This window comes from Melopsittacus undulatus, chromosome Z, assembly GCF_012275295.1.
Source record: "Melopsittacus undulatus isolate bMelUnd1 chromosome Z, bMelUnd1.mat.Z, whole genome shotgun sequence".
NCBI classification, from domain to species: domain Eukaryota; kingdom Metazoa; phylum Chordata; class Aves; order Psittaciformes; family Psittaculidae; genus Melopsittacus; species Melopsittacus undulatus.
Window position 1 is genome coordinate 84,179,348 of NC_047557.1, and position 72,089 is coordinate 84,251,436.

Below are 72,089 nucleotides of genomic sequence, written 5' to 3' on the forward strand. Positions count from 1 at the left end.
GTGAACTGGGCTTACAGGTTGGAGAATCATAGAATCATAGAATAGTTAGGGTTGGAAAGGACCTTAAGATCATCTAGTTCCAACCCCCCTGCCATGGGCAGGGACATCTCACACTAAACCATGTCACCCAAGGCTCTGTCCAGCCTGGCCTTGAACACTGCCAGGGATGGAGCATTCACAACTTCCCTGGGCAACCCATTCCAGTACCTCACCACCCTAACAGTAAAGAATTTCTTCCTTATATCCAATCTAAACCTCTGCTGTTTAAGTTTTAACCCATTACCCCTTGTCCTGTCACTACAGTCCCTAATGAAGAGTCCCTCCCCAGCATCCTTTTAGGCCCCCTTCAGATACTGGAAGCTGCTATGAGGTCTCCATGCAGCCTTCTCCAGGCTGAACAGCCCCAACTTTCTCAGCCTGTCTTCATATGGGAGGTGCTCCAGGCCCCTGATTGTTCTCGTGGCCCTCCTCTGGACATGTTCCAACAGTTCCATGTCCTTTTTATGTTGAGGACACCAGAACTGCACACAACAGTCCAGGTGAGGTCTCATGACAGCAGAGTAGGGGCTGGAAGAGCAGTAGTTTTAACAGCATTCTGAGCAGGAATTTCAGTGGGATAGGGAGGTTTGTTTTAATGGGTACTTTGCCAAGAGAATTTAAAATAGCCAGGGGCAGATGGCATTGCAGTTACTGTGCTGACTGCCAGGCAGCTGTGGGCACAGGCTCACAATAACCTACACTACAACTTCTGGGGCAGAGGGATCAGGAAAGAATAATGATTTTTGTACTTGTTCTTTTTAGTTAAATGGCTGGAAAGTGCTAGCTGTCTAAGAAATGACTGTGTTTTCCTATGAAGTACCTATAGCACTTCATAGAGGGAAACTCACGAGCTCTCATGTAATAATGCAAAATGCAACAAGGAAACCAGTCAGGTATTGCATGAGAAGCACATGCTAGGAATCTACCACTGCAGAATTAAGCCTGTGGAAGGGTAATGCTGTGGTAGCATCAGAATGCAGACAAAAATTGTCTGTACAGCAGTAGAGAAAGCTGCAGAGATCCAACTCTAACATCCTGTCTCAAAAGTCATTCCTTCCTGAGTTAATGGCAAGAAACTTACGTGCTGTACTCTGTCACTTGCACTATGTCACTGCACTGATTTCCTCTTTTCTGCTTGCAGAGCAAATAAATTCTTCAAGGTGGGGTTTCCTACAATAAAGGACTCTGAGAACTGTCTGGAAAGACTGAACCAGTAGAATAGATTTCTTTCCCTTGACGTTATTTTGTTGTATTGCTGGATTTCTTAAGGATAAATGTACAGAGACTGTGTTTGTTTTTTATCTTTATACCATCCAGCCAAAGATACAAATATACTCTCATTAGCTCAGGGACTAGATAACTGTTGAGATGTCAAGGCTGCATAAGAAGAAATTGTTCTTGTGGTCTTATATTAAATACCAACAAAATGCAATACATTGTGGATATCCTTGTCCTTGTTGGAGAAATTGGGATTCAGGTTTGCAGCCTACAGTGGGCAGTGCCTGTGTGAAGCACTCAGCAGGGTGCATCTGTGAGGGGGCATGTTTGAGCCGTGGAGGATGTTAAGAGCATTCATTTCTTTCAGCCTTTATTTTCTGCAGATTCACTACAACAGCATAGCACAGGGAGACGGTACTCTTAGAGTCAGGTTTCTGTGAGTGTCGTCAGACTCCAAATCACAAAACGAGAAAAAGTGTACTGCACAGAATCATTCAAGCATTGAAATTTTATTATCTTATTTGCATCAACCAGTTACTCCTTTCAGCACCAATAAAAGACAAAATCCCCACTCTATTGTTCAAAATACCTTGCTTTTATCAGGTCTGAGATTGTGGTTTTCTTGCAGATAAAGAAACCAATGAAAATATTTATTTTTTTCTTTTAATACATTTATAACAAAATGTCAGAAGGTGTGTGCTTACCATATAAAAACATTAGGTTCCAGAAGGATACAATACCGAAAAACATTCAAATAAAAAAAGATTATTCATAGTATAGGATTTCTAAACTTCAGCAATAATACAAGTCTTTAAAAGCATCAAGATTATATTTAAAACAGAATGGCGTGAAAAAATGAGACCTTCAGAAACAATTTGACTCTCATTGCAATGGATGATAAAACTGGGAGTCTTTCAGAGTGCTAGAACTGTGTTTCTGTTTTACTCCTGTAGTGTCAGGAAGTAAAAATGCTTCATTTCTGAGCTGATGATATGTGCTGATACACATGTCCTGCTGTGTAATCCCAGGGTAGACTGAAGACCAAATTGGGGACAGCTAACAGGCTTAATTGGGAATACCAAAGAAAGGCCATTAGAAAAACAAAACAAAAAACAAAACAAACCAACTTACTGGAATTGTAAGTTCCTTAAATCTTACTGTCCTACCCATGAAGTAGGACTCAGGGTCTAGCCACATTGGCTGAGAGTGCTTCCTGGACAAAACTGTGTCATACTACTAGCACAAGACAGGTAAACTCATTACACCAGGCAGCTTTCTCTGGGGTTTCCCTACAACAGGCTGCAGGTTGGAGCCAGTCTGTGGCACAGTCCAGTTGCTTTAGACAGCTGTGATTAAGCATCCAGTTTGTGGTGGAATGAAACTAACTGGCCACCACTTGAATTGGTTGTAGAGATGGTTACTACTACTACTACAGGCACTACTGCTGGTCCTCAGTGGCTGCAAAGCAGGTGGATCAAGTGTCCCCCAGACAAATAGTGCACAGATTAACTGAATCTGGATGTGCACATTCTGCACTAACTGAATCTGGATGAGGCTACATTCTGTAGGCTATGTTTTTGAAGAGACTGAAAGATACTGACTTTGTAAAGACTTGACATCCTTAAAATATTTGAATTCTTAGGTTTTGGCTGTCCTTGTTTGTGTATTCTGTTCACTTGTTCTAGCAGTACTGTTGTAAAATGCAAATGGAAAATGAGAAACGAGAGATATTACCTAGCTTCTATAAAAACATATGACACTTCATCTACAGTATCCCTGTTAAGTGGCAGCTATTAAACCAAGAATAGTGTTATCACCAACTTCTTCTTGAAGATACCTGAAATTCATGTACAAAGTGGGGCAGCATAGTTGAATAAGCCTAACTCAATCTTCTAATAAATAACATCCTACTAATAAATTGGGCCATGCTATCCTTAAGCAAGTTGGAACTGACATCTGAAAAAGCTATCCATAGTTTGATTTCCTGGGCATGTTCTTGACAGTTAACACCCCCCAGCCCCCTTTTTAATGCAAATACTCTATTACATAGTATCTGTCTAAGGCTTATAATGATTGATACCTGCTGGTACAGGCATTGTCTGAATTACTATCTGCCAGTAAATCTATGGAACAGGTAGCAATGGTGTATACAAACTCGCTTTTCTCCAGGAGGCTGCTCCCCTGGAAAGGAAAGCCTTTTCATTACAGTTTAGCAGTACATACGCTCTCTGACTCCTGCAAGCATACCAGGGCATCGGAAGGCACAGGACTGATGCACAAAACAAGGAGCATATGTACAGTGGTGCAACAATGCTGTACCTCCCAGCATGCTCTTGCAAGGGTGATCCTTAAGACAGTAAATTAGTAAGAATGACCTAGACTGATTATGTATGCTTATTATGTTGAGAGAATATTTTACCACTATCCATTTCATCATTACCGAGAAACTAAGAACATCAAAATCTAAACCACTTTACTTTAAATTTGAAAAAAATATTTCAAAACATATCTCAAAAAGTTGACAAAAAAATGCCTGGTTTTTAGTCAGCACAAAGCCACAGAACCGATTTTTAAAGTAATTTAGACCATCTTGGTTTACTGTAAATAATGTAACATTGTTTGGCAGTAGTTTTAGGATTATATCCCACACAGTGTCAAATTCAGCTCCCTGCAACTGATACGTAGAGAAATGGATATCAAATTGTAATTTACATTGATAGGAAAGCTATTAAAAATACTGTACCTTATATTTAATTTTACTACTGAGAAATAGCTGCTGTACAGCACACAAATTGCTACTGATACCATTTGTTTTTTTAAAAAAGGTTAATAAAATACAAGCAAGGTAGAAAATAGGGTTAAAAGAGGTGTTTCAGGTATAATTTTTTTCTGAATTGGGTGGGGAGATAAGAAACCAGAAAACCCCATTGCACATATGTGCACCCTCTGTATAAAGAGAAACATACAAAGTGGGAAATTGGTGGTGCACTGGGACAGTACACTCAGGTCTCTGATGCTGTAAACTTGAATTCCTAATTTTATCAAAAAGGGGAATTAGGTCTGGTTCTATTTTGGAATCCCTGTGGTTACACTTGCAGACTACCCCTGTGGTTTGGCACAGTACAGTTTAGAGGCAGTCTCTGCTGAAGGAGTGCCAGGACTGGAAAATGAGGCATAAAATGTGTCAAGACCAGGTGCTGTGCGAGTGTGTGAACAGTGGCCTACTATCTATTTGGGATTAGGCAGTACTGTCAGTCCGGTACTCTCACGACTGTTAAAGTTTTGTTTCTCTACTTGCAAAATCAGGCTGATCTAAGTGAAAGTTTCACTGTTTACTGCAGCTAATTAAGCCAGTACCAGAGGCTGCACAGACTGGGATTTCTAATTTAAATCTCTTCTGATTTAGCTCAAGCTGATTCCTAGCAGTTGCAAACTAAACCAAAACAAGAGCATCTTCAGGAGTTTGTGACCACCATAACTAAAACAGTTCACTTAATGGAGTAACTCTAACTATTAGGTTAACTCTTTTCTTTTTAGCACTGGGTATTTATAATGTACGAGGAAATAGCGCTAAAACTGAACATGAAGTAGGCAGAAGAAACTTAAGTATCAGTGAAAATGCAAGGAGTCCCCTTTTTCTCCCAGCAACACAAATCCTTCTGAATTTAAATCCCCTAAGAAAACATCAGGTCTTGTAATGGACCTGATAGTCAGCTTTTCATTATTTTTGTTAAGGTTACAGAGGCTGGGTAGGTGAGGTCATAGGGATAAGATGACAGAGGGGAGCCCCACATTCAGAGAGCTGCAGGGAAAGAACATACATACAAATTAGCTGGCAAGACCCCTGTTAAAGCCTGTGAGTGCATAACGCATGGAGACCTGTGTCTCAAAGACAGAAACAAACCCTCTGCTTCTAGGCTGCAGTTACCTAAGGCTGAGAGTCACAGTTCTCTACTCTCTAGTTAGTTTGCTACATTTTCCTTTTAAGTGTACTAATTGATTCCTTTGGAAGATTGTTAGGTTATCCTGGCTTATCAGTCATACACTCTTCTACATTTTTCCCCAAAAATGTTAATTTTAACTCTATATCTAGCATGCATTTTACAAGTTATTTCCCACTTACCCTAACTAAGGCAGAAGGTTGGCTCTGGTGTTACCAACGGTACTACAGGAACTATTCACGCTACTGTAACATACATATCATCCCATACCATAATTCAGAACTGTCCCACATATGGAAAGAAAGAAAAACATTACAGGGGAACTGTATTTCTTCTTAAGGGAATAACTTGCGCTTAGAAAGCTAAAGGCCCAATTCTGAAGTCATTATTCAGACACAATACTTCATAATTTCAATGGGAACACAGCTGGAGTAAGGGTAGAACTGTGTTCTTAAAGTCTTAATTGCAAATCTTTGAAGTATCCTTAAATAGGACAGGAAGATACTGGTCTGCAAACTGAATACAGGTTCTGTTTATTTGCTTTAAGATCTGTCTTTAAGGACAGAAGGGTTTGCCGGTCCCATAATGCCTTGCTTTGGCCGGTAAGCTGATTTTTGAACTTGCTTCCATTCTGATATTCCCCATGATATCTTACTGACTATTTTATCTCAGAGTGGCATGCAGTGCGGGCGCATGCTACTGATGCAAGCACGCTACTACAACTTTAAACAGGCTAAAAAAAGAAACAAAGCTTTAGCTTATTAGTTATACAAAGAAATGATGCAAAAAACCATAGAGCAGCACTAACTCACAGGCTAATTACGAACTAAATTGTGCTATATATTAGTATAAAAACATGTTTTAGTAAGAATGGCACTGGTTCAGAAGGAATTAGGACTTCCATCTTGATTCCGTTCGGTCCACAGTGAAAGCATTGTAGTACAGGCCTGCCCTGTTGCCTGAGCAACTTGTGGCTTTTGGCCACAACCCCTCCATTTCTTCCCTTTTAATATCTTTGTTGGTATGTTCAGGATTAGCCCAAGTCAGGTCTGGTCATTTTTCCTAACGTGGCACCAGAACAGTTTATTCTTATTCTGATATTTTCTTAATATTGTTAATGTTTCCCTCTTCTGATATCTCAAAGCTGGTTAGTTTTAAGGGTCATCTTCTCCTGTAGAAACCATGAGACGCATTGCTACTGGTAGGTGGTCTGTCAAGCCTGCTAACTGGGTAATAAAGCTGAACTCTTCCACTTCCTGCAGAGGAAAAACAAAAGAAAGAAAAGAATTTGAAAACTGATCTGGTGTAGCACACACCAGACTCAGGGTTTATGCTTCTCTTTAGTTTACTTTGAACTACCTTTCTGCATTAGTAGACATGCGGGACCAGCCTAGCTTGGCTGAGCTCATGGTAAACTATCTACCTTGCAGGGCATGTCAGTGTGATGCAGTTGATGAGGTGAACTATTTATATGATACCAGTTAAACTAGCCTGGTTGGAATCTTTTGCACCTTTTCTTTCCATTACAGTGTTGCAGACACTGATCTACAGTGCTACAGTTAGTGATTCATGTACATATGGAGGGGCTGGCTATACCCCACTACCCATGGCATGCAGCTAAAAAGGAAGCCTGTCTTCTAGACTGAGGTGTTGAACTTCCTGGGGACTTAAGGTGATGAGGAACCCTGCTTCTCATGTCTCCAAATTCCAGACTTTGTTCTGGCAACATTTCATAGGACCAAGTTGATGTGTGCTTCCCAGCTTCTGCAGCTGGATGGAGCCACTCCAGCGTTCATGTGATGCAATGCAGCTTACCCCTTCCACCAGACAGCTATATCCTTAACCAGTACTTTAGGAGTTGTTTGCAGGAAGCACACATGTTTTAGTTATGCTGCCAGCATAAGCCTTATCAATGACTTAATCTGAGTCAGAACTATTCAAGTATTGGCTTTGTTGCTGTTTGTGCAAAATCTAAGATGGGTTTACCATACAGATGCACCATGAGCATTTTGTGCATCTGAAACAGGAAGCCTGAAAAAAACCCATCTGCTAAGCTGCCATGTCCACAGAGCGCACCCAGAGCACAGGCAGATCGAGGTGCTGTGCACTAAGCTATGCTGAACTGCTCTATTGCCTGCTCTCCTGCAGCAGCTACAGCAGGGTATGGTAGATGAATGTGAACTAGTGTCTCTTTTTCATCATGGAATTTTACATAAGCTAAGGTCCTACACCAGGAAGCTAACAGTGCAGTGCAAGATCCCACTCTGATTAGCCCACATCAACAACTGCCCATGCATCAAAGGCTTGTAACTTAGGAGGGTTTGTTGTAGGCACAATAAAAGAATATCCGGAGACTTAAGAAGATGGAAAAATCATTCAGACTGTTGGTAACATCAAAACACTTAGTCTGGCAAGAGCTTAAGAACTGGAAGCAAGGTGTTTTATTTGTTGTTGAGGAGCAGCATATCTCCCAGTGCTGCTACTCATTTTGAATTTGCTTACATAATAGGTTTGCAAACTCCATACTTGCTTGCAGAAGTACAAAATAGCAAAGCAGAAGGTTCCCCTTGGAGTATGAATTTGAACCCAAGCTGAACAGGTTGCAGTACCATCCAGACAAGTTTGTTGTGTGAGTTACGGCTCTTTTTGTCAGCTCTGAAACTCACCACTTTCCATTCCAGGTAGAGACCTTCTTCTGTATACAGCATGTAGTCAATCCTCCTCCCGTTTCCTTTCAGTGGTGCCTTCCTCCCCTTCTGACTGGAACTGTGGTTCTTGCTGGTGGGGTAGACCAAGTATCCTTTCCTTCCTTCTTCACTTTCCAGCACCCTATTTCATTAAAAAACAAAGTAAGTGCTTTAAATGTTTGTTCATTCTGTCCCTTCATGCATTGTGCTAGATTCTCTCCAAATCCCTGTTAAGGGTAATGCCTGTCCAAAAGAACTGTTAAACTTGTAGAGCACATCCTCTTCCATATGTGTTTCCCATTATGAGGCTGTGTTAAATAAATACAGTGCTCTTAAAGCCTCAGGACATGTTTGGTGTCACTGGTGCTGCACTCCTGGACCTACCCTTGTAGCCAGGAAGACAAACACCTGCAAGAAGGACACTGTCTGCCTGCTATCTGCAGTTGATTTGGTCTCAGTAGTATTATAATTTGTGTATCTGGGTCAGTTGAGGCATATAAGAAGTATTTTACGTGTCTTCAAAAGAGAACAGTGACAAAATTCTGGTCACATAGTTATTTAGCCAGAACTTTTCTTAACCCACTTTGGACTTGGTGATGTATTGAAGGTTCTTGGAGTTTATTGTAACCAGGTTATGAAAGCAAGCTTCCTTTTATGTATTATTTCATTTTAGCCTGTCATATAATAACTCAAATTAGTTTGCTGTCTGGACCCCATTTGCAAGCTGATCCTACAAAGAGCTACTGCAAATGATTCACTTCCTGGAATTCTTCTTCTAGGTTCAAGAAAGCAAGCTCTTTGATGGGACTGGTTTCTTTCAAAAATTGTATTTATATTTGGCAAAGCTAATTAAGTAACAAAGAAGAAATTGCTGACTAGCACTGCAGTGCTACTGGAAAAAAATTACTTGCATTAATTTAAAAGATTAATTTGGTTTAGCTTCTATTATATCCTTTAAAAAGTCTGCAAACACTGGGTATTCACTCAACCTGCATAACTGTTCACGGAAGGGAAATGTTAATTTTACATACATGAGGAAAACAAATTGTGAATGTGCATGCATCTGCCTAAAACTTCATATCCAGTTGTTTGCTATTTGTCTCTGCAGGATGCAGACACCAGTACTGGACATCTGGCTATGCCCTGCCAACAGTAACATGCTAACAACTTCAGTGAACTTAACTAATTACATGTGAGTTGCCCAACTAAACCTGAATTTTGTCAGAGTAACTGGCTTAATTAATTGACACAAAGAAAGGGAGGATAAAAAGTAATTGGAATTTCATTTTTTTCCTGAAAGACTTTCAGCCCCAAGTAACTCCAGAGTTTAAGTATGAACATTCTGTCAGGCAGCTCTCTGGCCACTAGCTGGTTGGTAGCGCTGACTGTAGCTGCAGTGAACACAGGAAGAGCATGAAGAGCAGTGTATGTAAGGGAGCTATAAAGCAAAACTCAATCCCTCATCATAAAGCTTTGGGGGCCATCTGTCATTCAGGCATGAAGCACCTGAGTTAATGAGGACTTCTGTTACTGGTGCTGCAGCCTGTCACGCAGAACTTTGAGCCCTATCTAGCAGTGAAGCCTGCAAAAACTAGCATTAAAATCTTATATTTTAGCTGTGCTCTCCCTGTGCCAGACTCCAGTCAGGGTTGGAGATGAAAATAGCCTTAGTCCAGTGCTCTGCTCAAAAGTGACAGTGATCCGTGTGAGATGAGATTATTTGTGTGCCTTTTGTGAAGCCTTGCTGGGCAGAAGCTTGTGTAGCTTCCAGCACTGGGGCATGGCCCAGACTGTGACAGCTAGCTTATTAATTGTAATAATTACAGCCACATGCAATTATTGTTCCACAATTTTGACAGGCTCATTTTTTTAACAAGTGTGTTCTTCTACTCCGACGTTGTACATATGCTGTACTTAACATGAAAGAGATACTTAGGAAATAGTTGTTCTGTTGCTTTTATGGCCTAATTAGTTTAGTAATGTGAAGTACTTAATTTTCTTTATAAACTAGAGAAGAATGCTGATGAAGAACTAATTCACTAATTCTGTGGACCGGTTACGCTGCCAGTTTAAATATCCATTTGAACAGTTTGTAAAGCTTGATCAAGGTTTATTTTGAAAACTTTGAGATCAGTTTTAGGCTGTAACCTGTTTTGCTATGTAGATTTAGATACAGAGAGTTCCACAACTTCTGTGCTATTTAGCATTTAAGCATCTTTAAAGCTCAAATTTCATTGAATTTTTCAGCATTTCTTATGCTTACCAGTCTCTTGCAGAGGTGAGAGGACAGGCTCTTGTTGAAGTACACCTACATAAGGTACACATGCAGATCCATGCTCTCTGCACATCTGCATAAAAAGCTAGTGGAAACTGGAGTCTAAGAGAAGTACAACCTTGTGCAGAAAACCCACACTGAGCAGGCAAAAGGTACAATGTGTACTCTGTTGCCAGCACTTAGGAGTATTTTCCAGTTACATCATACTGAAGTGCTGTACCTGCACATAGCTAGTGGCAGTGATACTCTTAAATCTTTGTTGATCATTTGATGGCTTTTATTAATCAGTTATTTGTCATTGAAACGTAATTGCCGAATACAAGGAGCTTTTCAGGGAATAAAACAAAATGCCCTAGAAGTAATTGGTTATCTCAATTGTCTCAAAAGGCTGCCTGATAACACAGGGGTCCCTTAGGCTTGTTAGTTGGGTTTGTGGGGGTTTTTTTGTTTGGTTTTTTGTGGGGTTTTGTTTTTTGTTTGGGGTGTTTTTTTGGTTTTAGTTTGTTGTTTGTTATTTGTTTGGTTTTTTTTTAATGTTCCAAGCCTGCTCCTGGAACCATAAAATAGAATGTTACACCCACATACAGATTTGCATTTGCAGTTGATTGTGGGGCCAAATTACTTTACTTTTGCTTTCCAGAAATCCCTTTCACATGTACAAATTCATGTCTTCAACACGTGAATAAGAATGCCTGGAAATTCTGCAGGCTCCTTAATGCACAAAGCATGACTTACTGTAACAAATGCTTATTTATTTGAATATCAGCTGAGCCCAGACCTTATGTCTGGAATTCAGTTTCTTTGTTCAAAACTGATAAAGATAACTTCAAAGGGTAGCTTCACCTAAATACAGTCAACTAATGTCCATCTGTACCATGCCGTATTCTGTACTTGGTAAAAATGCCAACAGAAACTGTGCCTATATCGTGTGCCGTTTCCATTACGTGTGTTAACTGAAGCATCTGCACAGGTGCATTAATTCAAATAACTTTACATGTTTAGGATATTTGGGTAATGAACAGCTACAGCATCTTTTATAGTTAGTTAGTCAAATAACATAGTCCATTAAACTAGCCCTCAAGGTAGAAAAGGTGCAGAAAGGATCATCACATTACTGAAATCAAGTGCTGCTCTGAAATGTAAAAAGCTTATTAGTTTCTCTCCACTAGCATATTATTTGACAAACAGCACAGGTATTCAAGAAACCTAACTCAGACTTATGGAATTAAAGGGATTTTTGCATTTCTCTTAAGTCTGCTAGCTCAAACCAAAGATAACCTGTTTCTCAATATCAGATATTCCTTAGAAATAGTAATGCTGCACTAGTATCACTGAGATGTTAAGCTGTGGCTGATGTGCTATTTAATTTGATATTCCTTTTGTTGCTGTCCTTTACAGGGCTGTGACCACAGAGGTGGCTGCCTGCAAAAGCACTTCCAGACAAGCTGTTTGTGTACCCTTTTTGGCAGTGCTTGGTTTCCTGTCGTATAGGGCTGTCCAGGTAGGACCAACTCTAGAGAAACAAACCAGCACTGACTCTAGTGCTCTTATCACCCACTGAAGCCAATTCTGTTAAGACTTAGAGAAACAGCTCCTTTTCTTTCCCTTTTTATCTTCTTCTCCAAGTATCCCTGAGTAAAGGACTGATTGGTTTGTTGGGTTTTGGTGGTGTTTTCTTGATTTGGATTTTTTAAAGCCCATAAAACATCCCTCAGTTTTTTAAATGTTAAATAGCAAGCAATAAACTGGCTTTTGAAGGAATTGTCTAATGCATGTGGGAGAATTAGGAATTGCATACTTCTGTAGGTTATCCGGAGTGCACACTTCATCATCATACAGTCCTTCAGGATCCAACAAGGTACCTGTGAAGAGAAAGAGAGATGTGACTGTCCCAGCACTCCTCCTGTGACCTGCCTAGGAAGGCTTCTGAGGGCAGAGGTGTGTGAAGACAGCATCTGTAGGGGGAGAAGGGACTGCACTGAAAGCACATTGTGTTCACTGCTCCTCTGTCCAGACTTCCGTACTGCCTGCCACCTTCCAAAACATTGCCTGTGCTACAACAGTGTAAAGCATGTTATTAAACAATTCCACATTCTTACCTTTAGTCTCTTCACGTTATAATTGCTCCTCTACAGAAAGACTAATTGCTGAACTAAAGTTTTTCAGAGTTTAACTGAGTTGCACTAGGTACAAATAGTTTACAGTTCCATGAAACCTTTTATAAGATGGATCCTACCAGTTCATGGTGTTACTGAACTGCTTTGTTCCATCCTCGCTTACAGTATTTATAGAACACCAAATGGAATATTGTGATCAAAAGCTGCAAGCTTTCACTGCATGCATAAAGTACAGAAACAATAATTTGGCTCTTCCCCAAGTAATCCAGAGGTTATTTTTTAAGTAGAATAGGTTTGGGAAGTCATTCAAGGAGGTTGATGCTTAAGTTCCAGAATGTGGACTGAAGTTTGAGATCTCTGGTTCTTAATTATAGTTCAGCAAGACAGAACCATTCAGGCTTATATGCATATTACAGAAGAACCCCTTGTAAATATTTTGTCTCCACCAAATTCTTACTCCCAGTTAGCTGAACTGTCTGCTGCTTACCAGAGTTGTATGAGTGAGACAAAGAAATGTTTGTATACTCATAGTTGGAGAAGGTCTTACCGATTGCCCATGGTTTATCCTCCCCAGGACCAATTCGGCATGGATCTTTGTAGTGTGTAAACAGAGAATGCTGTTGCTCCAGCTTGTCTTCTGCAAGGAGAGCATAAGCCCAAGAAAAGGTGTTATCAGCTATGTGTGGTGAATCTTGGACAACCACACGTCCTGCCACAACAGAGAAGGCAAGTCCTCCTTCATCCTTGATGCATATATATACTGTTGATTTGATCAAGTTCAATAGCAGCTGTACTGCACAGCACTATCTTGCCTTGATCAGAAATCCAAGCAAAGGCTTGCTAGTACAGTGCTTTCCTACAGAGTCTTTAATAGAAAGACATTTTCAGTAGTGTCTAGCAGTAAACTGAAGTGAGTTTTGCAGCGTATTTCTTCTCCCTGCCATTGACACTGCATGGTTTACTCCGGGACAAAACTTTAGTGGAGGACTGGACTGACTCCACAGTGGCAATGTGAATGGCTGTTGTGGGTTAAACAAACTCTTGTGGGTTAAACTTACGTTTTAACTTACTCAGATGTGTGTATCTGAGTAAATTCAAAGTTAAAAGCTTGTGCTTTACTTGCTTCAGAAGAGTTTGCTGAATGTTTTCCACCCTATAATAGGTAAGAGAAAGGGCAACAGATAGTTCGCTTGGGATACTATCTCCAGCATTAAAGTCATTCTGAGCATAATCAGCATGACCTATCAGCTTTAAATGGATTTCTTCCTAATTGCTGCTGTGCTCCTTGCATTTAGAACATCAAGCTCCTAGGATTATTTAGTAAGATATCCAACAAAAATGTGGATACCAGAATTTCAGACACTGAACAAATAAGCAAGTTCTAGTTCTGCACATGCTATTTGACATAGCAGTCATTGTACCTGGTAGACAAGCGCAAGCAGAACCTGATCACACCAGCTGCTACAATTCCATTCATATTAAATGGCGAAGGAACTGGCAGTAGCTCCTGCTAACTTTATTTCTTGCAGCATTTATGCCTTTTACAAGGTTAAAACTTCTTAGCAACATTTGAAGGCTCTCTCTTGGGACCAACAGAATATTCACCTGTGTTTAGAACTGCTTCTGTAAAACACTTATCACTGTCTATTGCCAAAACAGCAGCATATGTAAGTACATATGAAAATAGACTCCTCTGAAGTGGGAAACAGAACTTTGAACCATGAGCTGTGTATCTTGGCCAGAATGCAGATCACACACTGCAGGAATCACATTAGATCTCCTTGTGTGAAATGCTGTTCTTGCCAAGGGAAGAAGCTTATGACCTCTCCCAGTTATGAAGGAAGCAGACGACAAACATGGTATACCATGTCCATAGCTGTAGTCATGTTTGCCATTTTCATAATAGTACTCATTAATAGAGCTGACTGTCTTTCATCTACTGCATCCTTACCAGCTGATCTATCTCACTGCATCTTTCTACGTCCCCCCCACGTCCCTTAACTAGCTCTTGATACTGAGAACATCCTCATAATCTCAGGAAGATTGAAAAATTAACTTGGCAGAGTACCCTGGAGATGTGGCAGTGGATGGGACGACTGACCTCTCAAGATTTGCCAGGGATGCAATGCAGAAAATTGCTTATTCTGCCTGAACAGCCAATTGGTTTGTTTAATGTTTATGGAAAAGTAGATGATGAAACCTTTGTTCAGTTTATTTTTCCAGTTTTCCCTTGTTATATGTCTACAAAATCTCCCCCAGAACCAAGACAGATTAAACTTTTGTCATGACTGCCTTGCAGCTGTGACACTGACAGTAACAAGTCACAGCTGAAGAGACAAACTTAACCCATCTGACTGGAAAGCTTCTTATCTTACACTAAAAGATTTAAAAACATGAATAGACTTCTACGTATGTCAGTCAAAAGCAACCTGACCTTTCAAATAACATTCCCACTACGTGCATGGATGTTGTCATCATGTTCTGTAAAGCTGGAAGGGAAAACTGAGTTGCAGAACATTTGTCATAAACATAAGGTCACCCATAGACCTGGAGATCTTTGAAAACTGTTCTATCAATACAGCTATGAATAGAAGTTTGATATTCACTGGAACATTAATTACTTACATGTGAGTCTGTGGAGTGGGAAAGAATACAGGAAATCATACACAGAACCACAGAACGCTGATAAATGCTTAAAAAATTAATATGTTGAGTTCCCTGTAATGCTAACAAATGTCCCTAAACAATGAGTAATGAAAAAATGGAGGAGAAAGGAAAGAAAGCAATCTAGACATAAAAACCAAAGTAACCAGCTTAATTTCAGTTTCCAGGCTGAGTGAATTTTAAAGCAGCAGAAATAGCAAAAATAAAATGGATTTTTATAATCTACTTTTCAGTCTTTAGTAGTATTTGCAATATTGCAACTATTATCTGCAAAAGCAAATAGTCGCAGGTCACAACAGCATTAAGTATACTCTGTGCTTCTTGTGCAAAATGTGGGTTAGTGCCAGACCTCGAGTGGAGAACACTGACTATATGTTCTGCCTCTTGGTTTCACTCCTTTCTTCTCATGCTGCACAGCCCCATTCACTTTCCCTTTGCCACCTGGCTGGGCAGTCTCCTGTTTGCTATTCAGCTTGAGCTGTACTGAGCAGGAAGGCGGAGGGGATACACAAGCACAATGTTCTGCACTCTATGTTAGCAGTTTAACCCTTAGCAAAGTCTAATATTTACGTTTGAAAAAAGGCTACTATCTCTGTGAACCCATGACCCATTAATTTTGTGGAGTTCTTTTTCTAGTACCTTCAGCATCAAATATAGAAGAAAAAAAAATATTAGAAAACCCCAGAAGTACACAGCATCAGTTAATTTTTTTTCAAGACTGATTCAGCAGTGTTTACTTCTCTGCAGCATTAATCATCTCCTGTCTATTTGCACTAATTACTTTTAACTGCATGATTTTACTTTTTTTTTTTCTCCACAAAAATCCTCTAATATCCATGTCTTTCATTAGTAACAAAAATTCCAGCACAATAGATGTCTTCCTAATTCAAGTAAAACTAAAGCACTGGATCTGCCCTCATTATTGCTACTGGAAGTCACAAATTACTGTCCATTGTGCCTTAGAAAGCATCATGCTTACTAATTCAGCAGAAATGGTACGTGTCAGCTACCCTCCTTGGCTTGTTTCAAGGCTAGTACCTATTTTAGAGATGTCTGTAACAATTGTTTCCTTGCAAAAGCCAGTCACAGGTTCAGATACTGCTATAGCCTACAGGAATCAAGAACTCTCCTGTTTCTTTCTGGAACAGGTAGATACCAGGAAAACAAAACCTTCTCTTACCAGAGGAGCAGTTATCAAAGTTAAGATCTCCACAAATGACATCAAAAGCCACCAGCTCCTCTGGATTGGCTGTACTGGAGGAGGAGGTAGATTTTCGGAATTCAGACAGCCAATCTTGAAGCATATCCAGTTGCTCACATCGAACAGTAGTATCTCCTGTAGCAAACAAATAAACATCCAAATAACCAAAACATGAGACAAGACCTCCTTTCAGCAGGTTTCTCAGCCCCAGGTAAGTTGATAAGCTATTGCTAGACATCTGAAGAAAAAGGGTGCAAGATAAAAAAAATGGTGTGGCTATAGTATGTTCAGCATGTGGTACATAGACCATTATGGAGTTCATTAGGAACCACACTTTCTGATGATTTAAATACCTCCTCTTGGAGTCAATCATACCAGGCATGGCTGAAGAAGTAAGAACACAAGGTATCTACATCTATGCTGCAGACAACTAGCCAAAACGATGATGCTTCTAGCCAGAGGAAGAGGATGATCTGCACAGCAGTTACAATCAGGAATTCACAGTTACAGTCCTACTTCAGACCAAACTGGATGGCATATTCTGGGGTAAACCACTTGACCTTTCTTTGCTTTCTGATTTTTAAAATGAAAAATTTAACTTCAACTTAATCACATTGTAATAGTCTATATGATGAAGAAGAAATCTGTTTGCAGGGGGGTTGGAACTGGATGATCTTAGGGTCCTTTCCAACCTAAACCATTCTGTGATTTGTGTTCAAGTAAGAATGCTTTAACTTGGAAGTTTTTTTTCCTATTTTTAAAGGTACATGTAGATACAGGTTTACGTAGGCAAGACTTAAGCAATGAAGAACCAGATCCTTTCACCAGTTGCTGGGAAGTTACACAAGGCTCCATGTACTGAGGATGTACCTCTATTTTATCACAGTGGTAGGAAAGGGTTCAGATTGACTGGTTGTTAAATATTTTTACTTGCAAAACTATCTTTAATTGTAGCAACTAATAGTACTTAATTCTAAGCACATGAGGTGACATGAAGTCACTGGCTCTTTTAAAATGAGTACAACAAAAGTCTGATGTATGACGATGTGAGCAGGACACACTGTAGAAATAATTCTTTCCTATGTTGTCTTCCTTTTCCTTTTGTTTTCACTGTAAATATAGTTAGCAGTTGTAATTTTCCTTGTTTCAAGCTTGAAATGCTATGTCAAGTCAGAACATTACTTTTCTTCAGAATAAAAGATGTGTTTTCAAACACCACAATTGGAAGGAAAAGTAGGAAACCCAAAATGACCTGACTACAATTTTATTTTAACCTAATTTACTACTTTGTGCCAGCTATTAAAAAACTATAAAACTCAATTAGAAACATCAATTATGTACATCCAAAGCTGCTTTCAGTGACCACTCTGGAGACAGTGACTATTCAAGTCCACATCCTCACAGCTTGTTAATCATTTGTCTCAACTGCAGCTGTTAGCAGCATTTTATAAAGAGACTTTTCAAACGTGAACTCAGCACACTGTAACTGCATTAGCACCCAGACAAACTTTAAGCATTAAGACTTCACTTTCCTACCACTATTAATGTGTGAAGGGTTGGATTGCCAAAAATATCAGGGGAAGGGGAGCTGGGAGTGGTGTTAAAACAACAGTAAATACAAATTGAATCAGTAATGTTCAACCAGCATGACTTGATACAATCCTAATAGTTAAAAGAAATATGGAAAAAGGACATGACCAGGGAAAGAGAGTGCTTTAAATAGGTCCTGACAGTGACTCATCTTTTGAAACTGGTAATTCCAACAGTAAATTATCTTTTCTTTTAAATTCCACTTGTATTATTCCCAACTATATTACAGCTCAACCTGTAAAGATTAAAGGGAGGTACAAATGGATCTGTTCCTAAACACAGCTTCTGGTTACCTGTATCTCATGTTCACACATACCCTAACCACATTGCTTGACACAAATCCAGACCAATGTATTCTTGGGAAACCCCCTTGCTACCCAGCACAAGAAAGCCTTAATGTGAATATGAAAATGTAGGTAGACAAAAGCACAAAAAACAGGTCACGTGGAATAAATACAGTCTGGAGCAGGTGACTTGAACCACAGAAGTTGTGTGTGACTAACATACATGCTGCTATCCAAAGATACAGACAGAATTACAGATTCATGCACTAGCTGAGGCGGGGTCAACTATGACAGGACTGTGGCCAGTCAGGCTTTGAGGATCTTTGTGGCTGGAAACTCCATTACCTCTGATCACCGTTTCTAGTGCTTTATCAACTTGATAATAAAAAGTGTTATCCTTTTTTTAAATTACATTTCTGGCCATTCTGTTTGTGCTTACTGCTTCTCATCCTGTCTCTGTGCGCCACTGAGGAGAGTCTGCCTCCATCTTCTATTCACCCTCCTGACAGGTATTTACACACTTCTCTAAGATCCTTCTCCTCCTGAATCTGAACAGTCCCAGTTTGCTCATTTCTGGTGAAGCTTACTCAACTTCATGGACTGTCCTCCTCTGCAGCATCTGAATCTTTCTATCTTATCTCATCTCCTTAGGCCAGTACTTCTTTCTGGTCCACCTTTGTTTTCTCATCACACAACTTTTAACCATGGTGCTTGTTGACAAGAATGCAGTAACATCTTCCTCCCTACAAAGTCCCCATTATATAAATTGATTAACCATCTAAACCAAGCATCCTTGAACTGTCCGAGTTTGTTTGCATTTTCTGTGTTACCCATCTAGCATTGCTTCACTAGGATGAGTGATAAAATAAAACACCCATTGCCACATGGGCATAAACCTCAGGCAGCAACCTGTCACAGATCAGCACAGTGAAGAATGTAGCAAATCCACTCACTGAAACACACAAAGGTGGAGTTCTCCAAAACAGAAAACTCTTGAGAAAAACAAAAGGCAAAACCATTTTTGAGAATATTGCAAAAGGTGTTTGTAATGTGCACTGCTGTTATTAAAAAGCCATTGATTGATGGCTTGGCTTCACGAGCGAAGACTTTGGGAAGGACTTTAACCACACTTACTACAAGCACGATGACCAAGGGCAAGTGGGATATGCAAATCTGGTTTGAAAAAGGTACTTAGGCAATCAGAGAGTGTCTGACCAGGACTGTCATCTTCTGAGTAATCTTGAGCTACCCATGCACTGGTCCGCCCGCATGCAAGGATGGATCTGCAGCTACCCATGCACCTTGTCACCTACTGATTCGACCATCACCTGTCCATACCGACAAGTGAAAATTAGCCCTTCCAGCCTGCGCAGGGGATTTTTTAGGTGAGGTGCAGCTTGCGCAGAACTGGCCCCACCCTTTACAACTGAGGTTTAACTGCCATGGCCTACCAAGCTAGGATGGTGACAGCAAAGTCCACAGGTCATAGGTTCTGTAAGAGTGTCCTTCTCTTAGATGGAAGACCTTACAAGGCTAGACGAGCTCCATCAGCCTGGGTTTGAAGATGGAAGTTTCCCTTCTCCTGTGAGGAGGGCCTGTCTTCGCTAACAAAGATACAGGAAGGGCTTTAACCCACACATTCTGAGCAAGACTGCTGTTTCCTGGGTCATTCTCCAGCAACCACTATCATGAGCCCCCTGAGGCACTGGCGGTGCTGTGGTATTGCTAAGTCTAGGCAGGATTCTGACTTAGAGGTGTTCAGTCATAAGTCACTATTGGTAGCCTCACAACAGTGGCTCCTCAGCCAAGCGCATGCAGCAGGGGTCTGAACCTGCGGTTCCTCTCGTACTGAGCAGGATTACTATTGCAACAACACATCATCAGTAGGGTAAAACTAACCTGTCTCACAACAGTCATTACCTACATGGTGACATACATCTTGCATGGTAAGAATGCTGAGCCTTTGCAGCAGTGCTGCACACCAGGGAGTCTCAGAGCTGTACAGGAAAATAGTAGCCTTGGAACTCTAGAGACAGGTGATTTCCATTTCTCTTTAGAACTGTAGAATTTGTGATAGACTGACAGCTCTGACTATCCCCACTAGAGGTCATAGAAGTAATTGCACCCCAGTACACTACGTGGAGGAGGTACAATGAAGTGGGCTACATTTCCATGACACAAGATGCAATCCTTTACTGCGATTCAAACATCACTGTTTTCTGAGATAGTATTAAGCTGTGGCTATCCGGATTACTGAGTGGCATAGCACGTACTGCACGTATCTGTAGGCAGAAGGTACCAGTGAGACTCAGAGCAGTGCCCATAATCAAGAGCTTTGGAGATGAAGGTAACTTAACTAATTGGACACCTGAATAGAGAAGCCAAACCTGAATTCAGACCTGCCAGAGAGACAGACATTTCAAAAATTGCTGCTGACATGAAATAGCAGCAGTAGATATTAACAGAAGAGACCTAGGTAGTAACTCCCAACTCTAATATTCAACTTCTTTCTCCAGCCTTCAGCTCTAATTAAATGTTCAGATAGAATCACTGATCTGACTGAATGCCACCAGTGATTAACCAGAGAATACCAATTTGGACTAATTGCTTTACACTCTTTTCCTCAGTAACTGGCCTGGAAAAATGCAAATAATTGTGTTGTGACTGGCTCCTGCAGTCAGCATTTCCAAACTCTTTGCAAGTTCCCTCCAGCTTCAGATATTGTGGCAAGATGAAAGCATAGTGTGGGAAACCTCAGCCAGCATAAATAAAGACTTCACTTTTGTTCATTATAGCATAATCATACTTGCCCTTTCCATTCACTTTGGAAATGTTTAAGTGAAAACCTGGCTTTAGTCAGAACTGAAGGTAGGTACTGTATTACACTGAAGATGACTGTTTTGTCCTACTCTTGAAAGATGTTAGCAGGCGGTGGCTGAACAAAGCAGCTGACAAGCCTAGGCAGAGGAAATCAAAACATCCAGTGAAGGTTTTTAAAACCAAAGTTCTCAGCACTGATAAGTGCTATGGGGTATATTATCAGGGAGCTGGGAAAGAGGAGCAAAAACAGCTTGTAAAGTGTAGGCTGTAAAGCCTAGTCAAAAGGAAAAATTGTTTCCAAGCCAAAGTCAAAGGCTTCCATTTAGCCATGAGACAGGCTGTGGCACACCTGGCTCTGTGACAGGTTAAGCAGACCCCTACCCTTGTAACAGACTTAATCCAGGACAGCCTGGGAAAACAAAAACCAACTCCCTAAAAAGACAAAGCAGCAACCACCACCCCCACCCTAACCCCACTCCCCTTATTACTCTGATGGGTTAGTTTTGAGCTAGGTCAGGTCTCCTGCAAGTGCAACACAGCCTACAACAGCCATGGTTAGCACAGCTGAGAGAAGGAGGTGAAGGCAGGCTGCCAGGGGGTAGGTATACCACCTTTGCTATTTTAGAAAAGTATCTGGAATCACTACCTAAGGGTGCTTAGCACCAAGGTTGCTCCTGGTGGCACAGTTAGAATTTCAGATGCTGAGGAGCCTCTCTGAGTCCTGATCTGAGTTACGCTTAAGCTGTGTGTAAGCTTGTGGAATCCAAAACTGGAGCTAGAGAAGCACAAGTTGCCAGTACCTGTGGTGCTAACTAGATTCACACTAACCACAAAATAGGGACATGAACAAGGTTACAAGACAGTATCCAGCATGCTACATCATCTGAGGTGGGCTGGAATAGCTGGAGGCTTGCTCTCTTGATGGCTTGGTAAGGCGTCTGAAAGGCGTAACTTCAAGGGAGGTGGGTGGATTCTGGACAGTAAAACCTGTCCGAAACATTAATCACTGACTAATTGAAAGACATAAAAGAGCCATGTAAACTTTACAGCCCCCTTGGAAAATAATTACATTTAAGCCTCATTAAAGGATCTCTTTATTTGTCACTGAAATGCAGCTCTTTCCACAGTGGAAATGAAGAGCTGCTTCATCGCAGCTAATGGGTAGAGAATTGAAAGGACAAGCTACATCTCATTCTGGTTTTATTGAAAAAGGTGAATGTTTGGTCTGAAAACACAGTAATTGTTCAGAACAGAGTTGAGCTGCACATCTCTTGAGAAAAGCATTAGTAGTTCATCCTTGACCATAAGCAGTTGATCCCTTCATCTTATACATGTATCAGAACTGTGAAGTGTAAGTTTATGCATCCTAAAGGGAAGCCAAACTGCACTCACCATGTGACTGGATGATTTAAACGGCTGACCTTTTAAACAGTGCATGTTTTTACAGATATCACATCTCTACATCACTGAACTGTTTTTTAGATAATTTTTAAAATGTGTGAAATGTTATGAATCAGATTATACAAATCAGAAGGCACAGTTCTGCCAAACACATGAACTTTAGTTTTCCATTTCATTAAACAAGTATGATGTATTTAAGGACAGTTATACTCTTAGCTCACTGACTGCTCTGTTTGAATATAGTTTGAACCTGGTAAGCATAAAAATATTAAACAAAAACGTAAGTAGGAAAATGGAAGTTTGCATTTTAACCCTGAAAAAGCCTTAGGCTGACCTTGAAAATAGAACACTACTTCCCCACTTTCTCCCCTCTTCCTTTTCAATATTATAGGGACTTCACAATGCAATTATCAGAGGCTGAGAATACATGACTAGGTAATAAAAAGGAACAGGACTGAAAATGGAAGTTTAGATCTAAACAAGACAGCAACAAATCTCTGTTCCACAACAGCAATCCCATGGTACATTACCATAATCCCAGAGTTTAAAATAGAAAACCAGAGAAGGATGTTACATTGTTAAAATGTAGCTGAAAAATTAATGAATCTTCTTTACCACTACCCAGTTTCTCTAATGTACTTGAGGGACTGGTGGGTTTGTTCCCAAGTCTGTCTTTTTGCAGCTGAAGCTGCAGAGAAATGGATGAAGTGAAGTGATGAAGTGGAAAGGAGCCGGCTGCTTGACCAGGTTAACCTTAACATGCTGTGGCACATTGGTTCAACCTTCTGCCACGTGTAACAGATTGCTAACTGGCCTCAGCCCATAGCATGCTTGCTGTCTAGGTAGTCCAAGAGGGTTGTGTTGTGCTCTCCAGCATTCAGGAGCACAAGAATCACAGTTGAATCAAGGAAAACTTTTGGATATCCATCACCCCTCTAGTTAAATTAAATTCTAATCTTATCTTACACAAAGTAAAGATTTGGAGAAAAAGCTTTTATTTTACTCCTACACCTACTAAGTATAGAACTGATAGTTTTGATATAAAAGATAGGAGAGAGACATGGAAAATTTTCCATAGGCATCTCCAAGATATTCAAGTATTTGTCAGTTTTAAATGATGAGTGTTGAGATGAACAGCACAAACGGAGAAGTGTGTCAATTTCAAAATGTATGCATCAGAACACTAAAAATGGAATAAAATGACCCTACTATCTATAAACTTTATTAATGTTTCTTTCCCTTGCTTTCTGGATTGGGATTGTAAAATGGAGATGAGGCCACTCATCTACCTCAGCCCTGCTCTGGATATTTAGATTAAATAAGAACTGAATGTTGAGATACTATCATAAAAGAAAAGGCATAAAAGATGGTTGATGAGAATCAGGCTCCACTGCAACCTTATTTAATGACCTTGGAATACTGTTTCATGAAATAAAGGACACACAGCAGGCTGTGGGATGCTGTAGTAAATGTTATAATGGGATTGTTTACAGGAAAATTTTTCAGTGAGTGTATTAGCCTGCTTGCCGTTTATGTATAAATTTTACAGGTCAGGGCCCAGAGAATCTGGGCTTATTCCAGCTACTGATTTCTGCTGTCCCAACTTATACCTTCTGATAATCTACTGATTATATACAAACAAATGTTTGTATATTGATACTCACAGTATGGGTGTAAATGCTGTTGAGTAATGATAGCAATGTATATGCTAAAATAACAACATTTGGTTAAGATGGAGCAGGGAGAAGGAAACCTCTCAAGGTGTATGTTTTGTTTTTCTCCTATAATACTTAACTACTCCAAGAGTGAAAAGGGAAAGGTTTGTGGATATACTTTTTACCCTGCTTGACTATTTCACTGCTATTTGCAGTGCAGACTGCACCATGTCAGAAATACTGGAGGAGCAATGCTTGTTACACTTGCACAAGAACACCACCACAAGCCTAGGAAGAGTGAATAAGTAGGATATGCAATTTAGTACAGTACCTGCAATAGCTTGCAAGTGAGTGCAGGAAATGTATCCCACAATTCTTTGGTCCTGAGGTGTACTTCCCACTTGCACCTAGGAGGGAAGGAAGAAATAAAAGGGTAATTAATGGAAAAGCTCATACAACTCCACTTCCACTCTGGCCATGCAGCCTCTGTACATGGTATTGGCCTTTTTTTTCTGCCCCAATCTTTTCATCTTGGCTCCATTTTGAAAACACACACACTTGAAAATCCACTGATGATACACACTGGGGCTTCCTGGGGTCCCACTGCTGCTAGCATGCTGCTGCCCTCCTGATCACCGCATCAACCTTTCCATTTTGATCTGCAACACATGCAAAATGTTCAACATATGCAATATGCCAAAGGAAGCTGGGGAAAAGGATGAACCATGAAATAAATACTGGGTTTAGATCATGTTTTCTCCATTCCACTGCAAGTTTAAAATTTTGATGAATTTTTTTCCATGTTTCTACAAAGTTGTTAGGGGTTTTTGCTACATCTCAGCTAAGTGTTTACATTCTTCAGTGCACAGCAGCAGCCCCCAGGTCTGTCAACCAGGTGAAAACACAACATGTGCTGCTGCTCTTACAGAAGAAGCAGGGCTTCCAGGGAAGCTGGAACATAGTATAACTCCTCATCTGTATCATGTGCTACAGTCTTTTAAATATATATTTGCTGGTAAACACAGCCAAATTAGAATCAAGTTCTGATTTAGGTTTTTACCTCTATTGAAGGGTTTGGAAGCTCAGGACTTACACAGCTGCAAATCAGAATTCCCAGTGATTGGAGAATCAAGATTTGGTTTGAGGCAAGAAACTAGTTTAACCATATGGCTTTCCTTTTAGTAGTTAACATGGCAACACTGCATGGACTACTAAAGGAAATGCCCACTGAGGAAAGTTGTACCCAGGGCTCAGAAAACAAAACCACAGATGACTCTTCTTCACAAGGCTTGGTTCAGATTTCATCTGACACCTCTAAATAACAAGCAGAACTCCATTTAATACAGACACAGTTTTTTTCAGCTTGGTTGGTTTTCTTTGTTTTCAGCTATCCAAGAGCCATCTGATTAATTTTACAACTGGAAAGTCAGTTCTTCAGTGAGTGAATTTGGAAGTTATTTGTACTCGGCAATACCTTGCTCACTTTCAGGTTTTGTTCCAACTAGCAGAGCATGCAATAAAAAACTTGCAGAATTCTGTCCTCAGCCTGTTCAGTCCTCATTTAGACAGCTTTCCAAATGAATATTGATGGTGTTCTTATTGGTGTGCACACACAGTTCACCTGCTTCAAGGAGGGTGAAGGTAAACCAAGACAGGGAAAATACATGCAGTCACTGACTGGATCCACCCCTAAGCCAGAGGATTCTCCTGAACTTGTAAGAGTGTAGCAGAGACTCAGAGGACATCCTGATCTGCTGGATGGCTGCTTGGGACTACTGCAGCTGCTTCACTATGCAGACCCCTTTCTTCCTCCCTCAGGCTGCCCCCATGTGAATGTCACAGGTGAATTAAAAGGATTGTTCTCTCAAGCTTTTTCCTGCGACATATGCCATTCCAATAGGAAAGTGGGAAACCACAAATTTATAACCTCTACTATTTCGGGGAGGCAGATGTATCAATTATAGTTTCCAAATGTTGTAATTCAGATTTTCTCTGCTAGTTTATAAAAGTGCAGTGTCTTTCTCTGCCACCTACTGTAACCACACTGAAAAGAAAATACTGCATGTAAAGTTTCCTGCCTTACAGCAAGAATGTGCTGTTTGTAATCCTGTTATTAACCACAACAGATGGAATAATTGTCAGTGTTTGTATCCAAAAAACATAAAAAGTCTGAAAGCTGAACATTCAAACATAAGCTACAGTCAGTTGAGGAAAAAAAAAGTCAGCTCAAACTGCCTTTAGAATTTCCTGTGCAGCCTTAATGGAGTGTCTTTAAAAGGCCTCATACTCATCAGGTAATTAATGCATAGGATCACCATCACTTGCATTAAGTATAAATAAATACACTGTGTGCACTGTTTCTGTGCGCACAGATCCATACTGAAATGATCTTGGGATCTTTCACTCTCAAAGACCTACAAGTAATGGCCTAGAAGAAAGGCTGACTGTAGCTACAGGCTGCTGGGTGAGTGCAACAAATGCCCTTTGGGGTTACCACCATGGAGGAACAGTGCCTCAGGGCTCTGCACTTGCTGGAAACAAGGGCTGTTTTACACACCCCTTGTGGGGAAAAGGAGAGGGCCTTTCCTAAGGACTCTGCTAATTAAAAAAAACCCACACAACTCAAAAGCAAGAGCTGAAGACACTAACATAATTAGAATTAAAGAGGCATGGAAGTCTATCCAGAGCAGCTTAACACCCACATTTCCTCCAGTGTTTTTGACTTTTTTGGGGGGTTGGTTTTTATTGTTCATTTTGAGTGGTACTGTTGATATAAACCACCAATCACAGTCCTTTTGAGTATAATCTTAATGGAGGCAAATATTTGTGACAACTGCTAGGAGAGAAAATAAATACCCTTGCCTCCTTAGTCAATTCCCAGCTACAGCAGAAGCACTAGTCTATTAAATATGATCTGAAATAAAACATTAAGGAAAATGTAATTATTCAGTCTAATTTGGTCTTTTACAGATTACAAGAACTGTGGGATGTACAATCAGGAAAAACACTTGACCTCTAGAATACTACAAGCTCTGTAATTCTGCACAAGACCATTCCTTTGTGTGGCCAAAAAGTGTAGCTACTTTCATACTGTTCCATTTTCAAGGATATCTTATGTTGTGGTGACTTGGCCCAAAACAGCTGTGTGGCGGACTTTCAGGAAGGCAACATTGAGTGTTCAGTCTGCAACAGGGATTTGGCAGAAAGGTTCCACTTCCATCAAATCAGGTCATTTCACAAACATAATAATTTCTGCTGATTAATACAGAAAAAATGTCTAAATTCACATTTGCAAAGAAAATACATGTAAGATGATAAGCCAGAGTGGCTCCTTCACCATAAGCCTGACTTAAGTTCACCTCAACTGTTTGACAGTAGCAGCAATGCGCCAATAATACATTTACTGAATTACCCTTCTGCAGGAACTACTTCAATTACAACATTTAAAAGTCATTGTATAATCTTAGTTGTGTCATAGATTAGAAAAGAAGCACTTCTGTTTCTATGGAAATTTACAGAAAGGTAATATCTAAGTGTATTTACAACTTGCCTATGTTTTAAATTGGTAATTATTACAAGAGGAAAAAGTTGTTTGTGTTATCCTGTTAAACTCTGACATTATCTAGAGGTAAAATTAAAATAGAACATATCTGTGGTTTAATAAAGCATCCCAATTATGCAACTTTGACAGAAACACGTGAACATTTTTCCATATTATGCTGAACTATGCAAAATCTATTCCAGTTAAGAAAAGTTAAGTTTGATTATTTAACTTTGTAAAAGTTAAATAATCAAACTAGTCAAATGTTCAGAATCTAGGAGTGGACTTGGTACGCCACTAAACATTAAATTTTGTTCTCTGTTGGGGGGTTGCATAAAAAGCTCCTTACAGATGAGAAAAGCCCTTTTCTGTAAAGGGGAAAGCCTGCTAGGTTGTATTTGGAATTCAAAGCATCAGTTTCTACTGGCACATATTTACATTTGATCCCTCCCTATAAATTAAATAAGCGCAAACCTGACAGCTCTGAACTTTTATTGGTAAGCTCAAGTGCTTTTCTCTGTGCCATAGCACCTTAGTACAAGCTGTTAGAGACCACATCAGCTGTACTGTACTGCACAAAGTGGTGTATATTCCTGTAGTTGTGTATCAGAAACTTGTCCTGTGTCAACTGAGTAGGAGACTGGTATCAGGTAAATACATTGTGCTCATGAAAGGTAGCAAGTCCTCAGGGCTACAGCAGGAAGATTCTTGTTGACAGGAAAAAAATAATATAATGAGTAGCAACAGTTGAAATTTTAGAGCGAGAGTGAAGGAAATAACTTGAATTTCAATTGCATTACTTGCTGTCATGAGAATTTTCTGAGTTAAAGGAAAAAATATGCACATCTCATGTTTACCATGTATAGTGAGTATACAAAGGTGCAAACATAACCAATGTCTTTAAGTTTATATTTACACACAGTTCTGTTGTATCTGGATATCAAGCAAAGTATCAAGAGATACTCCACAATAAAAAAGAGAAAATGCTACCAAAATACCAGCAGTGTTTCAATACCAGCTTAAAAACCAGCTTCAGAGGTGTCATTGCTGCATTAATAAATGATCAGCTACTTGGAAGGAAATGTTCTTTAATGCTTAAACATTCGTGCTGTACCATATATGAGAAATCCCACTCAAAGAATCAAACTAGATTCTCAAACACTAACCCATTACATGTAGACAAAACCAAAAGGTTTGTTGTGAGAGAAACTTAATAACTAGAAGCCTCACATTACCAGGCAGTAGACACTCAAAAACATACAAGAATTTCTTCAGTGTGTACTATCCCATATGAAGGGTTCATATACAAACAATTCTGAGTACATGCCAGTGCTTCCTCCATCATGGCAAGCAAATCCAGGTGTACAAACCAGAAAAGAGGTAAAATTTTGGTGTGCTCCTTGAAAAAGAGCTCCACAGAGTTTATCACCCCACAGCCTACATGTGACCAATAAAACCAAAGCTGGGAAGGGTAAATAATCTGAGTGCAACATCAGGAATCATTCATAGAGATGGGATGCTGCACAGAATCACTCTAGCTGCAGCTGTTAGTGTTTCATCACATCTTGGACTATAAATGAGCGAACCTCTTCATTTCATCAGCTTAGTTGACCATGAAGGTGTCACTTTTGCCACATTTATTCACTGGAATAAATGTGAACTGTAATACTGATTCCTGTATTATTCCTGTGAAGAGGTTATGTCTCCTATAGAGCTCTACGGCAAACAGCTACAGTCACGCAGAGAACCAAACTAAAGATGTTCATACTGTGAAGAAAAACTAGCCAGGCTGAAAAGCAGCTGCATGCTTTGTGGGGAAACCCTTTCCCCTTAAAAACAGACAGCTGAAGCCTGCATTTGTAAAGAACAGCATCTAAGCAGGGGCCTTGAGCTCCTTGAAAATGAAACACACCAGGCCAAGAGCACTGCCACAGCCTTTACAGTAGATGTGACTTACTCCCACAGAAATACTCACCATATATGGCCAATATTGTTCAAGTGCAAGAGAAGCTCCATTAAAAATATGGAAGCATAAAGTTTAACTGAATTGCTGCAGACAAGCAACTATATGCACATGCTAGCAGTTCTGACCTCCTGGGTTTGATGTCCCGAGACATGTTGGGGAGAGCACACTGCCTGTACCTCCCAATTGCAACTCCCATGGAAATATCATCATAGGCAACTATAATGAGCAAAGAGTAAGACTGAGAAAGAGAGGATAAAAAAAGTGGAAAACATAGTTTATCTTTCTTTTCAGTACAACTTGTCCTTAACCTCCCAAAATATATCAGCTCCTCCTGGCTATTCATTTCTATTTCAGCAATTTTCTGAGAGTCAGCACCAAGCAACTAACTGGAAGAACCAGGCCAGCTGCGGGCCTGAGAGCTTGCTCCTGTTAGCGTTAAGATGCCAAGGAAAACTGAAACAGCTCACACTCACAGTTCAAACATTCCTGACACACCAGGATGAACTGGATTAGTAGTAACATCAAAGAAAGATGTATTTTATTCCTGTACTTTGTGTTTGTAGTAGCTTTCTGGTTAGCTTAGACAGTGTAAAAGGTCTGTCTTATTTTTGGTACTTTGACAGCTTGTGCCTTTTGCCTTCAGGGATATGTAGCAACTTCTGAAGATGATGCATTACTTAAATTACTAATTTTTTATTATATGTATGTTATTTAGGCATGCTAAATAAATCAGTTTAAAATATTATAGAGGTCAGCTTAAAATTTGGTTTGGTGCACTGAAACTCTTTCTAGCCACATTTGCACTTGATTAGTTTAGGATCCTGGTTTTCCCCATCTCCCACATAACAACAATCACTGTTCCATGAATTCAGAGAATCAGTTATTTGGCAAAACTTCTTTAAAGCTTATATGTGAGGGAAAGTGGCTGGAAATTGGTACCACGAATGAAGGGCTCTTCCCCTTCTGAAGAAGACGAAGCCCACATCTAATTCTCTCAAACCCATATTTCATTCTGCACAGCAGTTTTAATTTGTCCCTGTTAATGAAGAAGAAAAAGACTGATTAATAATATTAACTATATCAAGTGAAGGAACATAGTACAGTGCCATGGGAAGGCCTTGTTTTTTTAAAAAAAAAAAGTCTCTGGCAGTTCATTGGACTCTATCCAATTCCTGCATTAACATTTTATAGCAGAAACTGAACATGTGGGAAATGTTTAGGTTACCCTCATGATTGAAATGGCACAGCTTTAAAGTTATCTAAACAAATTCATGAACAGCACTACACATTTTTTTATACACCTTGGGTTAACTCTAGATTCTGGACAAGTGATCAAAGACAAGAAAATCTAACCACTGGAATTGCTGGATAATCTTATACTGAGGTCAGAAAACAGGCATTCCCCTTTTCTTTACGATCTTTGGGTACAATTACTTCCCCTCGGTATCTTGTGCAAGTGTTGAGTTGAAGCTCCCCCTTCACTCACAGCCACAACACACACAAGCTGGCATAGGACAGTAAAGGCAGCTTAATTGCCCAAGCAACCTGCATCTGTATCAGTAGCATCAAAAAGGAGACTCACAGAGATTGGTTCAGGGAACCCTCATTTTATCTTTCAAAGCAGGCACCTTGAGAGCAGGAAACAGTAAACCCCATGATTCACAGCAGGTTTCCAGTCAGAGCTCCTGCTCCTTCTTCCATCTGCTACTACCAGACCAGCTCTTTTGAAAACGAAGTTGAGCTTTGCACATAAAGCAAATGTTGCTAGGTTTCCTTTAAGCAATAATAATAGCATGTTTTCTGCACAATTACTGTGGTCCCTGAGAACAGCATTAATTTTCAGAGAATTTGAAAAGTAAATCTGTTAATAAGCTTAAGAATTAGTATCAATTAAAACACAAGTTCTTTCAGAAATCTAGCAAAATCCACAAGACATTTTTTCCTTTTGATTCCTTTTGGTTTTGTTAGAATACTGCTAGCTGTTCAAAGGACGCACATCAGACTGGTTTTGGCCTTATGTTCACATAATTTGGTTTTAAGCAAGAATTCTTATTTTTGCTAAAATTCTTGGCAGATGCCAAAACCCATAATAATTTTCTACTAAGAATGGTAGGAAGAACAGCCATCTACTCAATATACTTCTGTATCTCCCAGTCTCATTCCAAAACCTTTCCTCACTTAACAGCCATTCTGGACTCTCCACCCCAAGGATGCATTTATAGGTCATATGGTATAGGTTTATGTACAGCCATTACAGTTTAATGATAAGAGAGAGGCACAATTTGTCAGCACAAGTGACAGTTTTTATTCATAGAATGACAATCTCTGGTTGGAAGGGACATCAGGGATCATCTGGTCCAACCTTTGTGCACAAAGCTTGACTGTGTCTAGACTAGATGTTCCAGCACCCTGGCCAGATGAATCTTTAAGGTATCATTAGATGTATCAATTTTTTATTAGATTGATACATCTGGAAAAATACTGACAAGCTCTTCAGTTAAGGAGTCTCACAAGTTAAGGATGTTTTCTGGTTTTATTGCACTACTGCCCTAACCCTTACACAACATCCCTGAAAGACAGCGTGACTAAAGCTATGTACTAATCCTTCAATCTAGATGTGAATATTGACATTTTGATGCCTTCTGGTAAACTACTGTCATGGTTTGAGCATGTTTTGAGGGTGTTTTTTGTTCAAGGTTTTTTCCAGCCAGGTGGAGGAGGGGAGTCCGGGAGGAAGGAGAGACAGGACACCTGACCCAGGCTAGTCAATGAGGTATTCCATACCATAGCACGTGATGCCCAGGATGCATACTGGGAAAGAGAAAGCTGGAGGGGGGAGCTCTGGAGGAAAATGGAGGAGGGAGCACATGGTGCTTGGCCGGGCAGGGTGGAGTGAGTTATGGGTTGGTGGCTGATGGGGTGTTGTATTCTTTTCACTTGCTGCTTGCTGTATCATTATTATTTGTAGTAGTAAATGGCAGTAGGGGTTTTGTGTTATGCCTTAGCAATTAAACCATTCTTATCTCAATCCGTGGGGGCTACATTCTTTGGATTCTCCTTCCTAACTCTCCAGGAGTTGGGGGACTTGGTTTAAACCATGACAACTACAAACAGGTGGTGCATTAGACACTTTTTGCTCAGCACTCACTGATACCTTTTAAACTAGATTTGACTGCACAATCATTATCAGTTTCTGAAAGGGACTTATATTTTAAAACTGCCTTTAAATTCATCAAATCACTGTGTATTAAAATCATGATTGTGTCAAACCAACAGCTGCAGAGTAAACAAGAACACTGCAATCTGCATCACTTTATGTACAGACACATACACACCAGCTTCTTAGCATCACCAGCACAAGACAGCATGTGTCAGTCCTGCTTCCCTCCTCTCTCACTATAGCAGTATCACTAAGAGACAACTGGAGTTATAAACTCTACACGGCAGAATCAAGGGCTCTTTTTGTAGCCCATTTTAAATTAATGTGACATGCAACGCTAGAACAGTCACACCAGAGTCTCCCAAGGGCCCAGGCTGCCAAAGTACAAAAACAGATTGGCTGACTTATGCATCTAACTCCTCCTCTGAGCCTTCAGCAGCAACTTGTAACAGTGTTTTAATACTGCAGACTTAAAAATGTCACTTAGGTGCAAGTGACATTTCCCCCCTTCATAGAATCTGTTTTTAATGTGATTGTGTCCCTCTAAATCTGAATTAGACCCTCAGATTGGTAACAGAAACATTGCTGGAGTCTGAAGAGATCAAAGTGCTGAATGCAGCTTAGTCCTCCTTTTATGCAGGAAAAATTGCTTTTACACAACAGCTACTCAACGGCTTCTTCCATCTAACTTGAACTTCCCCTGTTTAAGTTTAAACCCATCACCCCTTGTCCTATCACTATAGTTCCTGATGAAGAGTCCCCCTCTGACATCTTTGTAGGCCCCCTTCAGATACTGGAAGGCTGCTATGAGGTCTCCACGCAGCCTTCTCTTCTGCTGGCTGAACAGCCCCAGCTTTCTCATCCTGTCTTCATACAGGAGGTGCTCCAGCCCCTGATCATCCTTGTGGCCTCCTTTAGACTTGCTCCAACAGCTCCATGTCCTTCTTAATAGCTGTACATAAGAGCTGATTATTATTACGCTACTAATTATAATCCTTGAGCTCTCGAAGTCTCTTCGGTCAAATAACTCTGTACGACTAAGCAAATTTCTCAAATCCTTCCAAATCTCCACCTGAACTTAACAACCTAGATGGTGAAGGCAGGGCAGAGAAGAGGGGGGCAATGGAAAAATAATTTCCTCTTCACTGGAAACTGAACCTATTCTGAAAGGAAAAAATGTGTGAAACCATTGTACCTTAGCAATAGGGATCTGTTCTGTGACACAACTCCTGCAAACAGTTTTGCCTTTTTGTTCAGAATAATGCAACTTCCATTAAATGCTTTGTTCCAAGACCTTAAATTTATGTCATCAGTTATATCTGTAGTAAGGAGACAAACTGTACTCTAATTAGAGTGCCAGTTTCTTTCTGTGAATATTCTTCTGAGTCTGGATGTTGGGTCTTTCTTGAGGTTCAGAAAGATCTGAATACAGGCTTCGTCCTCCCAGTGAGTGGAAACATTAAGTGATTTATCCATGTTTTCAAAATATGCATGCCTTCTCCATTCTTATTTTTTTAAACAACATAAACAGCAAGAGATGGACCTTTACACAGGGATGGAACATTTGGAAGGGTAGCAGCTTCGTAAGCACACTTCCAAAACAAAGCTCAACTGATGTCTTTGCTACTTCGGGAAAGGGAACACTATGCTTTCCCACTTGGAGTTTGCACAGGACAGAGGCCTAACTCTACAACACTTCTGAATGGAAAGCAATTAGGAGACTCCTGCCCTGCAAGGCTCTCTTACTATCTTTGAAACCATACTGAGATTAACTCAGATGTAGGACTGGTTTACATGAGATAGATACATAAAAAATCCAAAGAAGTGTCTAAAAGCAGTATTAAAAGCTGTCCATTTGGAAGGGCAGAGGACTGGCTAGAACACCTTCAGCCAGTTAGGGTACACTTTTGCTGACTAGCTGTTATTCCAGTGTAACACCTGGAGACTTGTAGTTAATGGATTGCTTCTCACTGACTTGAATAAACAAACCTGGCTTTTACTTACTGTAGCATTTGCCTCTGGAACACACACGTCATTAAGTACTACATGAAGAAAACCTTCAAACCTACTTTGTTTCAAAGCTAAAATTTAATAGGTAATTCCTACTTTGTGTGTGTAAAAGAAATGCCCAATGATCACTTAGCGTACAATTAAGACAAAGGCATTTTGTATCAGAACAAACTTAACTCCGAAAAAAATATTTTAGGTATAAGTACAAAATGCCAGAACGACACATGGAAAAATGGACTTTCAACAGGGCCAGAATTCTGTCATATTTAAAAGAATGTAATTGTCTTCAAATCTTCATAATAATTGGTCCCTATTCCCTGCTCAATGGTAAGATTATTTAACAACTCAAATCTACAATTAAGCTCATCATCCCAGTGGAATTTTGAAAAGAGGCTTAATTTCCTACAAGAGAAATGGCAACACTGCAGTCTGCCTGGCAGGGGAGCAAAGCAGTGACTCAGCAATGGGCAGCTGAAAGCAGATTGTTTTTAATCTCTTAATCCCTAATAAATGCATATGTTGAAGGGCAATCTGTGTGACCCTGGTAATGTTTACAGTGCACAACATGTATCTTCAGATTTTGCCCTTTATGATAAAAAAAACAAACTTCAGCTGTTTATAAACAACATGTAAAAGTACAGTATAGAAAGCTTAGACCCAATTTTTGGAAACTTGTATTCAGATATGGATAAGCTTTTGTTTATGTCAAATGTAAATGAAATACTGAACTATCATCAGACTGCTGATTCTAGTATTTGCTTTCTTTATGCAAGCCACAATACCAACAGGTTCTGCCTTCTTTACATATTACAAAAAATGTGGGTACAGACCCCCTGACCCTTATTAACAATCATATTCTGAATGGCTGTTGATAGCTTTTGTTGAGAACTCATCAGCATATACACCAGAAAGTACATACAGTGGGAGCACCTGATATATTTTGCTAGCAGTAGGAAGAAAAAAATCTGGTTTTAGTTAGTGAAACTCATTTCAAACTGTGATAATCATAAATATGAAAACCAGTATTCTAGGAGATTGTTGCATTTTTTGTCTCATTTACTCTTCTTTGTATCTGTCCTTAACAATTCTTTCACAATCAAGAAAGAGGAATAGCCATACATTTCACTGCAATTCTTTCAGTTTTAGTCTATTAGCATTTAGACTTTCAATTGTCTTTTGGTTTCCACATAAACATATAACATGCATAAGCTGGCTTCCAACAGTAATACTTATTTTTCAATACTGGTGTTATAAGGCTTAGAATTTGTGCATTTTATTAAAGAGGATTCTGTAAAAAAAGAAACTAAAATTACATGAAAACTACTTCAAAATTTTGACAATTGAAATGATACTCAAGTTCTACCTCCAAAAGTCCCTCGTTATTTTATGCACACATCCATCACTTCAGCGCAGTATCTAGCTACAAAACCTATTATATAAATGATATCAGGTAATCTAGATCTGAATAGTGCCTCTTTGAACTCTAATAGAAATGACTGAAAGAAAACAATTTAACTTTATAACTTGTCCCATAAACAGTGTCAGTATTTTAAAAAGGCTCTTACCTTGAGAAACAAGGCTCCCTTGGAAGCCAAGGAGTCTGTCCCTCTTCCATTGGGGTAACAGTGATAGGCAGCATCCATGACAGGATAGCGGCTGGCAAAAAGTAGACCACTGTTCACAAACTTAAAGCTACAGCAGCTGTGGCAACTGTAGACCCCAACATCATAGACAATGTATTCAAAATAGTGATGAAGCTGCTCTTTCAATTTCTCTGCAGCTCTTTTGTCAAACACTTCCTGCAAACACAGAAAGTCCAAGTTGGCAGGGAAGAAAGCAGAGATCTCATGATCAAAGGTCTCATCTGTATGTTTCTTTTTCCGCACTGAAGTCTTCTTCATGATTGAAGCTTTGTAGAGGAGCTTGTTGTTAACAGTGCTTTGGTCCACTGTACCATCCCCAACACGAACTTTAACTAAGGACTCTCGCGAGGCAGAGCAGCTGTCTAAACTCCCAGAATCTCCTTCCTTCTGTTTGTGGTTAGGTGTTTTTGAGATCTCTGTATCACCTTCCAGCAAGGGCTCTGCTGGGCCACTGGCATGAGCCTGGCCATTGACAGTATCTGTTTCTGTATCTGACATGTGGCCATTATCCTCTCCATTTATGCGGACAATGCAAGAGTTTTCTTCTCCCTCATTTGGCTCTCTAGTTCTGCCCTTATCTTCTCTACTATCCTCACCGTTGTTTGAGCCGGAATTATCTCCTTTATACTCCATTGATGTTGTCCTTTTCATGCCAGGATTAAACGTATGATTAGTGCTATCTCCACCCTGGGGGGAGACCAAGCTGCTAAAACTTGCTGCACTGATGGAGGTGTTGGTAGGAGAATCTATGTATATTTTGATCTGTGGTCTGCTCGCCCCATTTCGGATCCTCCGGCCAATCTCTTTAGCCCTAGCCTGTGTATTGAAAACATTATTAAATCTTGCCAGAGAATCTGGCAGCAGGCAAACATTAGCGCTCCCGAAGCAGAAACTCTTCCCACTTCCTGCAGCCTTCCATTCAGTAAGCAGTGTGGCTCCGTTGGCATGGTTCTTGTCTTTTAGTCTGGAGTAGATATACGGCCTTCTGGCTGACTGGAGCGGGGACCATAACAGAAAGCCAATCAGAGCAAAAGGAAGAGAGGCTACTAACAGTGCCAAGTAGATGGGAGTAGTAATAATGAGGCAGAGGGCATGAAAATAGCACGGATCATCCGCTCTTTGACGTTTTTCATAGGTGGTTGGAACAAAAGAGGCCATAAGCCTATCTGCTAACCAGTAACATGGGAAAATCAAGCCCCAGGAAAAAGAATGCAGAACTGTCAGAAAGCTGTTGGGAAATGGGGAAGTGTATAAAACCATTGCAACTTAATTATGACAGCACTTCAGGGCCTACTACATGATGTCACTAGGTCAAGCATCCATAAGAACACTGGGAGAGGTTTGGGGGAAAAAGGTCCAGTCAGGAGTTTTTTTTTTTCCCAGTGAGAGTCAGTAGCAAAACTTTAAGAGCACCATTTCACTGTGTTGAAGTAAAAATGAAACAAGGCCACAGTTTCCGTACGGCTTTTTGGCATCTAGGTTTGTCAGAGGATATCATTGCTCACTGGAAGCTACCATAACGGAACACTCCGAAGGCAAAAAGGAAATCTGTAAAGAGACAAAATGTACGTAACAGTTACTGAAATTTTAAAGATTTCTGCTTATCATTCTTGCCTTTCAGTCTAAAATATTGCTCTATTTTTGATTCGGTGGTTTTGATTGGAGTAGGGATCTAGGGCAAGTCCAACCACAGAGGACTGGTATTTCTGCAAATGAAATCTGCAAATGACCATTAAAGCCCATCGCTAGTGATGTCACGAAACACGTTATTATGAATTTTAGGCCTTACACCAAGAAATATAATTTGAAGTTTATTTTATAATCCATTTGCACTAATATTTCTGTTTATTTATATTAGCTGTTTTCAGAACCTTTGCAAATGGTGGTTTGGAGTTATCTCTAGGCTGCTCTAGAAGACTGTTGTATCTTGTATTCTATCACTGAAGTTAATTTGCTTGAATCGCCAGAAGGCACCTTGTATTTAAGAGCAAAACCCATTTGTTTGCTATAAAATATAATTTGCATTGCTGTGCTTTGAAACAAAACTGGCTGATCTAAATCACTTTAAACACTCTTCATATGATTAAATATGGTTTCAAATTTTTATTTTTCAGTTTATTGAAAACAGTAAGTCAAACTACTTTTCATTAATATTTAGACATTTAATACTCGTTACCTATTTCAAACTGCAGTCCAATTTCATTCAGCTGCAGCCCACAAAAACTCCTGATATGATCATAGAATCATAGAATGGTTTGGATTGGAAAGAATCTTAAGATCATCTGGTTCCAACTCCTCTGTTATGGGCAGGGACACCTCACCCTATGATCTCCTTTTACACATTTTTTACACATACTAAAGCAAAATATAAATGAATCATAATTAGCATTATTGACTTCAAAATCAATTTTTCATCTTTGAAGGAAACAATATTAATTTGTCAAATCAGAAAAACGGTTTCATATCTTCCTTATGAAGACATATGTTGTCTTTCAGAAGTTGTCTTAGCTGGGAAATCATGACCTGAGGTATTTAGAAATTGCCATGATTAACCATTCACCAAGTAAGCAAAAGTACATTAGACCATGCTTCTAAACCTATCTTTAGTTTTGACATCTTGGAGAGATTAAAATTACATATGCATATATTTATTAGCACAAATTCAATTAAAGTTTGGGGCCCCCAAGGAGACAAACTTAAGGGAATAGTAGTTTGACATGTACTTCAAAACATTCTGCAGGGCACCCAGAGACAGAAGGGCATTTCTGTTTCTATCTAACAGTAAATAAAAGAGTAACATGAGGCATAGGCAGTAAATACTGTTTTACAGAGAAATGCACCTGAGAATCAGAAGAAAAATGGAATTTTTCAGTTTTCTCTCACCTTTAAGACTTCTGCTTCTTCAAACAGCCCTTGCAACTGATTAATGTTCCTACTGTCAGTATATATCTAGTTGTGGTACACATGCAATACCAGACTGTGACACATTGAATACTGTAGAAGTCAGAAGCAGTAAGTAAGGCATTAGAATACATCACTTAAGCAGCTCTCTTCTTACCACAGCCATTTGTTGCTTATTAACAATAAGAAAATTCTCTCCTCAGTCTAGATTCCTAATCAGCAGAACTAAGAGTAGTCACAGCACACCAGATTTGCAGACATCCATTTTTGGTAGGCATCATGTCAAGGAAGAATTTCGATACAGGAACAAATGAGGATGAGATAGTTTTACAGATATTCCTTCCCAGAAGAGAAAATCAACCTCTAGGTAAGCAAGCATTAATCTGAAAAATCTACTAAGGTGGTGACAGGGGCTCATAACAAAACCTGACTGGAAATAGGAATCAAATTCTAAAACAGAATAAGAAAAATCAGGTTGGGTGGAGACAAGATTACGCAGACTTTCAAAAGCAAAACCAAATATCTGATACCAAATACTAGAGAGAAGGAAAGTCAGTAAACAGATGTGTCAGAAAGGATGACAGGTCCACAACAGAAAGCTGCTTTTAACTTGCATGAGTCCTGGGCATGTAAGGAAAGCTGTATCTCAGAGATCTGATGTAGCATCTTCCAAGACAGCAGTGTCATACATGTGCTGATATCAGGAAAAGAAGAACAAAACCTGACCACCAAGCTGAGTTACTGCAGCCACACACAACGAGCGTTACAGGGTAAAGATAACATCCCTATAACTTCTCAGAGCCCACTGCACCCTCTGCCAATACCAGACAGACAATACCTTTTAATGAGATATAAGGTCCTTGTATTTTTGACCTGATGTTAATATTTAGATGTAAATCTGAAAGGCTGGATTGAGGGAGGGTGGATTTTTTTTGTGGTTTTTAATTATTAGCTTTGCATAACTTTCACAACCTTATGCAACATGTTTGAGTTTAAAGAAAGGAGTGACTCGTCAACTGCCAAATAACAAATGCTTGGCATTTACTCGTTGCCAAAGGCATTTGGGGATGCTGATAATAGAGGGAAGCCTAGCAGATTTGTTTTTCTAAATGATTTTTATGACTTTTTAGTAAGAATGCTCTGAAGAGACTTTGGCATCTACATATCAGATAGAAAAAAAACACCAACAACCCAACCAACAACTTAAAACCTGTCCAATTATGTAATTATCATTAGAAAAGAAAAAATTGTAAAGTTATTCTGTTCTGTTGGGTGCTTAAAATGCCTTATAAAAGCCCTGCCTAGTCACAAAATTGATCAGCGGACCAGAGCAGTTCATGGCTGCTAGCAGTGCTAGGGATGAACAGAACACTGTGGTTCATGTAAATGAAGCAGGAACAGACTCCAAACACTATTCCAGCTTTCAGTCTAACCACCTCTCTGGTGAAATCTGCACTTGTTTTGTAGACTGGAAGATCAATTTGACTTTTACTATTTTAAAATAACACACTAGAACAAAATGCAGAACTATAACGGATCTGTAATAATTCATCTAATTACGTCTTCTAAAGATAAGTATTTCTTCAGTATATGATGACAGGGTGTTACAAGTCCTAGGAAAATGTGACATCAAGTGACAGTTTTGTAAGTACAGTAGTCAATACTTGCTCAATAATGTGATGAAGTACAGAAAAATAATCAATTCAACATAACTCATGCTGGTTCTGTTATGGACTGCAGCATCAATAATGTACAAGATAAATTGCTGTCCAGCAAGCAATAAGATGCTCAACTAAAGTAGCGTCACAAAAGCAATTATCCAGATTATGGGGACTTACTAAATTATAGGAATTCATGCTCACTGCAGATCCAACAACCTATTGCATTAGTAAAAAAGGAAGAAAAATGAATGCAATCAGAAATCCTTTAATGAGATAAGATTACACAAGTGTCATAAAACAAATTGGTTCAAATTGGGGTCTGTTTTAACAACACATAGCAAGCATGTAATTCGTTGTAAACACTGAGGACTGAATGATGGTTCAAGGCTGTACTGGTAAATTCTATACTTCCTTTGCCTTAAACAGGGAGAGTACCTTTAAAACTCAGGAATTTGCTAGACAGTTTTTGATGATGTGCCAGCTGAAGTGGGGAATACAGAGATGCTTTCCATCTACTTTATTCTATAAATTCTAGCAGAATTGTCACAGCTAATAGACACAAAAGTACAAAAACTGTGGTACCACAGCAAGTTTTAATATGATAGCGGGAGAAAAGGGAAGAGGGAATCAATATCCTTTGAGTTTTTGCACATTACAGATAGAAAAAGTTGGCACATCAAGGCCCTAATTAAAAATGCTCTTCTGTAATTAAAATCTTATCTTATTTTATTAATCCTATAGATGAAGGAAATCACAAAATTTACCACTGTTCTTTTATGGACTCACAGGCATGTGCACGAACAAGACCTAAGTTGCCTACTGCTGTCTCTTAGGGACATCCTATACGCATGCTAGTGTGTCAAAGCCACCCAAAAAGAGAGAACCAAGAGAGTCACGAGACACACATTTTATCCCAGCAAGATCATAAAGAGTGAGGGAAAGCACCATGTGAGTCAACTGCAACTTGGAAAACATGATGTCAATAATGTCCATTCTAATGCAATGGTTTAGACGGAAGTTAAAGCTGAAGTGCCTAAGTCCTTGTGATGAAGGGTTTTACTTGGTAATCCAACACTTTATTCATAGAGATTTGAGAGATTAAGGGAGAATTTAAGATATTTCTATAAAACAGATATATTTGTATGCTACAAACATGTTAACTGCAGTCGTGTTTAGCTGGTTTTATTATTTCAGAAACATAGAACACTTAGGGTTGGAAAGGACCTTAAGATCATTTTGTTCCAACACACCTGCCATGGGCAGGGACACCTCACACTAAACCATGCCACACAAGGTTCTGTCCCACCTGACCTTGAACACTGCCAGGGATAGAGCATTCACAACTTCCCTGGGCAACTCATTCCAGTGCCTCTCCACCCTTACAGTAAAGAACTTCTTCCTTATATCCAATATAAACCTCTGCTGTTTAAGTTTCAACCCATTACCCCTTGTCCTATCACTACAGTCCCTAGTGAAGAGTCCCTCTCCCGCATCCCTATAGGCCCCCTTCAGATACTGGAAGGCTGCTCTTAAGTCTCCACGCAGCCTTCTCTTCTCCAGACTGAACAGCCCCAACTTTCTCAGCCTGTCTTCATATGGGAGGTGCTCCAGCCCCCTCATACTCGTGGCCTCCTCTGGACTTGTTCCAACAGTTCCATGTCCTTTTTATGTTGAGAACACCAGAACTGCACACAATACTCCAGGTGAGGAGGTCTCACAGGAGCAGAGTAGAGGGGCAGGATCACCTCCTTTGACCTCAGACACAGCTGGCTTTCTGGGCTACAGGCGCACACTGAAGCTGTCTTATATTCATTTTCTCATCAACCAACACCCCTAAGTCTGCAGGGCTGCTCTGAATCTCTTCTCTGCCCAACCTGTAGCTGTGCCTGGGATTGCTCCGACTCAGGTGTAGGACCTTGCATGGTTAAATGTCATAAGATTGGCCTCAGCCCACGTCACAAGTGAGTCAAGGTCCCTCTGGATGGCATTCCTTCCCTCTAGCATATCAACCAAACCACACAGCTTGGTGTCATCAGAAAACTTGCTGAGGGTGCACTCAATCCCACTGTCCATGTCAGCGACAATTTTCTAAGCATTTAAAGGCTAAAAAAAAAACCAACAAAAAGCTTTACTTTTCTTTTTAATTATTGTGCCATCATAGAACAGCTCAACTTTAGTGATAGCACAGACATCCGGAAAGCTTGCAAAGACTCCTATGGTTATAATTATCCCCAGAAGTACGCTAGAGACATTATAGTTCAAAAGTGATATTCCTAGCTCCAACATAGCTCGTGAACTAAGTAAAGGACAATACAAGTCAACAAATGATGGAGGAATGAAGCAAAGAACACCACATTTCACAATACTAAGGTTACATGGACAGTCTAGAAATGGTCAGAAAAGTTTTAACTTCACTTTTCTTAGAAAACTCAAATATATTTTCAAATTCAAGCAACTAAAATTTCTTCAAATTTGCCACTAATATCTCAACAGGTTTAAAAAAAAAACATGTAAGTCACTGCAAGAACAGATATTTTTTAAGAACAGACTAAAACTGCTGAAGTGACTGATTTGGAAAGTTACTTTATGGGTAACTTCACATAATAATTCACATATATCCATTATAACTAGTTTTTCGTGAATCCTGACAATTGCTTGCTCTTCAGTGAAAGTCATAGCAGTACATATCTAAACCTGGATTCTATAAAAGCAGTTTATTTAGACTGTGTTGACTTTCTGTTAGCTCTCTTTCATCACTGCCATTGAAATTTGAAGCAGAGAAGTACAGCTTACAAGAATGCTACCACTGCACCATGCAAACCAGCAAAAAGTCTTGTTTGAGAACAGGCAAAGATCTGAAGGAACTGAAAATTCTCACTCAGGCTCTCTTCCTTGCTTATTATACAAACCACAGTTTAATCTCTCTTTTCCTCCAGTCTCATCTGGTTTTGCTTCCACACACACTTCATACATTCTTCCTTTCTTCATTCAGTCTCTTTCCCTTGATTATTATTATTCATGTTTTTAAGTATAGGCCAGTTGAACAACTACCTACCTTCTGGAAAACAAAGTATTCCAAAATACATGTAAACTGTTTTCCATGCTTGATTACTTGACTGTAATTACAGAGATGCAGGGTGTCATTGGCTCTAATGGAGACACTTCTGTGTTCCTTTGTGATCACTTCACAGCTGGATGTTTAACTGAAATCCTGTCATTCTGTACAGGACTCATTACATGAAGCATCCCAAGATGAAGGGTAAATGATTTTTAAGCAATGTTCACTGGCTCACCTTAACTTTCACTTCAGTCAATAACAATTTAAAGCTTATGAAAATACTAGAAAAACTTAGTAAAAATGTGGATCCACTGTGATAGAAGTTGAGTTCAGTGTATCACTGACAGTGGTGAATAAAAAGCAGTACCCATTCACACTAAGGATTTGTTAGAAGGAGAAGGGTAGAAGGAAAGTGTTTTGGCACACTTGCCATTGACACGTTCATTTACCAGTTTCTCCCTAAGCTTTCTTCCATCTTTCTGAAAAAGGTAGTAAAACATTGCCTGGTGACTGCAGCACGTCTCTTATGTCCATAGGCTGTTATCAGGCAGGAAGCCATAATAAACAAGATGTCTAGCTTAACTGAACAAACCTGTAAAAAATATATTAAATAAGTGTGAGCTTACAAGTCTCACTGGATACCAGTGATGTCAGCAGTTAAGTACATGTCTACAGGGGGAAAAAAACCCTAAAACCAAACACAAACCCACAAGCTCAAGCCTGGGGCATATTTAGTAAAGTGCAGAGTTGTGATGGTGAATAGGTTACATAGCGACAAAAGCAGCTTTGTCTCTCTGTGACAGCCTACCCACAGAGAATGGGAGGTAGTAATGTGGCTTATGTGACCTAAGATTGGCTGTAGCTGGTCTACTTCTTAGTCCACTCCTCTACCTTAGCAGAAGAATTAAGTTTCAAGCTGGGATGGTATCCCATGTACTTCCTCAACCTAAATGGGAGTTTTTCTATCCAGAGCTGAAAATTTGCTTATGGTGAGATTGTAAAACTTGCTCTGTGCTTTACAATTAAATCTGGCACCGCAACAGATTCTCATTTACAGAAGCATCTCAATTTGGTAGTCCCAGATCATATTCCTAGGCCAAAACCCATACCTATACACCTTCTGCTACCTAAATTAAGTAAGATAAAATTTTAAACTCAAAATATCAATCCAGTTATGTTAATGTATGGAAACATATTAAAAATATATCTAACATATTATAATTAAAAATTATCTAACATATGACAGTTTTGTCTCTTTTTTTCTTTCAAAATGGATGGAAAATTGAAGACTAATTCAGTACTGCAGAAAACAACTGGTCTATACAGCAACTGGTCTACACACCGACTCTGCTATCTGCTAATGGCTCCCAGCAGACCCAACCCAAACCCAGGAATTCGATCAATCCAACTCCAAATCCTAAAATACACCTCCAAAACTTTGTGCATTCTGTTCTTTGCATCAATGTTGCAAGTACACAGATACCAGTCTGTAGACCTAAACTGACGAGGCATATACATACCATATGGGAACTTCAAGACACAATCACATATTGCCAAATTATTAATTCATATTTATGGCCTTAGGAATGATAAGAAATGGAACTAACAGCATATCCTCTAATGGCTGAAAATAACAGCATATACTTTATACAGCTTTAAGGTTTCACAAAAGGCTTTGCTATCAGGCAAGATTTAAACAAACGAAAAATAAAAAAATCATCTGACCACTTGGTCATCTCACTCAGTAGCTGGAAAGCTAAACACCCTCTATTTTGAGACCTTATTTGGTGTACTTCAGTAGTGAGACAACTACAGCACACAAATTCATGAATCTGACACTGAGCTCTGTTTATACAATAAAAATGGAATGGGCTCTATTTACAAAATCACCTTTTAGTGAGCTTTAGCCTCCTATTTTACAGTAGTTGAAGTAACTGAATAATGGCTAAATAAATCTGATCTTTGTAGATAGTTTGTTTAACAAATATTACTGAGATGGAACAACATCAGCTTTGGGTGCCCAAGACAGAATTGGAGATAAAGTTTTTCCTACTCACCTTTCACCATGTGAAACCTCAAAACGCCTGACTGTAGCCATGCCTAGGCCATAAATCATCAGGGAACATAGGCTCCCTGTAAAATTAAAAGCTGTACTTTCTCAAGCAGCACTTTAAGCCTTCAGGCTTCTGGTTAGTTCAGTATGGCTTGATAGAATTATAAAGTTAATTGATTTCCCCCAGAGTGGGTATTTTTTTATACTTCCAAAGTGGTTTTAAGTTATTTTAGCCTACAGTAAATCCAAAACAAATCACTGCCATAAATATCTATTCTTCTGTAAAAAAGAAAGCTCACCTATAGTTCTCAAAATAAAGAAAACTAAAATACAATACAACTGAATTAATACACAGCTATCTCTATAAAGAAAATTAAAATACATTTATTCATGTTCTGCATATGGAAAATTTAAAAACTAAAGCCTTTGTAACTTAAGTTTTCATGGAAACCCTGTAAGCTGACTCCCTAACTCACAAGTTCCTACTCTACTGACAAAGGTGTATTTCCTTAGGATTCACAGACATGGAACTGTATGGTGGATAGTCAAAAAAGAATCAGCATTCCTCAAAACTCAACGTATAAATACTTTTCCTGAAAATATGTTACCATATCAGCCTCTCTAACAGACATGCAAGAATTCAAAATCAAGACGTATTTAAGGTTAAATTGTTACGAGATTGGCTGGGTATTTTTGTCACATAGTTTTCAAACAGATAAATATGCATCTACTACAAAAAAAAAACCCAACCAACCCAGAGCACTCACTTTCAACTTTGACAATGTGGTAACAAATTCAAGCAAAAATAGTTTACTTATTTGTAAATCCATTTCACTGTAATGCACTGGTAGACTGAAGCACAACAATCCTCTCATATTTGCATTTCTTCTTGCAGAGCAAGCCAGAAAGACATTTAGCAATATATGATTTTTTTAAACATACCATCCAATCACTTTGTGCTCTAAGAAAACATTTATTTCCACCTTTACAATAAAGCATGGCTGAATTTTGCTCAGGTATTACAAAGCTACTTATCTCTCAAATACTCACAAATTAAGTATTTAAACCTATAAAATGTTTGGTGATTTGTCTCAAAACCACTCCTAAGGAAGCACAGAAAAGATGTTGTGCAGGTTTATTCTAGGAAGCCTCATTCCATGTTGTAACTGTGAAACTCTTCACTGTTTGGAGTAATACAGAATCATAGAATCATAGAATCGTTAGGGTTGAAGAGGACCTTCAGATCATTTAGTTCCAACCCCCCTGCCATGGGCAGGGATACCTCACACTAAAGCATATCACCCAAGGCTTCATCCAACCTGGTCTTGAACACTGCCAGGGATGGAGCATTCACAACCTCCCTGGGCAACCCATTCCAGTACCTCACCACCCTCACAGTAAAGAATTTCTTCCTTATATCCAGTCTAAACCTCTGCTGTTTAAGTTTCAACCCATTACCCCTTGTCCTATCACTACAGTCCCTAATGAACAGTCCCTCCCCAGCATCCCTGTAGGCCCCCTTCAGATACTGGAAGGCTGCTATGAGGTCTCCACGCAGCCTTCTCTTCTCCAGGCTGAATAGCCCCAACTTTCTCAGCCTGTCTTAATACAGGAGGTGCTCCAGTCCCTGATCATCCTCGTGGCTCTCCTCTGGACTTGTTCTAACGGTTCCATGTCCTTTTTATGTCGAGGACACCAGAACTGCACACAATACTCAAAGTGAGTTTTCATGAGAGCAGAGTAGAGGGGCAGGATCACCTCCTTCGACCTGCTGGTCATGCTCCTTTTGATGCAGCCCAGGATACGGTTGGCTTTCTGGGCTGTGAGTGCACACTGCTGGGTCATGTTCATTTTCTCATCAACCAACACCCCCAAGTCCTTCTTCGCAGGACTACCATGAATTTCCTTTTTGCCCAACCTGTAGCTGTGCCTGGGATTGCTGTGACCCAGGTGTAGGACCTTGCACTTGGCACAGTTAAACTTCATGAGGTTGGCATCAGCCCACCTCACAAGTGAGTCAAGGTCCCTCTGAATGGCATTCCTTCCCTCTAGCATACCAACCGAACCACACAGCTTGGTGTCATCGGCAAACTTGCTGAGGGCTCACTCAATCCCATTGTCCATGTCAACAACAAAGATATTAAACAAGATCGGTCCCAACACCCATCCCTGAGGGACACCACTTGTTACTGGTCTCCAGCCAGACATTGAACCGTTGACCACAACTCTTTGAGTGTGACCATCCAGCCAGTTCTTTATCCACCGAGTGGCCCACCTATCAAATTGATGACACTGCAATTTAGAGACAAGGATGTTGTGTGGGACAGTATCAAATGCTTTGCACAACTCCAGGTAAATGACAACTACTCCATCCCTGTCCATCATTTTTGTAGCCCCATCATAAAAGGCCACCAAATTGGTCAGGCAGGATTTCCCCCTAGAGAAGCCATGCTGTGTGCCTCTGGAAGAACAACACATTATACCTAATAAGACCCATGCCAAGGATCTACTTACTATCTACTTACTGTACTAACTACATGACTCTGCTTCTGCATGTTTTTAGACACCTGCAGCATTAAAAAAAGAAATCTGTTTATTAAGCATTGGGGTATGCAGAAAACACTGGTCCTTCCTGTTTCCCTTCCAACCCATCCTGAAAAAATGCGAAACATGCTCTGGATGTTCTGGACACCTTCCTGAAACAGGACAGGAAGCAACATTCAGTCCCACAGCATCCTTTGAAGCATGGTAACACAGCCCTCTTGAGAATTAGGTTTCTGGCACTCTCCACTAAATTGCCCAAGGATCTCCCGATTTGCTGCTGGTAGAACAGAATCTGTCTCACATCTGAGTGCATCCAGCTCTTCACGTCCCATGTTTTAGAGATTAGTATTCCACATACATCACTATGGTTTTTGTGCATGAGTTCGGGGGGTGGAATTGGTAGAATAAAGTGAACACAAAATCAGGGGGTGGGTGGGGAGGGATGGAAGGGGGAAGTAGAAAGAGGGGAATCTTTATTACTGAGCCAGATTTTGTATCTTTAAACAAGAATAAAGAGAAATCTCATTTTGTAGTCTGGACAAAATTCTGTTTGATCTGTAAAACACCCTGAAATATCAAAATTGTCATGGTGTTACTGAAAGTGGTCTGCATTTAGAAAAGAAAGAAGAAACTATGCTAAATACAGAACATTATAATACTTGTGCCACTACATCAGAGAGCACCATAAACCAGAAAAGAACCTGTCAAGAATTTAAAAGGAAAACAACAATCTACGAGTGAAAATGAGCAGCTACGCTATGCATACGTATATATAAAGCTCACCTTACTATTCTGTGGACTTCTATTTTCCTTAAAAATACCATATCTGTTTGTTTTTTCTGTTATTACATGCATTTGTAAATATCAGAACAATCTACAGAGACTTAATTCCACATCCCTGACCCCCATTTTTTAATTACTCTTGCAACTACAATGAAATCAGCAGGTGTTTTAGACCCAGAAGGAACAGGAGGGACAGAGTAGTTTATTTACATATTTAAAAGGAATCCCTGCAGTGTTCCCGTGTGATCACCAGCAGATGATGCCTCTCTCAGCCATCAGCAGAAATAAATTTGTTTAAATATTTAATATGCTTTTAAAAATTTCTACTGAATCAAACTATTACCATTTTTCTTATTGTGACTGGAAGTAAAATGTTTAATTGAAACAGCTATTACTTAATAAGTAACTAGAAGCTATACGCATGAATGCATGGCATTTCCAGGTTAGATCTTGATCATGATAGTTCACGCATGACATTTCCCATATACCAGAATGACAGACAAGTCTGAATAAGATCTCAATCCAAATAATAAAATTTCAGAGAACCAGAAGTATTGACTCCAAACCTCTGTCTACTATAGACAACTCAATATCACATTCTGGAGACAAAGCAAGCATGCTACTATCCCACAGAAAGAAAAAAAAAAAAAAAAATTGCACTAAAATTTGGTCAAAATATGGTCAGAGAAACAAAATGTTGCACTACTGTTTTTTTTTCATTTCCACCAGATCTCAGATGGATATTCACAGTGAAAGCAACTTACTTTAGCTTCAAAAATATTGGATTTAATAGCCTTTACACAACCAGTTCTATGCAGCAAGTAAAACAAGGTTTTGCTTTTACAAGACCTGCATCAATGTATTTGTCAAGTTTGTTCCATTCCTTAGACTGTGCAGTCCATTATTGTCAAAGAGCATTCTCAGACATGTACAATTATGTATAAATTATTAGGGTTACGACAGTGCTAAGAAGCACAGCATTCCACGCAGCAGAATCGTTAACAGCAATGCCTAAAGCTGGAAAGACTTTTGCTGCATCATCTAAACCCACAGAGCCTTGTCTTACTTTGCACTGTGATTCACTTCAGAATTCAATTTTTAAGTCGCTTAAAATACATTCCTAAATATTTCAGTTGCCTTTACTAGAAAAGCAGGCCTCTTTACGTTGAAGATTTTGATCTTGGAAGTGAATCTTTTCAGCACTGAAATAAAATTCATTGCTAATGTAAGTTTGCATTCCCTCCTGCATGTAACAGGACAGTTGTCAAAGAACAAGGGGTAAAGTCGTGGAATGCTACGTTTCTGATACTTATCACCACTACATACCTAATGTTGTCATACACAAATATGTCAGTGTTTATGAATGAGACAACTTCAGTGATGACACAACAAATGTCTGTCTGGTTTGGGCTGTTTTATTGTTTTTTTCAAGTTACCTTTATTAGCTATTAGTTGCATTTCTACCTCTCCTAACTGCCCCTTGCCTATGCTACACTTTATAGGACATCCATTTACTGGAGTATTACAGGTAGAGATCCCATCTGCTTGCTGCCCACAGCTTGTACTCCTGTATTGCCTTTAACAGGACTACTCCCAGAGGTAGATTTGCATCAGTGGAGCAGTGCACACTGGAATCAGAGAACTGTTAGACCAAATCACATTATTTGTATCATTCTGATTATTATGCACCCCAAATTTTGTAAGATTTTAAGTGATGCAGAGGGAACATACTGTTAGTATCTTACATAATTCATCCTAATCACTTAAATAGGTTCTTAAAACATCATCCCCTGGATGCCTGCTTTTGAAGTGTTTAACGAGGTATACATAAGAAGGGTAATAATTATAATGGGGGTGTAATGAGCTTTACTATCAACGGGAGTCAAAGTACAGTAGATTTTTATCTCCGATAATTACCGCTATGTGCAGTAAGCTCACCAGCAAAACTTAAGAAATAAAGCCTCTGGATTACCGCTAGTGAAGGGAATTCACAAAGAGAGCATTAATTTTTATTCTGAATTCTGAACACTTACAGGTGTTCAGCTGATACATCGAGAGACCAGAAACCTCATGTATTGACATACGGCTATACAGTGCAGCACACAAAGCAGAACTTCAAATTCCAGTATGTCTTGGATACAGGTAACAAAAACCACATTTGTGTCTATGCAGTTTAGCATCACACTTTCCACACCAGAAAGACAGCTGATTGTAATATGATCAAGAGAAATAACCGCTTTAGCTCCAAGTAGCAGACTACTATCACAGAGATACCCAGTGACAAGGATAATCCATAAACTACACAGTTACTCTGAAATGAGTGACCTTTTCCTAGGGAAGAGAGGCATATTTACAAGTCACATTCATTCACTCCTCAGCTCTACAGCCAAAATAACCATGAAGTTCCTGAATACTGCTGATGCATTTTGTACTAAATGTTGTTTTTCAAGCTGGCCAGGGCCTGTGCTGAGACTACTGAACTCCCAGAGGATGCTGAAAGCAGGTACCACCAGCTGGTTACACTATTCATTCTGCTTAAGAGGATTATTGATCTGTTTTGATGGGAAAGCCTACTGGGTAAAAGGTCATAAGACCAGTACATACAAGATAAAGCCATTTCATCCTCCCAAAGATAAAATCCTCTTGTAAACATATAAAATCTTGTGTTCTATTTTTTTTGTTCCATCTTCCAGTTTTCCTATAAATATTTTTCCTTTGTATCTCAGACTGTATTATGCATTTTAAAAAATAATTCTGTAGCCAAGATCAAAATTATTCTCTGCAGTTAATATTCTGAAACAAATGGAGAATTATGACTGGATCCACTAAGGCAAAGAGGCCCAACTGGTGAGCAGTGAAGATAGTAAGACTTTGTTGCTTGCTTAGCTGATAATACAGCTTGATCTTCAGCATTAAGAGAGTTTAAGTAACCCACTCATGTAGGTTGGCTTGAGAGCTCCAGCCTAATCTTGTACAACTATGTTGGTAAACCACAAACCTGTCAAGGTTCCTTCACATGCTGTTTGGCATATTAATTATGTCATCATTACACTGTTTTTAAATACACAGCTGCTACATATTATCAATGAAATTACAAGGAACTGACAGAAGGGAGGTATGAATACAAACTAAATATATTCAAAGCGAATTCATTTATGTTCCAAAAATACTTCTCCAGTATGAAAGGCAGTCTTTGAAGTCAACTGTTACTTAAATGCAGATTTACAGATCATTCTTTTTCTACATCCCAGGATTTTCTGTGCTGCAACATTATCTGAAAACAAACAAAGCAGAACAACAACAAACAAGAGCTCTAATTCTAGGTCTGTGACTATTTCTCAGAAACCAAATAACTGCCTTGTTTTACCACTTTCATCCCTCTTTTCAATTGCGAGAACTCTGACAAACCATTTTTGAGCAAAGGACTGGTTTTGCAATCAACATTGATCTCTACAGGCAAATGTATATTGGCTTGTTTCCTGTCTTGGGCCTCTCCTAAGCTACTTACATACACCAGCTACTTCCTATAGTTACACAACACATATTTATATGCTACAGTTATATAACAAGTGTGCCCTGGAAATTAGGAAAAATTTGTTCTAAGTTAGGACCCACTTTTCAAAGTTCATCTCCAAGAACACCTACTTATGCCCACAAATCAACACAGCTAATTTGCAATAAGTAATTCAGGCAGGACTAAACCTTTTTCAGGCCATGGCTGTGGCTTCTCAAGCATGCCATTCTAAACACGAACAGTCAATTAAATCAGTGTCAGTCTCTGACGAAACATCATCTACTTGTGGCAACAATCATGTGGAAAAAAGTACTTTGAAGCTAAACTTGACTTGGTAGATGAAAAAAGATCAGGAACCTCAAACTTTACATTACTCTAAAAGCACAAATGCTGATTAACTTACAGGAAAGAGTTCAACCCAAAATATTTCTCTGCTGTGTTACACTCAGTGGTGTATTTGGGCAGTTGAAATAACAAATGTTATGGGCTTTCTGGGAGGGAGCCTCCATAAATAACTGTAAAACTAATTAAAAATCTTTTATTTCTGACCTTCCACCCACACATGTACCTCCTTTGCAACCTCCCACTGGGGCCCAAACAAGACCTTCTCTTGTAATCTTGGAATATGCCAGAAACAATATGTTTGAAAACATAGATTAATACTCAGCAGTACCAGTAGTATATATTTTAGTGATTACATTTCACTGTGTGGAATGACTCTTAAGCCCCATCACTGCAGCAATCATACACACAGATCCTTTCCGACACCAACAGATCTCAGTGGTAGATTTTGAAGTATCCTGATCCGAAGAGTGGTCATCCTATTTACCATTCTGGATGTACTCCTGACTGAAAATGGGACATTTGAAAACAAACAACTTCTGCATGCATACATTTGGCTCAAAGAACAACTTGTGATTACTACAGTAGTTACTACAACACAGAAACTGATACAAACCTCTGGCTCTACTGGGAAGGCAATGTGATCATGGCACATTTAAAATTGTGAAAATTTAGAATGCAACTGATCACATTGTGCTAGCTTGCTGTTTAAGCAAAAGATTTCAGTGTCTGAATGCTTTAAATAATTACCATAAAACCAGCTTTTTTTTTTTTCTTTTTTTTTCCCCAGGAGAGAATCATCTCTGGGTTAATCAGAATAATCAACAAACCATGCATACTTAGGTTACCAATTGTACTGGTATCTTCGTTGCCTGGTACTTGGTACTTCAATGGATTAACTTCTTCAATTTGGTCATCATGGAAAAAGAAGAGAGCTTCTCCTTTTATTATATATTTACTTGCTTTTACAAAATACACAATGCTTCATGTTAAAATACCACCATCAGAAGAATCAAAACAGAACTCTGTCACCATTAAGTAGTTGTTGCTGTATGTAAAAATTGTAATCCCTTACAACCTAATTCACAAACTACAGACTGCAGCATGTTTCCCAGACAGACACCAAGCAGTCAGACCCTCACATACCAAAATATTACTGTCATCAGCATACACACTGATTCTTAAAAACAAAACACATTTGTATTCTGGATACCTTCAGTCTGAACTCTCCACTTACCTATAAAAGAGCTGGTCGCTGTCTGAAGCAACACACTTGAGACTTCCAAGGAAGCACAACAGAGTAGCAGTCATCAGCTCTAACTCTAGCAACCACAGAGAGGCTAAGGAATGGCTGAGGAGGATTATTTGATATTGTGCCTCATATGAGGCACCTGCAAACTGATGAGGTTTAACTATTGTAATTTCAGTTTCACATGGTGAAGCTAGGAGAGAGTTTATGCTTTAATTCAATGAAAAAATAAAATCTCTTATTTGTAAATGGATAATCTAGGCAATGTTCCATCAAATACAGTGACCACAATGCAGGATGTGTGACTTATCTTTCTGTTTTGCTTTATGATACAAAACTGTTAGCCCTAGTTTTTAGTGATTTACTAGCTACTGGACATAATTGTCCCCATTTCTTTTACCTATGGTCTGTAACTACATCTTTTTTTCCCCCTTAGTGGAAAACTTTGAATCACTTATATTTCTCATTTGAAGAGTACACCTATATTATTATTGTTGTTGTTATTATTACTATTATTACTACTATCTTAGGAAATCCCAAAACAGGCACAGGATAGGTATACCTACACAAAAATGATCATCACACACAAAAGACTGCACCATTTACATAGTAGGAAACCTGAGTCTTACAACATGCTGTATTTATTCCTCTGGCTAACATTCTCTCTTTCACAGGTTTCTTTCAATGCACACAGATATTTAAGTACTGTTGATATATCTAGTTTCTCCTTATTTGTGGTTATATAGCTTACAACTACTTTTGAGTTAGCACTTTTACATAGTTTTAGATTTAAACCCCTACCTTTCAAGACAGTCAGAGATGAGTATCTCGTCACTAGGTTTCATCTCAAAGAGACAGTGGTAATAATGGAATTAAAAACTAACTGAACAGTCAGGCCAGGACTAAAGGGTGACCTCCATAGCAGCCTAACACTGTAATTCTAAATAACTTGTATTATTCATTGCACCAGGAGGATAAACTTAATGACCAGAGTAATGACCAGGTTATGGCAAATAAGATAGTACTTATTCACAAACTTCATGCCTCACTGTTTCCAGTATCTCTCTACCATCTATGGTCCCAATTCACAGGCTGCCTCACCTCTGCCTTCTTGTCAATGCACATCAGCAGCTGAGACAGGGGGATGCAGCAGCAGGAGCTGGGGCAGAAGCACACAGCAAAGCACATTCCTGCTTCTGCATCTGTCACCTGTCCCCAGGCCAGCTCTTGGACCTCACTGTGCACCTCCTAATTTACTGTTCAATTTCTCGGTCCAAACTGCCAACCTGCTTGAGATCTGTGCTCTGTTAAACCTTGAATTTATGCGCAGCTTGCTAGGGAGGCACCTCACTGATAAGGAAACCAGTGTCAGCTATGGAGCCTGCAGTCAGCCACCTTATCAGAAGACATGCTACCCACTTAGAACAGACAATTCTATTCTTTTGGGCAACAACCAGCTGTGCAACGCTAGTCAAGCAGCTTTTCCCACTGAGATCACTTGCTTTCTTGCCCTGTGTCTCACCCCATCACCCCATAAGCTTTCAGGAGTGCCGTAACTGTCTACCTTGGATGAATTATTATTCATTGTATAAGACCTCTCATCAGATATCTAAAAAGGTATGTTTCATACTCATCACAATAAAAACTGACACATTTTCATCAACACATTTGTTGTATTATCATTCAAAGAGGTATATACAGTTATGGTTTGAGAACAGCACTCAGTTCTGAAATAGCACTCCTCATCTGCAGATCAGTGCAAATGAAGCTGGTAATTCAGCTTCTGTGAACAGGTCATCAGCATGACTAGCATATTAACATCTCAGCCAAGGAACACTTACAGGCATTCTTTTAAAGGTTAATGAAATGCCTCAATATGTACTTCAGCAGTTGATTATTTTAAAAAAAATAGTTAAAGGCAAATGGGCCTCACTTGAATTTTAATTCCAATTCTGATTTTAATCCACACAGTTAATATAGGTGTTGCCTGATTGTTATGAATATATGCTTGCTCCTGATCCTATTGTAACCTGCTTAGATTTATTTGAATTAATTGTGTATGGTGTCACTGATTGAATTCCCTGGGAAAGGACACAATACTGATATAATGACTAATTCTCTCAGCTTATTGCTTCCAAATTCAGAATCATCAGCTCAGTACAAATGTAGACTACATGAAAGACATATGCTATTCTTGGTTCACAGAGAAAGCCCATACCAAAAGTAGCTCACAGTAGCCATAACTATTTAACATTAAAGTTGTATGCTGTTCTCTACTTAATTTTACATTGTTTTGCCACCCATCAAAATAATTTAATGACAAAACAAGCAAACACATACAACCCAAACTTCCATTTGGAAGCATTCAGAATATTAAAATATTATTCACTGTAAACACCCATACTGGAGTCCTCCAACAAACTCATTACAAACAGATCTAAGAATATAAGTTCAAAGATCTAAAGGCTAAGGGAAAGAACAGGCTTATCCAGGCAGCTTACCTGCTGTTACACAACAGCTACCTTTGAGGGCTTCTTAGAAATGCATTCCTAGACAGATCAGACCCTTGAGGTAGAGTTGCATCATTTCTTGAGTCAGAACGTCCCAGGAAACAGAACCCTCACGTTCACCACATTCTCAGCAAAGACAACCAGCTAGCATTTCAGCTACAGGAAGAGCCCAGACTATGCCTCTTTCAAAATGAATACTGTCTTACTTGCACATAGGAATATAGGAAAAAGAAGAAAATAAACAAAAATAAACAAATAAATAAATATTTAAAGGGAACAAAAAAATAAAGCTCCCAAATTCTTCCTGTATCTTACTGGGGTAAAACATAAGTGGTAGGGCCAGCTTATCCTTGCCCTTAGCTTCTAAGGAAAAGGGTTCTGGAGTATGCCTCTCAGTAATTTCTGGGGAGTTTATTTTTAACCACAAAAGGTTTGTTCAATCTAACTCTGCTGAAATTCCTCAATGTCTATCTGGTATCACACCCTGAGATACTGGAAATAAAAAGCTCTGTTAGCAGTCAGCACAGAATACTGAATGTTGTCAAAGGGATTACTTAAAGCTACTCCTTCCCTATCTCCTGAAGACATTAGATGTGAATTTAGAAAGAAATAACCCTTTGAATGCAAATAGCAAAGCAGTGTGAAACAATAAACAACAATGAAGTGGCAAGCAATATAATTCTCATTAAAAAAATGCAAGAAGCTCCCAACAAATAATACTGCTTGCTTCTGCAGCACACTTGCTGCCCATCTTTCTCAAGACCAAAGCTGATACAATATTACTCTGTGCTAAATGTTGTTTAGCAATCTTAAAGTGCTCAGCAGTGTGCATGGTTTGTCAGATTGGTCGTTTACATTCTTTCACTGGAAATGCTAAGCAGAATATTTCCCCCAACAGTACAGTTTTTAAAACAGATGTAGATAGTAACAGGCAAAAAAAATGCAACCAGTACTGAGATTATGCAGGGTACGAGAAATGAAGCAGTATCTGCTTCTGTTTCTGTGGTGATATATTTCTTTGCAAGGGTTAGGAAAGAAATGACCTTGACAGAAATGTTCTGCATAAAGAATGAAAAGAAGGGCTCCACAATCACTACAGAAATACACAGAGGTTTGGGGATAATTGTTATTTATTCTGCTTTATTTTTTTTTAATTACCATGTGTTTTAACCTTCTGAAATTTATTATCTAGTGTTCTGTAGTTCCTGTATTGTGTGCTGACTTTCTGGAAGCATGAGGCAACCAAAATTATTTTAATTTAAGTTTCTGTTTGCATCTACAAAGTTATTTAATAACTTTCCATTTTACTGCCTGCTCTAACTGTATATTGCTATAATTTCAAATGGCATTTTAAATAAGACTTTAATTAATTTGTGTTACTATTGTAAATTAACTAAGTAGGGGTACTATATAAATTGTGATGCTTGCAAACAAATCTTACAATCTCTGCTAGGCAAAATTCCGAATGAATAAAGCTTTACCTGAGCTATACCTAAATAAGAGCTAAAGGAGATGGTGACAGTTGTCAGCTCTTAATAATCAGTTTGTTTTTTCAAAATCATTCTAATGCATATACTTTTTCCAAGATCAAGAGCTGTAGGAAAGAACTGGTGGATTTACTGTCATGCACATGTGCATGTTTAATACTGCCAGTCCATCCTCTTCCATAGTATTACATTATTTCTTTCATTCAGACAAGGGCAGACTTTATGATATAAAATTTCCCTAAAAACAATAGAAATAATTAAAAGTAATCACAGATAATACATGAAGAATGAAAAATACCTAATACTCTGCCAGAATATCTCTCTTTACTGTCTATAGAAATCCCAAGGGAGAAAGAGCGGGGAAGAGGAAATTTCTTCATGCATATATCTCTTCTGGAGATTAATTCAGTGTAGTATGTGTCCTGTGGATTAAGAAACTCCAATACATTCACCTGTTCATTTTCTCCCAAATACGGAAAAATTATGTGTCTTTTAAAAGACAGACAAAAATAAGAATCTCACTCTTTTGAACTCCTTAAGGAACTAAACAATAAATACCCCCTTTATGGCTCAGAAAATCTCCTATTAAAATAAAGTGAAACGCTACCTAACAAGTGCTGATTGACACGTTACAGTAACACACTCGGTTACCTTCTCTGAACAAAAGATGCTGGGTTTAGAAATTAACTTGAAATCAACCCACTAAAAATTGCTTACAATGAATAGCTGCATTACTAGACCATCATCCTTTAGTAATTGTTACTTTATATTCATCATGAAGATAATTTATCCTATGAAATGCAATGTCCCTTGTAGCTCAAAATGACAAAGCTGTGCTTTGAATAGCCATTCTTCAGTAGCCTTGATGTTCCTTCCAAATAGTGAAGATGTTTAATATGCACTGTGTGCCAATGTGTGGCTCATTGTTGCTTTCAGAAATGCAGTTGGCAATAAATACACTGCAAATAAACTGCAAAAATTCGCAAGTCCTCTGAATTCTATTCTCAGTTAATTGTGCTTTCTTTTTTCTTGAAATTTGCATGTAATTCATTACACTTCAGCTTTTTTTTCTTGGCCACAATAAATATGAAACGGTTCATTTTTTTCTTAATTAGAAGACTTTTCAGTTTATTAAATATTTAATAAAGTAGAATATCCTTATTTTAAATTTATTATTAAATAAAGCATTTCCCATATATTAAATATATTAGAAGTTCCTTATTGCCTTTGACAAGGGAGGTTATATGAAAAAGAACCCCAAACACACAGTTCTGTGAGTCTTTCTGTACCAGCTCTGTTTCTGTCTGTGTTGCCTGCTATTGTGAGGGCTTTGTATTCCATAACCCAGATGGTCCCTTCTGGTCTTACATTCCGTAAAAAGGATTCCAAGTACTGTAAACTGATGCCACATGGCATTAAAAAAAAAAAAAAAGAAAGAAAAAAAATTGAAAAATTCTTTAAAATGTCACGCAGTTACTGAGCAAGTTTTAGCCCGATTAATTTCACTAAATAAAAACCATGTTTTCAAATGCAGTTTGAGTAAAAAGCTATGAAATCTGAAAATTAAGCTAGCTTTGCTATTAAACAACACAGGCATAAACGCATCTTATCTCTCCCCAACGATCTGCAGCATAAGTACTATGATTATTGAAAATATATGCATTGCTGACAATACAAAAAAAGGAACTTTTTTTTTTGACACAATGATACTAAAAATAGTCACCAAGATATATTTTTATGTGGACATAAGTATTTGACAAATGGAAAGAGAGCAACACTTCATCACTATTACTATGATTTACATCTTGTCCTCAAATGTTTTACACCTTTTTACAGCAATATAATGCATGCAATATAAGTGGACAACACAACTGATTTTTATGTTAGAAAAAGGAGTTTGTAGGCCAAGAGTAGTTGTTCCTGCACATATTCTAATTGCTCATGGAAGTGATGCTGGTAATGGGTAGCTCAAGACTGCTAAGAACTTTCACACAGACAACTCTGACCACACAAAACTATCATTAATACGGTGCCAAAAAAACATAACTTCAGTAGGGATCCAAGTCAACATGGTTGGGAAGCTAAGAATAGGTTAGTAAGGAAACATATGAAGAAAAGGACTCTCAACAATAAAAAGGACATGGAACTGTTGGAACAAATCCAGAGGAGGCCATGAGGATGATGAGGGGGCTGGAGCACCTCCCATATGAAGGCAGGCTGAGAAACCTGGGGCCGTTCAGCCTGGAGAAGAGAAGGCTGCATGGAGACCTCATAGCAGCCTTCCAGTATCTGAAGGGGGCCTATAGGGATGCTGGGGAGGGACTGTTCATTAGGGACTGTAGTGATAGGACAAGGGGTAACGGGTTAAAACTTAAACAGGGGAAGTTTAGATTGGATATAAGGAAGAAGTTCTTTACTGTAAGAGTGGTGAGGTACTGGAATGGGTTGCCCAGGGAAGTTGTGAATGCTCCATCCCTGGCGGTGTTCAAGGCCAGGTTGGACAGAGGCTTGTGTGGCATGGTTTAGTGTGAGGTGTCCCTGCCCATGGCAGGGGGATTGGAACTAAATGATCTTAAGGTCCTTTCCAACCCTGACTATTCTATGATTCTGTGATTCTAAATAGTGTCTGCAATTATAGAATGTTTTGTGTTGGAAGGGACCTTAAAGCTCATCCAGTTCCAACCCCCTGCCACAGGCAGGGACACCTTCCGCTAGAGCAGATTGCTGCCAGCCCTGTCCAACCTGGCCTTGAACACTGCCAGGGATGGGGCAGCCACAGTTTCTCTAGGCATCCTGTGCCGGGGCCTCACCACCATCACAGGAAAGTCCTTCTAAGATATCACCTCAATTGCCCCTCTATTAGGTTAAAGCCATTTCCTCTTGTCCTGTCACTCCATGCTTTCTCCAAATTTCTTTCTTGTAGGCCCCCTTTAGGTATTGGAAGACATAAGGTGTCCCATGAGCCTTCTCTTTCCAGATTGAGCAACCCCTGCTCTTTCAGCCTTTCTTAAACATGCAATAAACATGGAGACATGCACTGGAAAATTCAGTATATGTTTGTAACAGTCAACAAGGCACTAAAACACTGCTCTCTGTAAGGCACCTCTTTCAGGGCACACTGCTCACAATTCATCCTTTTCAGGGATTCAGATCAGGCATTCAAACAATCATTATGACCTCCTTATTACTAAGAATGCATTTGAGAAAGCATGAGTTTGTCTGTAAGCAAATAACTATTAGAATGTTTTCGCTGAAATTGTAAAACCAGTATGAAGTTTTATCAAAGGTTTTCCAATTGAAAAGCCTTTTGAAGTCACCTTTGTTTTCACAGGAGGGATTTTCAAAAAACATAAAGAACAGTTTGGTGCTGAGACACCTTTAAAAATGTCTTTGACAGAAAGCCAACAGGGAAGTCACTTTTCCAACACTACAAATCACTGCTTTGTTCTTCTTCTACGAAGAGCATCATAGGTTTATGCAGTTTCTTGGAATTAAGAATTAAATGTACCCCTCCTTACACACAGAGCATCAAAGGTGGGATTTTGTGGTATCCTTTGAAGTCAAGAGCTAAAAAACTACTCCATCTTTACATCACAGTGTTCAGAGAACTTTACTTATATGCCAGTTTGTAACAATGGTAACAGCCCATCCTTTCCTTCCAGTTGCAGACTGACCTACTTCAGCAAGACAAGTTTTAAATAAATAAATAATTTAAAAAATCAGTTCTAAGGTAAGAGCCTCTAACTAGCTGGAGAAGCAATGATGTGCAAGCCATTACGATCTTATCTCAAATATAGATCTTTGTACTAGGTAAATGTGTATGTGTAGCCAAAGTTTAAGTTACTGGATGTTAGTTCTACCTTTGGAGAAACAAATTTTTATATATATAAACTGTATTAGTAGAGAGGAATCGATTTTTAAGGTTCAGTATCACCTTTGGGCTGAGACCAAGTATCATTTGCAATAGAGATGGACTTTATCACCAAAATCATTTTCAGTGTTAGTCTTTGAAAACTGATCTACTTCCCTTTTCAAGGTCACTATTGAACTGGAAGCATTTTACAGTAATCACTTTCATTAAAACAAAACAAAACAAAAAACCCCACAAACAACAAAAAAAAAAAAACAGAACAACACACAAAAAACAAACCAAACTGAACCAAAGCAAAAGCCATCAGAAAAAAAAAAATTAAAACCCACAGCAAAACCAACCTGCTCCATTCTTACCCATCATCACTTGCCTGCAGAGCTATAAGTGATTTCAAAATTATTTGCTGAAATCAGTTTCTAGAGGCAGAAGTAGGTCCTCACAGGGTGTTGGGAATATAGTTGCTGCTAATATAGTTAACTATCATGTGATACAAATGCAAGCATAGCCAACAGGTTATTGTGAATCTCAGAAGGCTTTATGAAAGAATCAGAAGAAGAACTTGAAACATTTTTACTTAAAAAAAAATTAAAAAAAACCCACCTAGAGTTGGAAGATACTTTCCCCTTTTGTATTTTCTTTTGATCTAAACCTTTAGTACAAACTCTATATGTAGAGTTTATTCTATAGACTGAATCTGATGAAGCAGATTACTTTTCAAGTTGGACCCTATAATAATAAGTCTTGCTCAGCCGTTAAGGTAAAGCCTAATGAGGACTCCGTAGTGAACTGTCTTTCAAAGAAGTATTTAATCCACAATAATCAGCATACACATTCCAAATATAAACACTGTTTTTAAAACAGGCATTCCACTTGCCTTAAAGATCAGCTTTCATTTAAATGAAATTGTGAAATATTCCTCAGATTTATGCTTTGTTACAATGAAGTTCGCAGAGAAGAATAATAATTACACAAAAAGTGCACAAGCTTGGGGGAAATCATGTTTCTAAATCTGTATGAAAGAAAGAGGTAATGTGTTTGACACCACCTTTTTGTAGCATTAATCTGCTTTACAATGGCTGTTCTTGCAGCCTATCTAAGTGCTGAAGAATCTGAGTACAAGATCATTATACTGCTGCCACATCTTTCATTAAAAATGAAAAAAAGAACAAAAAAGTATTTCACCCTGCTTTCTGTGTTCAGAGACATACTGTGCTCTCTTTTACCTAATTATAGGACTGCAATGAGTTGCAATTCATTTACATACCTTAGTCTCTTATATGTGCTCTCGGGTGCTTTTAGGATGTATTATTTCATCACCTAAAACTTGCATGGGGAAAGGAGTACAGGGAATTAAAGGCAGATGAAAGATTATTTTCTAAAGATGACCTGTACAGGTAAAAAAACTGTCTATGACCCAACAGTGAACTTGTATTTTTATAGACAACTGAAAGCCACTTAATTACTTAGCTTTTAGGCACCTAGATTTAAGAGAGGAATCCTCTGAAACTAGCTACTAGACAGGTCCTCCTGAAAGGTACCTTTAGAGTTTAGAATTCAAAATAACTGGTAAAATAAACAAAACAAACCTATCTAGAATTAGCCCTTTTAAAGATACTGGTACTTGGTTAAAACTCTGACAACCATATCGCAAGACTACAGAAAACACTGCCACAATCTTGGTCTCCAAAGCCTTGTCTATCCATTGCCAACAGGCACTGGTACTCTTTCAAATGAACAGAGCATAGCTCAGCTAAAGGCTTTTCGAGAGCAACCACCTGGTGGGGTATACTCAACTGTACCGTTTGCGGACAATGTGACTACATGGAACAGTCCTGGAAGTAGGTGGTAGAACACAGCCTGGAGTCCTGCTCTCTTCCCTCAAGACACAGCATTGTTCATGCTTTAAGGCTTAAACATTCTCTGAAAAATCATGGGGAGAAAATGCCAGATCAGAAAGACCACCAAAAAGTTCTCATGGCAATAATCAGAGCTACAGCATCAGTAAGCTGCTGATGTATGATATTTACTTTCTCAGCTAGTTTCTTTTCAAGCAATCTCTCTTAAGCATCTCTCGTTTACAGTTTTCTAGTATCAGCCCATGACAGCTGTTTAGCTAATGATTTGTTCACTTTCCCTCTTCCCCCATGGATTTATCAACATGGTCAGGTTTGGTTTTCGTCCTTGATAGGATCAAGGAAATAGTAGCCCACACCAAACCAATACACAGCACTGCCCATAGGAACTACTTGTCTAAACACCTCCAAAACACAGCAGAAGATGGTGAAATCACTCAGAGAAATATACAAGGAGAAAGCAAAATCCCCAAATTTAGAAAAAATAAAGATTTTCCTAAAGCAGCAGCACTCAAATACACAGGGAGATAGGAGGTCTTCATTTGCTATTACTGAACAGAGCAATAGAAACAAAGATATAATAACAAAGTTCCCCAAAATACACACACATCACAATTTTCATCTGTTTCAATATGGGGGATTCTTATTCAAGGCTGCCAATTACAGTTACCCTAATAGGCTGGGATAAAGGTCAGAGAAGCAGCAAGCACATAGGACACCTTAAAAAAGGCATAGAAAATAACAACTTCAACTCCAAAGGGTCTTCCCTAGTGCATATATAAACTAAATAACATTTGAATTATTATGGTATGTGTTACTGAAGCCAAAGCTTTGCTCTGTCAGACATAAGGATAAGTACCAGCTGCTAAATTTGCAAATATCACCCTGCAGCTCTAGATTTGAACCTGGGTCTAAAGTCTTTACTACTGACCTTTCACATTCTTAGTTTAAATTTTCAAAAATTCACTGTCCTTCCCTAATAGTTTTTTTTTTCATTTTTAATATTTTATATTAATTTCATGATATAAATACAATTAGGCAAGAGGTTATATAGAAAGAAAACTATGATTTTAAGAATATCTTTAATATACAAACTATTAAAATATTTAAATAAAATTAAAAGGTTTTTTGTGTAGTACAGCCTGCTACCCATATGCAAACCTAGAAAGAAAACTTGTATTTGTGAAGGGGTGAAGAAACAGTGTTAGGAAAAAGATCAACTTGATGAATTTTTCTCCTAACAGACACACTCCATATGGTTACCTACCTACTACAGTATCTTTTTTTTTTATACATTAAGTAACTGTGCCTTTTCTCTTTACCGTTCTCAAGGAATTTATATAGTCCCACATGAAAATACACTCCAACAGGGGATGTTATAATCACATATGCAAGTCTTTTACACAAGACATTTGTAAATCTCTTCCAGTTATATTCCATAATCTGTGAATCTCTCTCCGTTCTAATTTGGGTTCTCTCCCACTCCTCTTGCTACCCCATTGTTATATCAACTTCAGTACTCAATTTCACAGATTAACAGACTGTGAAGAAGGTCTAAATAAAATCACCTCGCATACATTATACAAATCTGAAGTTTGTTCAGTTACATTTAAGAAGAGTAGGAAACACAGGGAAATCAGGAGAGAAAAAAAAATAGGGTTCCAGTAAAATGTGGAAAGGCACTAAAGAACATGAAAGGTTAATCTAAATAGTGGTATTGGAAGATTTTCTCAGCATCATGGCTTAGACTTTCAAGGAACAAAGTAGAGCTTTGGAAAAGGAACATACTGATATCCAGAGGAGATTCTACTACTGCAAAAACTAAAACCTTGAAACTCAAAATTTGAATTCTTGAACTTCGCCTTTGTCAAAAAATGTCTTTGTGTGATACAGCTTTGTTTACGCATATCATTCAAGACAAGCCACAGACTGCCTAAAATCCTCTGATAATAACAATGCCCACCAGAACAAATTTGTATGACTATAATCACCAAAGAATGGTGAAGCAATGCTGGTAAAAATTACCACATGGAATATGAGTTGAAAAATTACATAGGTGCAGGGTACATGTTACAGGGAGTTTTCCAGAAAGCAGAAAAAGATTCTTTCATTTACTGACTGTACAGAAAAGCAACCACTGCCCTTGTATTGAGATCTTTGTGTTATTCACCTAGTTTTACAAATACTGCAGAAAGAGTATCTATCTTATTGCATATAGATTCTCAGTTCTCTGGTTCAAGAAAAATCATTAAAAATTTAGTGATTCCTCCACTTCTGTTTCAGTGATTTACACATAAAATCAAACTGTTAAAAATTACACTTGCTGACAGTGAGTATGAAAGTTTTTGGGAAAAAGCTCAGCACATTTCCAGCATCGACTGATAAGTGCTTTTGGAATCCAGCAGCAAGACAGGAACCTTAGCAAGAGGACTGCAATCAGACTGCTAATGAAACACACATTGCCATCAGGGTACAGACAAAAAAATTAAATGCTATTATGTTTTGTTACTACTAAACCCTGCATGCCTGCATGCCCATTTGTGCATGCAAACACAAAATAAGCTTTAAGCAAATAAAACTATGACAGTATAAGCATAAGCAAAAAAAGTAACATAACTGCATAAACAAATAAAGGAGAAAAATCCCCCAGCATAACGTCTCCTTCCCAGCTTACAATACAATAGGCAGTGAAATAAACCCTGGGGATAGAGCTTTCCATTCAAATGTTGTCTTTTCTTTCATAGACTCACTTTCTATACATTCATGTTGAAGTGTTTTACAGAATCCCTAAACAAAATGGAGAATGCCTTATAACATCTCTCACAAATCTGTTAATCTTTATATGGTGAAGACACCATACATGATTGCACTTCAACTGGTCATTTCCTTACATCGACCACCCCGTATTCTGCATCATTTTATTTCACCAGCTCTCCCACCCAAGTTAGTATTACTTTTACTGCCACTATTTTTTCATTACTTACATATCTCCTTCTCTTTCTCCATTACAATCATTCATATTTAATATATCTATTGCTCTATATTTTGAAGGACTGTTATATAAAGCTCCACTTTAATAAATTTATTCTAAAACCTACTGTGAATAACTAACAACTAAAATTACTTGTGTATTAGGACCAACCCTACCCACCAGTTAATACACTATGCTGATACTGTTGCGTATAAGTTTTTTCAAAATGAGCTGCATTCATGTTATTTTCATTCTTGAATATTGTGACTGCATTCTTCATAGCTAAACTTCTTCAACAAGATTACTGTTAAACAGCATTAAATTACATAACAATTACATAAAATTTCCAAGTACTCTGACAACTAACATTGCCAAAGAGAAATTTTAAGTACTGGCATTAACTGTTCAAGCCCAGGCTGGCCAGGGCTTGAGTGACATGGCCTAGGGTAAGGCATCCCTGCCCATGGCAGGGGGGCTGAACAAGATGATCTTTCCAACCCAAACCCTTCTTTGGCTCTACCATTCTAAGACACATCTCAAAGAAACACTAAATACTTTTTTTGAAGAATTTGATGCCTCATTAAGTACAGCTACCTCATTACTGGTACCAACAACAACATAAGACATTCAGGCAGCTGAGGGGTTTTCTCAGTTTGTCAATACCTAGTAGGATCTGCTGGCAGGGCTGAAACAATGAGCTTTCCTAAGAGCAAAAGCAAGGCATCAAGAAACACTGAAACCCATCAGTCAGTATGATAGGAAAACTTAGAACTGCTTTCCACGATACCAGAAATTACAAGCACAATATAGAGGCCTTAATTATTTTCCCAGACATATAGTTCAACTCCATTTTTTTTCCTTGGGCAGTAATTAAGTGAGGAAATTTTATTCTTAGATTTTAGAATCACATGAGGATACTTAACAGACTTTACTATCATCTTGGGAAGTTCTAATCACACAACTCTGCTGCACTGTCTTTAAATATGCAAAGAGATTCCTGTGAGAGCAGAGCATTGCCAGTTTAATGTGACTGGTAACATTTACTATAATGCCTACTGCCAGCACTGGATTATGATTAACTGTGCCTCGCTCCTTTTTAGCCCATTATTTGACTGCAATTTTCCCCTTCACTCTTCCTCTGCAGATCAAGGCTTATTTAGTAACATACAATCTCCATTTTAAGTAGACCCTTCAGGATTTAAGCCTGAAAGCAGCTCAACACATAAAGATTAGCACACAAGCACATGCTAGGATCAAGCTGCAGACACCAAGGTTCTGGTCTTTGTTTGACAAATGAATCCACTACAAGAAAAGTGAATTGACAATCTTCTGAAAATATTCCTGAAGAACATGGGAGTCGGTGTCTGTTTATTAACTAGAGGTTGTAATATGCTTTCTATTTTTACAATGCAGTTAGAATATTTATGAGGCACACATTCAATCAGGTGGTTAATTTCCGCATTCAGACAACCTGATGCATTTTAATTCAGAGGATTCAGAGACATGTCTTCACTTATGCATCAGAATACCACACTCATTTCCTGTGTAGTGCAAGGTAGACAGATGTAGTGCATAGAATTACCACTTAAATCATATTTTCAGGTGTTCTGTCTGGTAATACACAACGTAAAGATTAAAGTATGTTCTGTGAGGTGATCTGTGATTCACAATTAAAAGCTTTGCCTTAATCACTAGTTAGGACTAAAAATTTCATATTAACTTCAGGAACATGTGACTCATCTAACTGTCATGTCCTGCTGTTGCCTGGCTTCTTCCCATTTAAGTAGCTGCAAAAGTTTACTTTCTGTAGACAGTAATGCAATTTATACAAATTGCTTTACAAAGTTACTACATTTGAGGCCTGCTCAGTTCATTAACTAACATGACCAAATTAAAGGGTTTTGAAAAACAGTCTTCCTCTAAGCTGGGTCACAAACACAGTAGCAGAGTTCTTTTTAATGTAGCAGCAGAATTTGGCCTTACTCAATTCAGTTTTTAAAAGACCATAAGAAGTCCAAAGATAATGATGTAACATTAGAGCCAACAGCTTCCTTGCTTAGGAGAAAAAAAAGAAATCTGGCAAGTTTGTATGTACTTGTTAACGTTTTCATCAAGTGAAAAGTTCACTACATTTATAGTTCATCGGAAAACAATCCTACAGGCTACAAGATAAAAATATAACCTGTTCAAGGGATTCTATAAAAATACAGAAAAGGTAAGTTTTAGTAACTTGTAGCTCCAGATCCTTCCACTCAAGATTAGTTAATTGATACCTTTGACAGGAAAGGATTTGGGCTATGAAAATCTTTAAGTCACAGTTACAAATCCTCTGCTTTCACAGTCAAATTTTGTGGATAACTAAGCAGTCAGCCTCAACTGCTAGAGGAACTTATACATCGTATGGAGTCACAGGAAAATCGCTTACTGTGCAAATGAGACAGTCCAAAACAGACTATCAGACAGCTATCGAAGAAGGCAATTACGTACATCACATAAAATATATATTAAAAATTAGAATCCATCATCCGTGTATTGTTTCTGCATCTGTACTATATGTTGATATAACAGCTGTTATGCAGCAGCTTCTAATTGGATTTTCTGCACTCATCCCCCTTTCTAGTTTAGCCTCATTAACACAATGCTGGCAGATGTCAAAAACAACTTCATTGGGCCTGATGCAGTATAATGATTTAAATACATGAAGCTCTGGCTTCAGAAAAACACTCCCAGAAGAAACCAGTGGTTGACAGGAAAGAGTCAGATGCATTAGTATCTTAGGTATCTTTAAGTCTTAATTACTAAGTCTCCAATATACACAGTTGCACCTACTAGGTATGAACCACAGCCCCAATTTTTTGGCTTGATAAGCTTCTATCTACTAGCATACCAGTTCTTAAAACTTCACTACAATATGTATTAATTCGTTTTATAATTCCACATAACTAACAGTAATAGTTACCTTTATAGCTGATTTTTCAATGTTTAATAATAAACACTGACAAAGTGCACTTTCTGCTGTGCTGAACATTTCTTAGTATGACTGTTATGGAAGGAAGAAAACCTCACTGGGACTTTACATAAGCACAGTTAACACTATTTTCACTCTGTTGCTTTATGCCTTTACCAAAAATCAGTATGCAAAGCCATTTCAATTTAGATATTTTTAATTAGCTGCTATTGAGTTAAAGACTGTTTTCTTTAATATGACCCAAGAAAGATCTAAACAGACTACTAAATTTTGGAGGTGCATGAGCTTTATGATATTTTCAGTCTAAATCTTCAAGACTGGCATTCCTAGTGCACAAAGCAACTTCCCAAGAGACTTGAAAAAGTGTTAGTAAAACATCCCACTGAATTTCCACTTATATAACCTATATAGCCTTCCAAAGAAAGTTCAATTAAGTAAAATTGGTGATCTCACCATGTTATAAACAGCTCTGTCTGTACTTTGCATGCATTTGTGAGTGGGGGATTGAGAAACAAACTGGTAGGAAAAAAAACCCAAAACCAAACTATAAAAAACAACTGAGCTTTTTAACTCACAGAAGGGATTTCCTTCAAGAAGTTAAGTTTGTGAAGGTACTAAACATGCTTTCCAAAGCACTCACTAAATCAAAATACTAAAATAGAACAACACTGTAGAAATTATAACATACAATTCTAATTAAGATCTCTGAAGGCCACAGAGATTTACAATCTGCTTAAAAATTTACTGAGAACAGTACCCCCTAATCTCTTGTTGTCTCCCCCAACTTAAAGAACAGCTGTAGAAGAATCACATGTAAGGACAGAAACACAATTTTGTCCTGCACCAGTCTCGTGTTATTTTTGCTAGTGGTCGTCTTGTGAAATATTTTGCTTATATTGACCCCAAAAATAGACTGTGCAAGTACAAAGGAAATAAGAGCAGAGTACAACTCAAACAACTTCAGAGAGACAACTAGATATCAGGCAGAATTTGTGTCAGAAGCCACCCTTTCTTTATCATATCATATCCATTTTATAATCTATTTTTCATGGGAATTACTATATACTGTATGTTTTGAAATGCCAAGTTTTCTCACACCCCACAAAAATAGGAAACTAGTGCACACAAAGAAGGAGAAGGGAACAACAGAAAGACCAGATTAATCATAGCATTAAACATACAAATAGTAAAATATAATGCACATGAAAGCTTCAGTGAACTGCCACATGGAATGGTACCTCCTACTTATCACAAAGAGCTTAATTTCATGGCATCCACCTCTGTGTGGCTACACCCCAGGGAAGAGTGTTGGTATGGTAACTGCAGGCTCTATGGCTTTTTTTCTTTTTTTTTTTTTTCTTTTTTTTTCCCCTTTCCCCTATTAGAAGTCATGAGAGTTTTTTTCTTAGCTTCAGGATCAAGTGCACTTAAGGCGGATGTTTATTTGGGGCAAAAAGAAAAGGAATGGGTTTGTCGGGGGAGGGGAGGAGGGGGAGAGGGAAATTATACATATACATGGGTGTACTCCTCAAAACAATGTCAAGAAAAACTGTGCATCAAAAGCTTTGTCAATCTGACCAGAGTCACATCAAAGACAGGATGGGGTTTCATTTTTACTCTGGTGCCTTCTGTATCAAATTCAGTAGAAAAGCAGAACAGTGGCCAGAATTAGAAAAGGTCTTTTAAAATAGTTGTTTATTTTTAAATTATTTTTGTAAGTGAGGATGCTTTGTCAAATAAATTTGACCTAAGTTAACCTTAATAGCCATCATATTTGTAGATCCAGTTTTATATACAGAAAAAATGTCAGGTTTAACAATTTTAAAACAAAGAAAAGTGTGTCTTATGCCATGCTTCCCTTATTTTTTACCACAGAAGAGTAACTTGCAGAGTAATGAAACACTACATATTAGAAGACTATCAGAAAACAGGTCTGGAAATCATAATGCAGACAGTTTACCCTTATCCCTAACAGTGGCTTTAGGATCCCTCACTGACCAAGTGAATAATTTCCTATTAGTGTCACCCTTCCACACTCCATTTGCACAATATACACGGAACTTGACCCAGTCAAAGTTATTAGACAAGGCTTGTAGCGGGAATGCTGTAGAG

At 38.7% G+C, this 72,089-nt stretch overlaps 1 protein-coding gene across 1 annotated transcript; it reads right to left on the reverse strand.

Moving 5' to 3' along the window:
• Positions 1-6,259: 6,259 nt before the first annotated feature.
• Positions 6,260-37,472, reverse strand: SMPD3 (sphingomyelin phosphodiesterase 3). Its single transcript, XM_005152238.3, has 7 exons — positions 36,135-37,472; positions 24,224-24,299; positions 16,122-16,277; positions 12,825-12,914; positions 11,959-12,022; positions 7,865-8,027; positions 6,260-6,454 (listed from the first exon to the last, which is right to left on the reverse strand). Exons 1-7 carry the CDS (start codon positions 37,470-37,472, stop codon positions 6,353-6,355), a joined length of 1,989 nt encoding a protein of 662 aa, XP_005152295.1. The 3' UTR covers positions 6,260-6,352.
• Positions 37,473-72,089: the final 34,617 nt, after the last annotated feature.

Coding starts and splice junctions, on each gene's coding strand:
- SMPD3 (XM_005152238.3), bottom strand. CDS start 37,472: ATGGTTTTATACACTTCCCCATTTCCCAACAGCTTTCTGACAGTTCTG. Junction 12,023..12,824: donor GGATAAACCATGGGCAATCG/GTAAGACCTTCT, acceptor TTCTCTTCACAG/GTACCTTGTTGGATCCTGAA. Junction 8,028..11,958: donor ACTCCGGATAACCTACAGAA/GTATGCAATTCC, acceptor TTAATGAAATAG/GGTGCTGGAAAGTGAAGAAG.